At 32.9% G+C, this 71213-nt stretch overlaps 7 protein-coding genes and 1 long non-coding RNA gene across 11 annotated transcripts; 4 read left to right on the top strand and 4 right to left on the bottom strand.

The window, feature by feature from the left end:
• Positions 1–4845: 4845 nt before the first annotated feature.
• On the bottom strand, positions 4846–6235 carry LOC114376559. The gene is made up of 2 exons (XM_028334734.1): positions 5642–6235; positions 4846–5320 (listed from the first exon to the last, which is right to left on the bottom strand). The coding sequence occupies exons 1-2, from the start codon at positions 6057–6059 to the stop codon at positions 5235–5237; spliced, it is 504 nt and encodes a 167-aa protein (XP_028190535.1). The 5' UTR covers positions 6060–6235; the 3' UTR covers positions 4846–5234.
• Positions 6236–13183: 6948 nt separating this feature from the next.
• LOC114376087 (CLK4-associating serine/arginine rich protein-like) lies at positions 13184–18365 on the top strand. Its single transcript, XM_028334005.1, has 13 exons — positions 13184–13523; positions 13659–13697; positions 13806–13948; positions 14158–14233; positions 14723–15020; positions 15128–15237; positions 15361–15408; positions 15529–15741; positions 16015–16116; positions 16412–16539; positions 16678–16822; positions 17652–17774; positions 17867–18365. Exons 1-13 carry the CDS (start codon positions 13327–13329, stop codon positions 17889–17891), a joined length of 1647 nt encoding a protein of 548 aa, XP_028189806.1. The 5' UTR covers positions 13184–13326; the 3' UTR covers positions 17892–18365.
• An 11583-nt stretch (positions 18366–29948) lies between these two features.
• Positions 29949–31861, top strand: LOC114377483. The gene has a single exon (XM_028336011.1). The coding sequence runs from the start codon at positions 30009–30011 to the stop codon at positions 31245–31247; it is 1239 nt and encodes a 412-aa protein (XP_028191812.1). The 5' UTR covers positions 29949–30008; the 3' UTR covers positions 31248–31861.
• A 5007-nt stretch (positions 31862–36868) lies between these two features.
• Positions 36869–45131, bottom strand: LOC114377089 (zeaxanthin epoxidase, chloroplastic-like). Its single transcript, XM_028335481.1, has 16 exons — positions 44330–45131; positions 43401–43563; positions 43164–43238; positions 42750–42850; positions 42519–42634; positions 41810–42021; positions 41253–41344; positions 40829–40943; positions 40637–40740; positions 40424–40469; positions 40234–40298; positions 40046–40132; positions 39069–39123; positions 38894–38982; positions 38721–38805; positions 36869–37314 (listed from the first exon to the last, which is right to left on the bottom strand). The coding sequence occupies exons 1-16, from the start codon at positions 44845–44847 to the stop codon at positions 37234–37236; spliced, it is 2004 nt and encodes a 667-aa protein (XP_028191282.1). The 5' UTR covers positions 44848–45131; the 3' UTR covers positions 36869–37233.
• Positions 45132–49878: 4747 nt separating this feature from the next.
• Positions 49879–52550, top strand: LOC114376700. Its single transcript, XM_028334936.1, has 4 exons — positions 49879–50833; positions 51262–51577; positions 51798–51879; positions 52103–52550. Exons 1-4 carry the CDS (start codon positions 50218–50220, stop codon positions 52313–52315), a joined length of 1227 nt encoding a protein of 408 aa, XP_028190737.1. The 5' UTR covers positions 49879–50217; the 3' UTR covers positions 52316–52550.
• Positions 52551–52982: 432 nt separating this feature from the next.
• LOC114376701 (heterogeneous nuclear ribonucleoprotein 1-like) lies at positions 52983–57591 on the bottom strand. Of its 3 annotated transcripts, none has more exons than XM_028334937.1 (14): positions 57440–57591; positions 57028–57259; positions 56811–56900; positions 56046–56111; positions 55885–55950; positions 55694–55779; positions 55503–55548; positions 55281–55335; positions 54950–55026; positions 54573–54732; positions 54366–54490; positions 54191–54295; positions 53553–53693; positions 52983–53286 (listed from the first exon to the last, which is right to left on the bottom strand). In XM_028334937.1, exons 2-14 carry the CDS (start codon positions 57046–57048, stop codon positions 53227–53229), a joined length of 1098 nt encoding a protein of 365 aa, XP_028190738.1. In that variant the 5' UTR covers positions 57049–57259; positions 57440–57591; the 3' UTR covers positions 52983–53226. The 3 variants fall into 3 exon arrangements, with proteins under 3 accessions (XP_028190738.1, XP_028190739.1, XP_028190740.1); XM_028334938.1 differs by having other exon boundaries at positions 57028–57280; positions 57440–57578; XM_028334939.1 differs by having other exon boundaries at positions 57028–57277; positions 57440–57578.
• Positions 57592–62506: 4915 nt separating this feature from the next.
• LOC114374309 lies at positions 62507–68891 on the bottom strand. Of its 2 annotated transcripts, XM_028331941.1 has the most exons (5): positions 68480–68807; positions 64783–64973; positions 64639–64672; positions 63579–64189; positions 62507–62943 (listed from the first exon to the last, which is right to left on the bottom strand). In XM_028331941.1, exons 1-5 carry the CDS (start codon positions 68805–68807, stop codon positions 62689–62691), a joined length of 1419 nt encoding a protein of 472 aa, XP_028187742.1. In that variant the 3' UTR covers positions 62507–62688. The 2 variants fall into 2 exon arrangements, with proteins under 2 accessions (XP_028187742.1, XP_028187743.1); XM_028331942.1 differs by lacking the exons at positions 64639–64672; positions 64783–64973 and having other exon boundaries at positions 68480–68891.
• Positions 67975–68443, top strand: LOC114374310. Its single transcript, XR_003658539.1, has 2 exons — positions 67975–68184; positions 68287–68443. It is a non-coding gene; the product is annotated as an uncharacterized LOC114374310 (long non-coding RNA).
• Positions 68892–71213: the final 2322 nt, after the last annotated feature.

Here is a 71213-nt window from a genome sequence, read left to right as displayed (position 1 = left end):
AAAAATTATAAAAACTAAAATAATTTAAAATCTCATAAATCACTCTTTTATAGAAAGAATAAACTTTAAACATTTGAGAAGACAAGTAAATATTTAAGGGATAAAGAACAAATTTTAATGTCGAAATTTTGTTAAAGGCAGTTCATTTAAAAGTGTAAGCATTTTAAATTTGAAGAAGAAATCAACATAAAAATGTAAAACATAAGTAATTATTTGAGAGTGCAGCTAGAATCTGAGAAGAGAAAAAAAAATGAAGATGTTTATTTAAAATATATAAAATAGGTGTTAAACGGCAGTTAAATTATTTACTTGCGTTAAAGAATAAAATGATATAATAATTTTTTATCTTATTTCAAAGATTGAGTGAAAATTATTTAAAGAGTTAAAAAAAATAAAATATACAGAATTTCTTAGTTTTCTAAAATAAAAAATTTAAAAAAATTGACAGAAGAAATAAATTTGTAAGCAACAACGGATAATTGAGGGAATACTTTACATACAGCAGGTTTTCATAAAAAAAAAAACTTTACATACAGCAGGTTGTGAGATAATTTATCTTTTATTTAGAATTTATCTTATATATGCAGTCTAAATTAAGGTGACAAATATTTTATGAGATTCTGATATTCAAAGGTTGCAAAGAAATTAATTAAACATCAATGTTTTTTTTGGGGGGTACAAAAGCATCAATATACACAAACTTTTGTAATTAATTTACAAATAACTAAAACAGTAATTCTTTCGGCAGTAATATACAGTTTGTAATGTCATGGTTGGACATAGACATCCAAAGATTTTGCAACGTTCAAATTTCAAAGCATGCATGAATTCCATAGTGTTGACAAATAACTCATCTGCGCAGGTTTCGGGATATTTACAGATACACAAAACAAAAATATCATAATGAGACCGTTAACCCATTTGAAAACAACGCGAAAGACGAACGTATTTGAAACGCAATGAAGAAAAAATCATCCCAGTCTTACGGCTATTGTTTGAATGGAAAACGACATGAAGAAATTCGTTTTATGCATGTTTAATTTATAGCCTTGTAACTGCTGCCCGGCTAATAACTCCAGTCATTCATTCTTTCACCTGTTTTTTTTCTTCTTGTTAATTACTCGTTAGTATTGTTACCAAGTTCTTACTTCACTATGAACAATAATACGGTGCAACTCTTGAGAGTTGCATGCTTTAGTGTTTTATGAAGAATATATATATATATAAGGCGAAAAAAAACTAAACGACAACAATTATTTTTTCCCAATAAAAACCTAAAATCAATATTATTATTTTAGTAACAAAATACACACATATAAAAATAACATAAATTTAATCAATAATTAATCAATATATGTCATTAGTCAATAATGTTCAGAGAAGTCAGAAAAAAATAGGTTGGGATCAATGTCCAATCTATTATCACTTCTTTCAATTGGATGTCCCTAATCATTACCATTTGCTTGTATTGGATGATAAAAAAACATCATGATTTGCCTCAATCATATTTTCTCAATTACTTTACACCCTAACTTCATAAAAAATAAAAGTATTTCAAATTTTATCCATTATATATACTCTATAAACAATCATAAGCAATTTAAACACAAAATAGAAAAAGTTTTATTGGAAAATTATAAAAAATAAAAACATAATTTTATTATATAATTACGTAATAAAAATGTTATGCAATCACCTAACAAAATTATATTTTCTTTATGTTTACATTATTATTTGGGTTTAGTTATCGAATAGAATCATGATTTTAATTTTTAATTTTGTAAATAAGAAATATAATTTTGTTGTGTTGGAGCATTAGAAGTGTTGGGAGTGTCAGACCAAAGTGTCAGGGAGAAAGGGAGAGAGAAAGGAGTAAAAGACAGGGAGGAGGGTATGTACATAATTTCACATTAGGTGGGGGGTGAGAATAACAATTGCCTTCATGGGCATGTTATCCCTCTTGAGATAGGCCATCAATGTATTGAATGCAATGCAATAGGCAAAAATACCAAATGGGGTTTTTTTTACAAATTATTTACCTAAATGGGTCTGTTTTGAAATTATTTACTCCATGGGTCTGTTTTTGTACTACAAAGCGTCTCCCCGAAAGGCGCGTTCGTCGTAAAGGCGACACGTGGCAGCACCTGGGACGCACCCTGCGTACAGGCGCGACGGGTAGCGCTGCTGCAGCAGGCGCGTCGGGTCGTGTTGGGTACCCAGGCGCGACGGGTCGCGCTGGGGACCCAGGCGCGACCCAGTTGGGTCGTACTTTATTTAATATTTTTTATATTTTATATATTGTTTTTATTTAATATATTTTTATATTATTTTATTTTATTTTTTTATATTTTATTTAATAGTTTCTATATTAAATAAATTATTAACATTATATATGATTTTAAAGTCATAAATAATTTTTTATATTGTTTTTATTTATTATATTTTTTATATTTTATTTAATATTTATATATTAAATAAATTCTTAATATTAGAAAAAAAAATTAAAAAAAAATATAAAATATAAAAAAGTAAAAAACATTAAATAAAATAATATTATAAAAACAATATACAAAAATATAAAAATATTTAATAAAATAATAAAAAAATATTATTTTAAATAAAATTATTTATGACTTTAAACTCTAAAGTTGAATTTTAAAATTATATTTAATAGTTTATATTTTAAATAAAATTTGGGTTGGGATTATAGTGGGAGTAGGAACATCTATGTGAGTGGAATTTTTTTATATTTTATTTAATAGTTTTTATTTTAAATAAAATTTGGGTTGGTAAAAAAATTATATTTTTTTAAAATTCAACTTTAGAGTTTAAAGTCATAAATAATTTTATTTAAAATAATATTTTTTTTATTATTTTATTAAATATTTTTATATTTTTGTATATTGTTTTTATAATATTATTTTATTTAATGTTTTTTACTTTTTTATATTTTTTTATATTTTTTTTAATATTTTTTTTATTTTTTTTCTAATATTAAGAATTTATTTAATATATAAATATTAAATAAAATATAATAAATATAATAAATAAAAATAATATAAAAAATTATTTATGATTTTAAAATCATATATAATGTTAATAATTTATTTAATATAGAAACTATTAAATAAAATATAAAAAAATAAAATAAAATAATATAAAAATATATTAAATAAAAAAAATATATAAAATATAAAAAATATTAAATAAAGTACGACCCAACTGGGTCGCGCCTGGGTCCCCAGCACGACCCGTCGCGCCTGGGTACCCAACACGACCCGACGCGCCTGCTGCAGCAGCGCTACGTACGCAGGGCGCGTCCCAAGTGCTGCCACGTGTCGCCTTTACGGCGAACGCGCCTTTCGGAGAGGCGCTTTGTAGTACAAAAACAGACCCATGAAGTAAATAATTTCAAAACAGACCCATTTAGGTAAATAATTTGTAAAAGAAACCCCATTTGGTATTTTTGCCCAATGCAATAACTAAAGTTTTATTTAGTATGTAATAATAATAATAATAATAACAATAATAATAATAATAAAAGGTTTGTTTATAATTATATTTTCGGAAATGTTATTTTCTTTCGGGTAAACTTACAAATGTATTTCGTTAAAAGTCATCTTTAGGATAATATTAAAAAATTGAATGAGAAAGGAAGTTAATAGACATGATCATGGTGCAAGACAACTTACAATATTCTTTTCTTATAAATAAAACAATGTAAATTAATGAGAAATGTCAACAGATAATTCAAGTTTGTCCACATTTTTATATATGTCCAAGTGTTAGCAGTGAAGACATGAAAAGAAAGAGAAAAACGGAAAAACAGAAAAATGTGGTTTTTGGCTATTTTGGACTATTATTATTGTAGATTGTTGTAATCAATTGTTTCAGTGTTTTTTTTTTAATTCCAATTGGACTATTATTATAGGTCATAATCATGGCAATGCTTTAGTTTTATCTTCCTAATTTGCTCTGATAGTACTCGTCCATAAATCCGTGGATTCGTAGTTTCTTTCTCAATTTGTTTTCCCTGCTACAAGTGACTTCATCTAACGTTTTCCAGACACGCTCACTTGTAGCTAATGACGACTGCCTAAGTTATAATCAATGCTATAGTTATATATTTCGTTCATCTCAAGGTTATAAACTTTCACTCGATTTTCCTTTCATCTCATTTTTATTTTACATTACTTTTCTCTTTCTTTTATATCACACCACTTCTGTAATTTATCATTTTTCTCTCTTTATTTTTGATATCTCATGTCTCTATTCTTATCACTCAAATCCACCACAAAGGGTGCACGTTGAGTGTTATGCTTCATTTTAGCCTTCTATTTTGCATCTCACAGTTCCCCCTAACATTGGTGTACAACACTTAACAGCCACTGTCCGTTTAATTTAGTTAGCAGTGGGGTTGACTTGATGCATGCCAGCCTCCGCGTGAAAAGTCAACACTACAGATGTTCCATTCCATTCCCACTCCCTGCCGCCGGAAAATCGGTGCAAAAGGAAAAACAAGTGATGACAGAGTGGCTAGCTAGAAAGTACAATGAGTCAGAAACACAAAGTTAGCATTGCCAACACCGCAATATTCCCAATCGATGATACGAACAGGAGAATGTTGAAACTTGAAGCTTCACTGTCTTGCCTTTCACGAAAGACACAAGTTGAATCGTACTCGTACCCAGCCAGCCAACCCATGTTATTGTCAGAGTTACAAGAATGTTATATTCTTCACTTCACATCCTCTCTCTCTCTCTCCTTCCTTTTCAATAAAGTAGTAGAAACCAAGCAAGGCCAATAGGAAAGAGAAAAGAAAAGCAGCACACACAGACACAGCACTGGATTCAAGTGCAGCAGAACACCTTTTGACTTGTTTTTTTTTCCTTTCACACACCCGGCACACAAATAAAACTAAATTGTACGTAAGTCTAGCATATATCATATATGTGACAGATAATACTATAATAGAACAGATCTACCTTGGCTTAGTCATCACATTGGACAAGTACAGTACAAAACAAGGCGCTGCCGACAGCCCCGCATGTAATGTAATATAGCTAATTAACTAACTAGTTTGGTTCCGTCACAATTGGGTGGTTAACTAGGGTCCGCTCTCGGTTTGGTCCGGTTCGATGGGGAATCGTTGTCATTTATAATAATACCAATCACACATTGCTTCTATTTTATGGTTTACGTTTGACAACCCTGCTTCTTCATTTGCTTCCCAATCACACATCTGAACTTTGACGCACCGCACAAGCAACTACCTGAGCCCACTGCCTCAGCCTCGTCTTCACCGTCTGAGGGTTATCACCTTCATAATGATTCACACCAAACAAATCAATCCAATGAGATCTAAATCCAATTTACTCATAATTAATACAAATTAAACAATTCTGAAATAAATTGAAGAACGAAATTTAAGTGTTATCTCGTTAGAATTTGTGTTTTATCTCGATAATATGTATAATAATTTTACTGCAAACCTGATAAAGGTTATCGAACTCAAACTCTAATTCCGATAACTAACTATTTAGATTGTCGAGGTGAAATTCCAATGATGATTAGATTACTGTTTAAGTTATTGATCTGAAACTCTAATTATGTTAAGAGGTTATCTAAGTAAATATTATACCGGTGGTGAAGATGGCGGAGTGGGGACTGCCGTGGGGGGAAGGACTGCTGTCGCAATCGGAGGCGGCGGAGGAGGAGGACGGCGTGGTTTTGGTGACGAGGGAGTTGTTGTAGCGCTTGTTGACGGCGTAGTAGAGGCCGAGAGCGGGCAAAGTATCGGAGAGGCGTTGATCGAGCTCGTTCTCGGGGGAGGAATCGAATCCGAAGCCCAACTCGATGCAGGCTTTGAGCTCGTCCACGTCCTCATCGGTGACGCTCTTGCTGCGGCGGTTCTTGCAGTTCCCCTTGCGCCGGAGCCACGCCTCATCGCGGAAGGCGTCCGGCGACCACGATCGCTGCTTGAAGAGTGGCGAGGCCGACTGCAGGAGCGGCGGGCGCTGGAGCAGGAACGGCGGCGCGTGGATGTCGGGTTCCGACATGAGCGTGGAAGACGACGGCGACAGGCACAGCCCCTTGGAGTTGGGGTTGTGCGGAGGTCGAGGGACCTCGCACGATGGGTTAGGAAACGCTATGGCGTTGTTAGGTTTCTTTCTTTCGGCGCTTTTGAATGGGAAGGGACACCACTGGCTTTATGGATCAAACCCACACCCAAACCCCTCTCTCATTGGTCCACCTCTTCATTATCACTCCTCATCATTTTCTTAACCTTCCATTTATCAGAAAAATAAACTTTTATTAATTTAATATTCTGTAATTTGGAGTTTCAATAATACCCCCAACAATTCAATCTTAAATTTAATATGTTGACTATTTATGTCTAATCATTTAATTTCCTTTTATTCATCTATTAAATAACAGTTTGTTTTACGAATCTATTTAGTTATTTTTTTAAAATAAAAAAACTATACAAAATAACTCAATCAAACATGTATTTTAATTATTTTTGAAAATATGAAAAATAATTTTAATAATTAACCAAACACATTTTTTAATAACATCTTAAAATAATTATTATATTATGTTTTTAGAAAAAAAATATTCTCAAAATTTAAAAAATTGTCCGTAAAATAAGGGTTTTCGTATTATTTGATATAGTCCACACTCCACATCTTGTTTCGCTGTTTTCTTCGCTTGCTTGGCGTAGAAATATTGCACTCATGCATTTATAATTTATTTGCTTAGCTTAATTGGCCAACTAACCAATCTATCACTGAGTGACAAATAATCAAATATTTTTTGCGTTTAGTCTTATTGCCTTTCCCACGGGGTGTATAATATAATGCCTTGCTGCCGAAGGAAATTATACGCTCCAGATATATCACGATTAATTATACGTTAAGTTAGGTATAATACTTGATCATCTTTTAAAATTACATTTAAATCACTGACCCGAGCTTCAAATTTACGATATATATGTGTCTTGTTATTTGTATCTGTATTATTGACGGTATCCATTTCCTTAAAAGCAATGTCTGGTTATCATGTGTCGGGATTGTATAATTTTTCTAGTTAACCATGCATATTTTAATTATTATAATAACCAACAGAAATTATTATAGTTTATACTTGGTATTTTGTATTTAAGTATTGCTAATTGAATGTGTCGTCCACTAGTAAATTACATTAAACTATATATATAATATGGGTCATTTTACTTTGTCAAATTCAACCATGGCGACAACTTACTGCCGTAAACAATCAATTTGTTTTTTTTATTTATAAATTTTATCTTTCTCCGATACAAGTTTCAGAAGTTTTTCTATACGTGTGTAGTCAGAAATCGAATATTAATCAACATGTAAAAAAATCTAAATGTTTAAGAATTTTAACTATTTACGTTGTATCAAACTTTATTGAGGAATAAAATCATGAAATCTGTCCTAGGATAGTTATTATTCTAGAAGTAGTGATTGGGATGGTTATTAATGGAACTGTAATTATTATAGTGAAATTATGATTATTATACATATTTAATAGTTCTTTAAATATAAAAAACATTAAATAAAATATAAAATATTTATATTTGAGTTTGTTATTTTCTTTCTTTAAACACTATCCTTACTATCCAACTTAAGGAAACACAGATAACAATGATATGGAAATGTCTAAAACCAATTTCACTCCTTTTACGAGCGAATCTGATTTCAGTTAATATATATATACGAATCAAAGTCAGGAACACGTAAACGTCATTTAATTTGTTCGTGCAAAGAAAGTATATACGAAAGATTCCCCAACTTATTGTTATTCAGCAAAAATGACCAAAATATGAAAGATTGAGTGACAATAATTGAATACGATATGATACAAAAACAGAAAAATACTAATGTTAATTAGCAGACTTTAGTTTTGTGGTGCGAACTGCGGTGGTCTAAGAGACACATCACAAAATCATGAAAGCCATTTGAAATATAATATCTATTAGGACCTACGCACGCCATCCTTCATCTCTAGTGCTGATTAATTGAGCATATGCGTACGGATATACCCAATAGCTGCCATATAACAAGAAAAAGATAAAATTTGTGCATAATATTATATGCAGTTTGATATTATTTTAAAAATTAATTTTATTTTGGAAAATTTAACTATATCTAGTTGTAACATTCAATTATTGAGATAAAAATTTAATTATAAATAAAAAACAAAACTAAAAATACTTAATGTATGTATAGTTTAATTTATGTAGAAAAATAATAGCTTCTTATTACCCTGGTGAGAGAAACGTGTATGCATAGTAGCCTAGATTTTGTCTTACTATTTTTTTTTTTATAAAAAAAAGTGTATGTCAAAGATTTAATTACTATTTTTTCTTCTGATTTATTTTTTAATTTAATCTAGTTCTCTTATTATTAAAAACTTAAATTAAGTCTTATAAATTTAAAAATGATTCAATTAGCTTCATTTATTTATAAATTAAAAGTTCAATTAAGTGCTTTATTTTTAAAATTAAATCAATTTAATCCTATTTTTTTCATGTGTTTCATAAATTCTGAAAGAAATATGAGAAAATTTAGTTTTTAAATAGGATCAAAATAAAATTTTATAAAAAAAAATATAATTGAACTATTTTTAAAAATTACCAGACCAATTAAAAAAAATTAATAATAAGAGGATCAAATTAAGTCTAATAGCGTAACCAAAAAAAAATAAATCCAACAAATAAATTAAAAGATGAAAATTGTAATTAAATCAAAATCAAAACTCATTCACTTCGAAAGGAGCGTTTATATGAGTAATCTAAAATTAAACCGTTCATAGCATTACCGCCATTACGCGTGGGTAAACCTTATCTCTTTCCTAACCGGGCGAGATGGTTTTGGTTTAATAAATCAAACAAATAAAATAAACAATGGTATCATCTCTCAATTAATTACTACTACTAGTACTGAGAAATGTGTTTTAGCATATACGGTCTTTTTTCAATCTAATTGAAACTAGATAGTAGAAATATTTAATCATATAAAATTATATGCAATTAATTTATGTAACATTTTAAATATATTTTTAGTTTCTTAAATTTGTAAAAAAAAATCTTTCTTTACTGATTTTTGTGGTTTAAATGAATAATTTGTGGTAATTTTTTTTTACCGTAGAAGGAAAAAAAGTATTTGACAAATTTAAGAAATTAAAATATGATTTTTAATTTAGGAAACTAAAAAAATAAACTCTCTCATTTGAGATATATATGTGTATATATATATATATATATATATATATATATATATATATATATATATATATATATATATATAGTAGATAAAAAAAAATAGTTGTACTATGTACTATCCAGTTTTTTAATTGGAAAATGATGCTTTTCTAATTTAATGTTTTATTTACATTTGGTTCTTTTCTTGGGATCCGTGTCAATCTATTTTTTAATATAAAGAAATGTACAGCGTTCGACAAAAGCAACAAAAAAAAAAAAAATTGCTTCTGTGAGCTAAGCAAATTAAAAAGTGTTATATGTATGGAAGCAAACAACTATCAAGTCGAATAGGTTATAACCAATTCCTTTTCAAAATCAATATTGTTATACCTCTAAAACCATGATGCCTTTTTTTATTCAGCTTTTTGATTAGGGAATAAAGATGCATACCAGAAGGCATCCAAATAAATTTACTCGCATGGTGATTAATTTCCTTATTACTGTTATTATAAAAATAGTTTACCTATAAATATTGTCAATTCGATAAATATGTCATACATTTGGAGTACAGTTTTAGGTCATTTAATTTAAATATTTTGTTCTTTAATTTATATACTGTATTTATGTATTGTTATGCCATATCTAATTATCACGTGAGTTAATTTCATTAGTTATTTGATAAAATTAAAATGTAAATAGAAAAAAGTTTGAGAAATCTAATTAAGGCTATGAAGTTGGGCCAAATGTTTTTAAGAGAGTTCACGAGTTAGTAATTCGCAATTGCTACATTCACTCGCCTTAATTGCTTAGTACACTTCCCTTTTCATATTTTCCCCATAATACCCTTTTCTTGTAAAAAAAAGAAGCTGCTAAATAGGTATTGATGTGCCGGTATATGTTTGCATTTCTATTACGTTAAATTTAATATTATGTGTAATTTTTATTGTGCTAAAATTAATATATCTTATATTCTAATGGATATGAATATTGGTTTGAGGTAAATTTTTTTCTCTAATTTAATACATTTTTATTATGCTATTATATTTTTTGTGTTAAATTTAATATATTGTAACAATTTTTCTTATTATACATTGTAATTACATAATAGTAGAACTACTTAATAAAATTAAATATTAAAAATTAATTATTAAATTGCAATGTGAACTTGGATGACATAAGTAAGAACAAAAAATGTATATTTTTATGCTTCTACTATTTATCACCATTTATAATAAAAATTGTAAATAAATAATATAACTGTATGTATATATTTTTTCTAACTTGATAAATTTTATCATAAATATCCCATATTACTTTCCAAAAATTGTTTTTCTATTGTTAATTTTTTCTTTATTTCATTATTTGATTTTTGGTACTTCTTTTTCCTTTTTATATTTAAAAATCTCATTTTTTTCACATACTTTTAAAAAAATAGAATAAATTACTAAATTAGTTTAAAACACATGAAATCCTTACATGAATTTGAACATGATTAATATTTTAAAAAAAATATTGGATCGTGAGGTGCTTTATAATTCACCATGTTCAATTCACATCTTAATTATCATCTTTTTATAAGTTTGTTGGATATGCCATAAAATATTTATGGACAATCAGTTTGTATTTTTAATTTAGAGACGTGATTATTCTTATATACTTAGATGTATTGTCCCAAACTGACAAAAGACAATATAACAATTCAAATTCAAATGCTACAAGATAACATATATTAACATAACAATTTAAATAAGATAAACAATTCAAATCAATAATCAATTATTTTATCTTATTTATCCTCTATCTTCTTTTTTTTTTCTTTTCCTGGTTGCAAAACTTTTGCATCAAATGTTTTCACATTTATAAGACAATGAGTTTTTATTTTAGTGTTATCATAATCTATATGACATGACATATGATGCATGCATAATCTTTTTCATTTATCTACAAAAGAAAATCAAAGTATTAAAAAAACTAAAAACTACCTTTAAAAATGCTGCAAACTATGTAAACCAATAAAAAAATCAAATTAAAATAATCCCTAATAAATGTTAGTAATCATACAGTAATGTGAGAAATTTTTAGATAGACAAACTTAAAAACAAAACCAGTTTTTAAACTAACAAATATCTAAAATTAAATTAAATTAAACCAATTTTTAGATTGTAAAGTTTAACAAAAAGAATTTCTATAAAAAAATAAAAAAAATAAAAATGGTAGTTTTAAAATTCATAAATATATCTATAAAATGAGTTTTAAACTTAAAAATGACAAGTTTTAAAAATCCCTGTATTATTAGTTGGTAGATTTAAAAAATTAAAATGAAATTAGAGATTAAAAAGAATTAGTTATTTGCAAATTTTATTTAGGAGAAGTTTTAAAATGAACAATTATATTACCATGAATTTGTTCAAAAGATGATTGTGTATATTGAAATTAGAGAAACATGGTTGTACACTGTCAAGAAAAAATAATAAAAATAATGAGAAAAATAATTATATAAAAAGGATATTAACACAAAATAGAGATAATTTACCCTATCATCTAAGCAGAGTGAAAAAAAAAACAAAAAATGAGTAGAATGAGGAAGAAAAGGAGAACTAGTAAATCACCAATTTTCAATCTCTTTTATTTTTTCTTGTTAATTATTTTTGCTTAATAACATTAGCACAAAACCTTTTTATTTGAAAATCACCAAAAATTGTAAACACAATATTTATACACATTTCTTTACAATCCTTTTTAATGATCCTACAATAGGACACTTTGCGTCGTCCATCTTTGCGCCGCTTGAGTCTCCTCTACGGCCGCCATTCAGCCATGCTGTGTCAAAACTTTGTCCAAATTGGTATGTAGAGCATTTGCTATGACTTCCTTCATAAAATAAAAATAAAAATATAAGTAGTGTTTCTCTTGTGAAGAAAGTGAACAGATTACTATTTCTTGAACTATTTATATAATATGAATGATTGCATGGAAAAAAAAATGAATTTTAAAAGATAAGATAGTTGTTATAAAAATGAAGATGAAAAGATAATTATCAAAAGAGATTAGTATAGATTGTCCAAGAACGGTCACCAACCACCACTCCCCAACGATCCTTCGTTTCCTCTGTATTTGTTTTTCTTTTTCAGATCAGACGCACCACCCACCACCACTCCCCGACGTCGTCGACATTGTCGTTGCAGCGAAACCTACCACCACCGTCGACATTGTCTAATATATTTTACAGCACATTTTTCATTTTGAAACGTTGATAATTTTTATTTTAGGACACGTTTTATAACCTTATTTTAATTGACCCACACGTGAATGTGGCATTAGAATGCCTGTAGGAACATTACGGGACTCAACTAATGTAAATATAAATAAGGTAAAATCACATGAAAAAATGACACTCACTATTAATTTTTTTGTTGATATTGAAAGATTTTGCACTCTTTTAGTTACTTTAGGACACATTTTTATTATTCTCTTCATAAGAAATGTTACTAAAATACTATAATACATTGTTTTGAACACATTTTTTATTGTTGATTTTTTTAATTATAATTTTCTGTGAGTCTCATTTCTTATTAATAATTTCCGTGTGTTAAAAATAATGTATTAGAGAAGATAACGTTAGAGAAAATATTATTTTCAAATTTAAATCTATTTTATCTTAAATTTTATTTAATCCTATCATATTCAAGATATAATTGTTTAAATTTTTTTAATCTTTAAATTTAATAAATTAAATTCTATTTTTATATCAATTCAATCCATTAGAAAATGTAATAAAATAATTTTAATTTGTATAATTAAATTATTATAAGTAAAAATTCAACTCACATATTCCATGTAAATGTAACAGGGCACTCATCATCATCATCAATTGCCTTGGTTAATTAGTTAAGGAAAAAATGAGGCAAGAAAGGTAATAGTAATTTCATAGATGGTGGGATTGGGATTTGGGAGGGGCAAATAAGTAACAAGCCGGGTGCAGGAGGAAAAGCACGAGGCAGACAGTGTGGAACAAGAGGTTGGAAGTAGCACTGTGTGGAAAATCGAGGAATCAAAATTAGGGTTCAAAATCTCATTGAGGAGAAAGAAGAAGAAGGATGTGGCACGAGGCGAGAAGGTCGGAGAAGAAGGTCCACGACATGATGGACGCGGCTCGGAAGAGAGCGCAACGACGCGCCGTTTACCTCGCCAAGAGACGCGGCGATCCTCAGCAATCCATTCAGCTCGTCGGCTTTCCTAGCCGAACCTATCGCGACGACGCTCTCTACCAAGCCTCACAGGATCAGCAGGGCCTGTTCGTTTCTCTCACTCTTCTCTCTCAATTCCTTAATTTCCAATTAATCACCTTTTCGAAAGGTTCTAATTAATTCAGTCATATTCTGTGTATTAATTTGCATAAGGTTTACCTGCTGATTTGTTTGTGTCTCAGGATACCTTGGAATGGGAAACAGGATGTATTGATAGACCGGTGCGTGCTTTTTTTACTATCCTTCATTTCTTCTGAGTGCTTTTTTATGTGTATTTGATTTATAACGAACGCTTTATTGACGCTGAATCCTATGCGTTCCGTTTGCAGATTTGATGGGCGTGCTCTCCTTGATTTCGTTCGCGATTCTAGTCACAGGCGCGCTCCGGAGAAGTCTGAAGAAGAAGAAGAGTTAGAAGAGTTTGTTAATTTTGAGCGTTATCGGGATTTAATAAAGCATCGCCGTAGAGGATGTCGGTACTTTTTTGTTTCTCGACAATGTGTTTGATTCTCGTATAATAACCATTAATTGTTGCTTTGTTTATTTTATTTATCTTTTCATTGTTGTTCATCATGTTAAAGGAATAAGACACAGAAGGTTCTATGGTTCCGCGGCCACTCTGATTTCTTTGTTTTGGTTTTAAAGTTGAATTTACAAACTAGGTTTTTATAATCTTAACAGTCACTGATGAGGAGGCTTTGGAGCATGTAAATCAAGAGATGGAGGCCAAGGCTGCTGCTCCATTTACATCAGACAGGTTCAGTGACATTTTTCTTTCATTCCTCTTTAACTAATTGATTAATAATTTGATTGGATGTCATCATATCTGAGAGTAGCATTAATGTATTGGTATAAATTTCATATACATGGTTTACAAAACAAACAAAATTTGGGTTTGAATTCATTTTTAGGTTTGCAATCCTTAGAATCAGATGGGTTAGTAACTTTTGCTAACAATAATTTGATTCCTTAGAAATGCTGAATATATTAGGATGCATGTTTCCTGAGCATTGTTTGTAGTTGTTTTTTTTTTTTTACCAGGGATCTGCTGTTTTTTTTGTCTTTCTCCTTGTAATTGGTGTTTGGAAGTTTTTTTTTTAATTGTTTATGACATAATTTTTGTTCCACTTTTTGAAACTGAATGTTGCAATTGACAACAATTGTTTCTTGCAACTTCATATGATATGTAGTTGATATACTTCATAATAGATTATCTTATTTTGTTTATTTTATTGTCCATTTGTAGATCTAATTTGTTGCAGCCTGCTGCAAGCAAAGGATCTTACTCGCAGGTCAGGTTTTCTTATGATGGGAATGGAAAAGAAGAAACTCATATTTCAGATGATGAAGATAATGATAATGAGGAAGATGAAGATGATGAGGATGATGAGGATTTTAATAGTGATGATAGCAATGATGAAGGAATGGAAATAATTGCAAAAGAATATGGGGTTAAAAGGTATGGTTGGCTTGTTTACATGGATAAGAAGGCTAAGGAGGAAGAAAAAAGGCAAAAAGAGTTGATCAAAGGTGATCCTGCAATTGTAAGTGAAAAAGTTCATAGTAAGAATTGAATATGTTTTTAGTTTTTCATATTTCAAGATGGCCGTACTGATACTTACAATGATATATTATAATTATAAATTTGTAGAGGAAGCTGAGTCGTAAGGAAAGAAGGAAGGCTTCTCAGATTGAAAGGGAGAGAGAGAGAGAAGCCACACGGATATCTGGAACTCGTGTGCTGCATCATGACCCCTACCGGTAGAAAATATTGATATATGAAATTGAGCGAAAGAATATATGAAATTGTGCTCCTACTAACAAATGGGATTGCTGATTATTCTTCTTTGCTCTCATAATATTGCACTCAATATATACATGCAGGGAAACAAGGCAAAGTCCTACATATGAAGCCTATTCTCGATCTAGAAGGTATATTCAGCTTTTTCATTTTCCCTCTGGATGATGCTTTACATCTATCCATTTTCCATATTACTCATACTTCTCGTGAAGGAAAATTTATTAAGTGTTTTTGTCATTTTCTGTATCCAGGTCAAGGTCTAGATCGCGGTCATACTCTCCGTCGCACTCAAGGCGTTATTCATGCAGTGGTCATTCTGATGATATTCACCGAAGCAAACCAAGGACTCCTAAAATAGAGTACATTACTGAATTTGGGGGCTCTGGAGCAGCAGCAGATGAACCCAGGCCTGAAGGATTTTCTCCATCACGATCTCCTACATCTCAAGTTGATTTGTTAAACCGGTCGGAGCACTGGACCTTTAATTCTTGCCAAGATAGATTGGACGGTCATTTCTCTGGGCAGCATATCTCCCATATTGTTGCCTGAGGCAATTTTTTGTGCTTTAGAATAGATCAGGACTAGGTTTGTCGGGGTAACTGCCAAGAAAGGAGGGAGAAGGCTTCCTTTTTGAAGCTCATTGTTCCCTGAAAAGAATTTTGCATGACTAACTAACTACCTGCGAGTTGCATGGAAATTTTACAATTATTTTATCTGATGCCTCTACTGTTTTGCAGGCCAACATCTAGTTGCATACTTGAGGCATTGCATGTTGATCCTGCTTCTGGTGTGTCAATTGATAAGGATAAGGGCACTAAAGTCTTGAAACCATCAGTAAGGTATGACATCATCCAACAGTGTATATGTGAATGGACATTTTTGTAATTATATGTGGTTTTTGTAGTACCATCTGCTTTATTAAGCATCAAATTTGTATCAAGGTTTGTTTCATCTTTGTCTAACAGTTAGAAATACTGTCCGCTGGTCATGGACACCATAAAAACATTCCTTTATATTCTTAATTTCATTCAGCTTTTTTTTTTGTTTTTTAGAATATTTCACTTTTTTTTAAAAAAATAATCTGAATTATCTAATATTTATTTGTTTTTTAATCTTTGTTGCTCTTTTTTCCAGTGGTTCTTCAGCATTAGCAAAATTAAAGACTGGTGGTTCTGGAGGGCCCTTAAAACAACAAGGGGAGAAGAAAGAAACTCCTCAAGAAAGACTTAAAAGAATCATGAACAAGCAACTAAACAAACAAAGTATGGCTGTTTGAGTAATTTATTTTAATAACAGATCAACGAAATCTTCTATCTGCATTCTACTAATTCTTTTCAGGAGTGAGTCTAGCAGTACTTCTGAATTTTGTATTTCTGATGTGTAACTGTTTGCTTGTGCAGTTAAGAAAGATACTGCTGCTGAACTTGCCAAGAAAAGGGAACAGGAGCGGCAGAGGCAGGAAAAGCTTGCGGAAACTAGTAGATTGAGTCGGTATAGACACCACAGCCGCAGCCGCAGCAGGAGTTTCAGCCGTTCCCCTCCAAGGTATATTAGCACATTTGCATGTCAAATGCTTTTGTGCTGTTAATGGATTCACAAGATAAAAAAGTGTAACATTCAATTTAATGGAATGATTCAGCATACAAGAATTCTGTCATATAACCAAAGTTGCCCCAAGTTGGGTCATATTGGATTTGTCAAAATTCCTTGAGGAACATCAATTTTCACCTATTTTAATTTATATTATAAAGTTCGGATATCTCTCTTATTTGAAGTGTTGCCGTGTTGGACACGTTTTTGACACTGACACTTGTCTAACACTTCTTATTAGTTGTCTAGTTTAAAAATTAATTTTTGTTGGCTTGAACCTTAAGCTGTCACCTTTACACAACTCATACACATGAAAAAACATAGAAGGTTGGTTTAAAAAGATGAATATACCATCAATTTTGATATTTTGTTATGTTGCTCATATTTCATTTCATTAAAGTCTCTGTTTGTGTGTATGCTATTTTGCTGCATGTTGACATTTAAGAGCAATTTTACATGACCAATAATACTGCTGTAACTTCTCATCAGAAAGACTTTTTTATTTTTTATTTTATTTAATCAGTTCTGCCTTTTTTGCTTTACTCGTGCATGATGGAGGGTAATTGCATCTACTGTTCTATTATTCATCTCCAGACCTTGTGTGCTCGAGGGATTTGTAATTTGTGTAGTTTACATAATATGCAAAGGTGTTGAGATGGACTTTTGAGATTGGTGATTAGTGGAATGAGTACCGATCAGTAAAATTACTGTTATATCAGCAAATGGAGTCGTGCTGACTTTTTCCATTGGCTAACTAATATTGCGATTATATGAATAATTGCAGAAGATACAGACGCAGTAGAAGTCCAAGTAGTAGAGGTTCCAGAAGATATTATTCTAGTTCTCGTTCCCCTTCTCGCCCCCGTTCCCGCTCACGTTCTCGGTCTCCTTATTCTCGATCTCCCAGGTAATTTGTTTTGGTTTTCATTTGCCTGTTCCTTGAAATTTTCGCCAGATCTTCTTAATCAATGAAGCCTGATTCAGAAGATGACATTTCAGGATAAGAAATCGATCAAGGCACTGATGGAATGCTGTATACGTGTAGAAAGGCTGACGAAGTTTTGTGCCATTTGTTTATAATATGGAATGGATATTAACATCTGGCTTTCATTTCTACCAAATGTTTCGAGGGAAACCGGTCTTGGTTGAGTTGTGTTGAAGTTGCGCTATGCAATCTTTCTGAAACCAAGGTAGGTTCATTGAAGCCAGATTTATTGAATTCAAATCAATAACGTAAAGAATATGATTATTGAACTATAATATAATATAGCATGTAAGTTTGATAAACCCTTTTTAACCTAGAATAGATATTTTCTTACCTACTGTTGTAAATGTGGCGTTTATCATTGAACTTTAGCGGTTTACCTGACACTGGAGAAAGCTTAAGGGTATGCTTATGAAATTTAAAGCTGTTGAGTTCGGGTACGTCGAAGCATGGGCCTAGAGGATTTTACATGATCTATACTAAAATTAAGAGATTCCTGTTATTTTCAATAAATATTGTGTATTATCAAACTAATATCACATTATCAGCTTAATAATTTTTTTATTAACAAAAGGCTTAAATAAACAGACGAACAGTTTCACTCATAAGATATCAATCTACAGGATGATGCTATTCTGGATTAGTTATTTTGTTCTTTAAAACAAGGTTTAACTCTAAATACTTCATTGCACTTGAATACTTATTCATTATTCATTGAAAAAGCACTTGGATGACACATAAAAAAGTAAACGTAAAGAAATTATATATAATGAAAGACAATTTTACCCTTTAGTTGAAAAGAATGAAGAGCGATCATGTACACTATGGTCATTGGTCTCTTTTATATATATATATATATATATTAGGGACTATGGCGATTGGTCTGTACTCTCCAGTCTCTACCCCTTAAAAGTTAAAATGAGAGAAATAGAAAAATAAATAATGTAATTTTGCTTCTCTCTTCCTTTGCTTCTTCTTCTTTTGGTCTACCTGTCTTCCAGTACTTGAATCGTGACAAATGGGAAAGAGAAATTTCTACCATGGACCCCATCCCTTAAAGTCTCTTTTCCTCATATATTTGCTTGCTATTAAAATGAGTGTGGAATTCCCAACTTCTTTCCTGTTTCATTTCTCCACATTTCTCGCGTTCGTTATTCATCCTAATCATACAAACTGTAGAGGACTATTTTGGTGATAATTTTTTTTTCAAAAAATAAATTCATTGAATATTTAAATTCTCGAGAAAATTATTTTGTGATTAATTTTTTTGATGAGCTAAAATAATAATACATTTAACAAAGACGAAATTGAATGATATGAAGCCAACATAAAACATTGCAGCCTTTGGATTTGAACCGGACGTCGCGTAATTGTGAGCTGTAGACATCTTTCTGCTACGGAATAGATAATTTTATATGAATTTTGTACATGACATCTACTTTTTTTTATCATAAAAAGTTTAGATAATCTTCATCAGGAAATAACAGACCTCAAAATTTAAAAAGTGCTTATAGAGATATTACAATTAAACTCAGGATTTTATAGAATATAAATATATATTACTTATCAACTGAACTTTGTTGGTGACATTTTTTTACTTAGTAAAATGAAATTTCACATGAAAATATCATGTGAATATTAGGCATTAATTTGTTTCTTCATGGACTTTAAATTATTAGTAGGTCTAATCAAACGTTTTTAATAGTTGTGGAGGGAGAAATGCATATAAAGTTTTCAATGAACCAGGGCATGTTGAAAAATTTACCTAACAATTCATTCCCGATTGTGTAATTGTGGTCACTCCTCAAAAGGAAAACACAGGAACCACCGAATCGAAGTCATTAGGTTTCCATGACTTATCTTTTTCGGTGCCACTGCCATCAAACCAAGGGAAAGGGGAGGGGGGTCAGTATTTTCAATAGTTATCCGTTACTATTAGAAATGCTTCCATCTAACATATTGTGAGTTTTTACTTGAAAAATAACTAACTATTTTTATTAGTTTAATAGATGGTTTTTCTTTAAGTATTTTGTTTTTTTCAATCATTATTCAGTTTTTCGAATGTTTTAGTTTATACTATCTAGCTGTCTTGAACAGAATAATGATTGAAATCATTAATTATTTAGTAGCCCTTTGGTTAGATTAAGAAATGTTCTTCACAAAATAAAAAGGAAATTGCTTTTGTTTTTCCCACCTCGTTTTGGATCATATAGTAAGTTGATGGTTTGATATTGATGATGGCAGTTAATAGTATCTGATGAAAACCAATTGCACATTAAATAAGTGGCTACTTTATGTCAGTGTCCACTGTCCAAGATAAGCCGAGAGTTCGTATTTCTCAATTTCTCTGTTGAATTGTGGATGCTCATCACTTCATTGTGCTATCCAAAGACAAGGTCATGTAATTTGGTTTTGACCAAATAACCTTCGATAAGGATTGGAATTGACCGCGGGTGAAAGAAAAGAAAACAAAAGAAAACTGTACAAGAAATTGAAGTAGACCAAAGAGAATGTACCTAGGATAGGGATGTATATCAAAGTCACAAAACCAAAAGTAGTGCAGTTGCAATCGTTTGAAATTGGCAATATCATAATCATTACTTGAGTTTAAATAGGTACCAGTAGTACCACGACTAATTAGAAATAATTTTTGAAACTCCATAAACTTAATTATAATACATGACAATGTAAAATGTATATATAATTATTTATTCTAAAAATTTGAGGCAACCTTTTTATTTTTCCAACCCGTCCCCCCCTATGTTGTGTGTGTGGACCAGTGGCCTCCATTTTTGAAGTTATCACATTTGTTGGCATAAAAAAGGCAAGTGGACATGCCATTGAGTAAATTGATTCTATTCTACCTCTACCGTGAATAGTTGTAGGCCAAGGAAAAGGAACTCTAAGATATTTCTTTATATATGGAAATACTAATGAGTTACCGAAAGCTATTGCTATGTATAATTATATTAGATAGCAATTTGCAATTGCTATGGCTACAATTGTTTCTTTTCGTGACACTCTTTTCTTTTCCTTGTCCTTCGCATCTCTTTAGCATTTCTTGAACCACACGGGATTTTCCTAGTATCTGATCTTAAAGCTATGCCATCAAGCTCACGTCTAAAACTTCACTTTATTCCGTCCTTTTCACACCCCACGCGTCTTCCTTTCTGAAAGTGATCGATGCTCATTGATCTCTCCGTATAGCCTTTAACCTTCTATTCCCACCTTTACTTGATACCCTTCCTTCCTTACTTTATTTTCACAAACAACACTTTGGAATATCTAACAATATCTTTACTCTCACACGAGGGGTCACTAATCTTAGCCTTATTTAAAACTCCAAAATCTAATCTACTCTAGCAACTATGGTTATAGACATGACGTAGCTGCTATCTGGGGTACCATCAATATATGTCCAAGGCAACATCTAATTCCCTATTCTCCCCTATCTCCAACTAGCTAGCTAACATTTCTCTTGGACAAGGAGAAAGTCTTAACTAAAAAAACAACCTATATATATTAGAGGGATTGCATCTTTAGGCACTTTTATTTATTTATTTTACTTTCCCCCACTATAACCCACTATAAATGATTAAGCCTTTTTGTGGGTTGCATTTAATATATATATATATACACTTGAAGCAACTAATCACAATCCACTAATTATATGTTTGAAAGACTTTTAAACTTGTATTTATATTCTTGCAGACCCTTTAACTAGCTTTACCCACTTAATTAAAATAAAATAGGTTCAGATTTATATAAGTGAAGCACATGGCGTGACGTATCTTTTCTTGGACAGCTTAATTAATGTATTTTTCATGTCCCAATTAATATATGTATAATCAGATATACTGTTCAATAATACTAAAAAGTAGGTAAAGGTTCTTACCCTACACATTATATTCTCTTTTAGGCATGCATTCACATCTGATGAATCTCCTATCATCACATGCTTGTACTCTAAAACTAATAAATATATTACATTGTATAAGTATATAACCATTACAAACTACATTTTCCATTCTCTATCTGTTTTTAGAAAGAGAGAGTACTTTTGATCGAGGCATATCTAAATTATTTGGTCTATTTATATTTTTACCCTTGTTTCAAATTACCTCCCCCTTACTTCTATTACATCATCCTGGCGTCACATTTGTTTTGATTGTGGCATGGGTATGATTCAAGAGGTGAGATTAGAAGCCTATAATGAGATTCCTGCTTGATTAAATAATTGCTGTAAGCAAAACCTAGTTCATCTTCATCATTTTTCCATTTCAATATGCACGCACCTGCTAGTCTTGACTTTAGGTATAATTTTCAGAGAAAAGTCAACGAGCAAAACCGTCCATGGAATGGAACTCATATAACTTCTACCTTGACTGCCGGCTTCTCTTCTCTACAGTCTACACTTTTAAACAGCATCAGATTAGGGTCTTTCTTCTTTTTTTAATTTTAAACTGCTCTTTTGACTATCCTAATTAGACAAGCCGCAGGCCCATCCTTTTCTAGGAAGAAATTGGCAGAATTACAAATAAATATTTTGGAAATGGTTGTCTTTGACTTACTCTTCATCATACATTAAATATTCACTTTAACCACCGAAATAGTTTCTTTAAGATGCCTTTGGTAGGAAGAAAAAGAATAACTAAGGTGAATGAAAATAGGAAAGATAAATAGAAATAAAGTAAAAATAAAAAATTAATAGGTGAATAAACATAAGTGAGAAATAGTGTAAAAAATATGAAAAGAAAGAATGACAAGCACGAAAAAAAGGAGATCGAAATTGAATGTAAACAATTAGTGAGTCTCACGTCTTTAAATTTTGTTCATCTCTTATTTTCCCTCTATGAAATACAATCACCTTTCTTTTTTCCACCATTTTTTTCTTGTTCTTCACCCTATTTAAATAAATATATTTAATATATAAATCATATTATAGTTAAAATCTATAAGAATAAATGACTTTAAATATATAAATTATATTTTAGATTTTTCAACAAATAATTTAAATTGTGACATCAACTATATAAATATCTTATTTTAGTAAATAGAAATTGAGAAATTTTGCAAATATACCAAATTCTGCCACAGAAAGTAGAACCCCTTTGCTCAGGAGTACTACTAGCTTTGTGCCTTTGTTGGTAAGCTTTGTGATTGTGACGTACGTACTTGTGCATTGCATTACCATGAAGACCTCCTCATCAGATCATTTCTCAATACACGTCCAAAGTGTAGATCCACCGTTCGGATCACAACCCGACAAGCGTCTATGTCCCACTTTATTGTCTCCATATTATTACCACTTTTTTTTTTTTCTTTTTGATAATACAATACCACTTTGTTTTTTCTTTCTTTTTTTGTTGATAATACAATATCACCTGTTTAATGCTAAACAAAAATGCATGCACATAGAAAGAAAGATTAGTGGTATATATCAAAACCCTTAATGATTGTCACGGTAGTTAATGGTTCTAAATTCTCCCGACCTAGGATCGTGGTTAGACTTAGATGTCACGGTTCTGTTCATTAGACGTGACCAAATCTGGGGTGAACACTATGTACCCCATACTATACTAGGTAGAAAACGAGAGCGGAACACACATTTTGGAATTTTATTGACAAATTCGTTTTCGTTTGTTGAGAAAATCATTGATTAAGAAGAAAAATGGTTGCAAGTTGTAGGTTAATTTGAGAAAGACAAAGAAGCAATGTAGCCCACAACCCCCACCCTCCATTTGGTAGATGGACCCCTACAATACATTGTCTGCTAAATCCACGTACATGAGAAGATTTCATCTATCTCACGACAAGTGTGGAGAATCTCCAAATGGTTCCTCACTCACTCAACCACAAATTGTTGCTGACCTTTCCTTCTACATTTTCTTCTTTTGTAGCTTACGATAAGGTCAGTGACCATGCTAATTGGTCCATGCCTTCCTCAAAAGTCTTCCCGAACCGATCTAATCCTAACCTTTGTGCCTACGGCACAATATGTTCAAATTAAAGGACCATGCAACGTTGTTGGCCAAGAACAAAAATATCACCCTCTCTCATTTAAAGAACCTTGCTGATTTAATATTATTATTTGAAAGTTGCACATGGATTCTCATCCACAAATTAAGATTATTTATGCATAATTTTTATGCTAAAGCCTAAGAAAGTCTCCCTCTCAAGAAAAGTACAATTGAGAAAACAAAAACAGAACGGTGGTTCCCAAAGGAGGGGGCTTTTCTTTTGAAAGCAAGTGTGAAAAATGGGCCATGTAAACACCCCAAAAGGCCAACAAAGTTAGATTCTTCGCATAGGATATGAGGGGAATGAGTGGCGTTGAAGTTGCTTCCAAACTAAGACGGTTTCAAGTGGATCGTTTTCTTAATCAAGTAAATGAGTTGTGTGGTGGGGATTCGGGTTTTGCTTATTACTGTGGGCATTATTTTATGTATGATTGTAAATCTAAATGATATGGAGATCCCATTTTTATACATAAACACCTTTGGCTGTACAAAAAGAAAATCCATAAACACCTTTCACATTCTATTTTCTTATTTTTTTTTTATCTTGTTATATCACATTATTTATTGTATTTACACTTTTTTTTTATCTATTTTTCCCATTGTCAAATACATGAGTTATACAAGAAGCCTGTATCAAAGTGAAAATAATTTTACTTTTAAGAATGTAAGAATTTTAAATCTCGACTCTTCAGATTAAAAATTATTTAGTGTTTACATGATTATTTTAAAACATCATGTGTATTATTTTAATCTTGACTATTTACCTAAGATCTAATGATCCACGTTTATAGTTTTAACTGTTTTCAAAGATACATTTCTTATTTATAATTAATTTTTTTAATTATCATAATTAGGACATTTAACTCTCGAATCAATCAATTCTCAATAATTTTTTACCGGTCAGCATAAATATATTAATTAGGTACAAAGTGTACCTTAAGCTTGTACTACATAGTTATATTTGCATGGTTATGATCTCACCATAACCGAACCAGTCCCAAAACCAGACTTCAATATCTCTACAAATTAAAATTATCTTTGAATCAGTTATAATATTTATCCTCCGTCCAAACAGGTAAAAAACGGTTTCACACAGTAATCTGCTTGTTATCAATATTTAATATTAACACAAAGTCGTTGACCCTATTTTATCTTTACCAACCAATGATCATGTCAGATATTAAACCCAGTTTAATTTCTTTCATGGAAATGGTCCAAGTTCTATAGGCCAACTCCACATGACAGTTGTTTTGTATCACCCTACTTAATTTCCTCTCTTTGCGCCAATATCTTTGGTGGTTTATAGCTATAGTATTAGTATATTGCACTTTGGGGGAATATCAGTGTGTGGGTCACGTGCTCAGGGTCAGAAAGTGACCGTTAATATGCAATTTGACACCTTATTTTAATCACAATAACTATGAATATAATTCTCTATATAAAATTTAATTATTTAACTCACTGCACGCACATAATAAGAAATAAGAAAGGGATAACTTTATCCGAATTATACTCACCAATCAAGGGCTTTCGTAGTTGAGGTTTTGAGGCCAAAATAAAACCAAAGGAAAAATAACAGGATGCATGTGCAAAGGATTTATTAAGCTCCATTTCGGTTCTTCTCTCTTTCTTAGCTCAAAAAATTTGCAATATGCCTTAATCAATGCATCTTTCTTCATTTCTTGACACGTAGCTATGTTTGACCAAAGGGTCTCTCTCGTTGTTGATTATCACTTTTTATGTCGAATCAACGGTTGATGCTGCTCCCTTAAATAGAACAATTAAGTACAAGCATTCTTTTATATTTGATTTAGTATAAACTCAACAGTGGTGGGCAAAAAACATTTGGGACGGTCATCATCAAAATTTTCACAAGTGCTTGTAAGATGCTATCATGTGCATGCATCCAATGCTACAAACAGATGTTAAGAAAAATAACAAAAGGAAAATATCAAGTGCCGGCTTTTTCTTAGCATTGGCGGTGGCTAAATAAATAATAACAATCTCATTTCTATTTTTAAAGCAATTTCTAGGATTCTCCTAACTTTTTGGGTACTACTTCGACAAACCTACCAGTTACGCGGTCAATTCTTTGTATGCTTGATAGTGTAGTACTGCTAAAGTCCACAGATTAAGAATTGGTTTGTTAGAGAGAAAAGAAATAAATAAAAAAGTGAATTGAGATAATTTTTTTAAATTAAAGGAAAATGTAAAATTGTGAGTTCTATATTTTTTTTATCATTTTTCTCTTCAAACAAACGTACCCTAAGCCTCAATAATAGTTTAAGCATTTTTATATTGTTCCTTAATTAAAATTAAAATTTTACTTTTGTTTTGATTTATTGTGAAGATAATTGAAACAAAACTATATTTTTAATTAAAAATAATTCAAAAAATGCTTAAAGTAGTTAATGTAAGTTTTATTTTTCGTAAGGGGGATCATTTATTAGCTTGTGGAAACTTTGGAGATAAAAAAAAGTTGGTCCACGTGACTGCACCAACCCCATCCTCTAGAGTGTGTGACTCTGTGATAGTTATTTTATGGTTGAGGTTACTATACTCCCTAACCTCCAAATCCAAATACATTGTCACCTTTTAGGGTGAACCATCACATTAATAACGAGGGGTGCGTGATGGTAACTTCTCACCGATGCTTTTAAATCGGTGAAGTTCTGGGAAACAGTACCAGAGGCAGCTAGCTTGTGAACTTAACTAACCCTTTATTTCTTTTGTGGTAGATTATATTGAGGAAATTGCATTTTTTCTATCTTAAAATACGTGTAAATTATATTTTTTTCTTTTTTCTCTTAAATATATACTTTCCTTTCTTAAAACATCAATGTCATCAATATATGTTATATTTAAATCTATTTTAATGTTCTGAAAGACAAACTATTTTAATGTGTTTTTAGTACGCTGTGAAAAGTAAGGCAAAAACAAAAATTAAGGAACATAGTGTGTCACACAGTAAGATTTCCAAACAGTACTATTCGAGTGATTGATATAATCCAACCTTGTGATATCAAATGGTTACGAGAGCTCTACACTGCGAAGATACCAACAACACTATCAGTTTCGTGTGCAATATGAAACTTACCTGTGTTTGGTACAACAGAGAAATAAAAGGAGGAGATAAAAAAAAAAAATCAATTGTTTGGACTTTTGAACCACGAAAAATGAACAGATGAAAAAAAAATGAGTTTCACCTTATTTTAATTTCTCTCTCATGAGATATTTTCAACATTTAACACATTTCTCGTTTGTGATACTCTAGGTAGTTTTCATGTAATCCTGTTTGGTTTCAGCTCGTTCACTTTGGGAGCTTCTATGTTGTTCTCGATACCTCTCGTACCTTATCTTTTCTGGTAATATATTTTCTTTGGCTGTTAATTTTTTTTTATCAAGTTTGGAAATCAACTGTTTTAACAAAAAAACCGATTTGAGTGAAGACAATCAATTATTGACATGGTAAATCGATAATTTTTTTATTCTTTTATCTTGATAAAAAAATATAAATTTTGAGGATACAAAGATGGAAGTATAATTTGAAAAACTCTCTCAAAGAAAAAAGTGTAATTTCTTCAATTATATTGTAACCTCATGTGATTTGATTAAAAAAATGCTTTATTTTCTTGTGGTATTTTACTATTTTATACTTTCTTTTACTATCACATTATCACCTTAATTCATTTTTCATTCATTTTTAAAGATAAATATACTTTATAGACAGATAATAAAGTTACTATTTGTTGTGTTATTGTTTACTTCAAAATTACTATTTTATATATTAATTTTAAACATGAGTTGTTTTCTTAACAAAATTATGCATAATTAAAAATATATCATATATTGCAAACAATTAACAAAATTAAATTTTTCATATATTTTTAGGTTAATGTTTATTCAAATTTATATATTAAATTATTTTGAAAAAAAATTAATTTTTCATTTATTTTTTTTAAAAAATTTATAATTAAAATATACAAATTCATTAAAAAAATTAAAATTATATTAACTCTTCAAACACACTTTTATAATTTGACAAACTGGTTTATCTTTTATATTATTAAATTAGTATTTTTAAAATGTATACTCATCCTAATTTCGGGTATAATTTTTTTTCATTACTTGATTGCAATTTTGTTAAATACAATGTTATGATTTATATTTAGTAAAAGTAAGCAATATAAAAATATTTCTAAGCATTCTTGATATGTATAAAAATTTATATTATTTATAAGTGTATGAAGTATTTTTGTGAATAACTCATTAGATAATTTTTTAAAATGTTATTAAAAATAGTTTTAAACTAAATAATGAAGAGATGGATGATAGTTTTACTATTTTAAATGTATTTGACTATTAAAAAATAGAATGAAAAAATATTCTAAAGGGACAATTATATTTTAAACTTTCTATATAAGAGTACATTTGATTCGTTAAAGTCATGGTACTAAATAGGACAAGAAGAATATTATTAGACAAAGACACAGGTTATATAATATTTGTTTTTATCTTGTATATTGTCTGATGAATAATGAATAATACGAATAAAATAATATAAAATTTATTAAAATAATCTTTTTAATATTTTATCTTAATATAATTTATATTAAATTTAATGTGTTTACTAAAATAAAAGTAAGAAAGAGTTTTGAATAAAAAAATCTAGTATTTTATTTTTAAAATGATAATGTAAGTTAATTACTATTTTTTTATTATTAAATAGATAAAAGTGAAGATAAATATGTCTTTTTAATACTTTGTATCCGAGAAAAAAAATTGTCCCATTGTGTTTTTAATAACAAAAATTAGATATTTTATTATGTTATTATCAGCTTAATTTGTATTGTTTTCTAATCATTTTTCAAATGAAAAGTGAAACAAAAAAATTTATCCAATCCAATATCATAATTTTTAAATGAATCACTAAGGATTTAAATTTTCAAACTCTGTTGCATAACTAAAGTATTTTTAAGTTAAAAGACAAGAAATTAAGTATAATTTATCTTTCTCTTAAGGAATGCTTTATTTTAATTTGGGATATCTTTCGGTTGGTAATCAAGGATTAATTATTTGAGACACTAAAATATATTTAAGGGATTGATGTTTCGATTCTTAATAGTTGTTCTTGTTTAAAGGGTAAAAATATCCATGTAATACTGTGTTGATTAAGAATGCAAATCATGAAATTGGCGCCAGGCAAAAACATGACAATATTCGAACAGAAAAATAACAGTACCAGTACTATATGGGAGTTAACAACGCCAAACTTGTTAGTAGTTTCATCATGTGTAAAGATAGATAATGGTACTTGGGATGGGAGGCCAATTAATTGCAGAATTAATCATGCCCTCTGTTGGAGGAACACATCCTCGTTAAGCTAATTGTTAATCACTAATGATTAGTTGGATATAACTTTTTTCTTCATGTTTCTTGAAACAATGGCGGAAAGAAATAAAGATTGCAACAAAGAAATGAAAGTGAAAAATAAAGAAAGAGAAGAAGAGATTAACGTTAGAGTACAACACACCAATGTGACATGATGATTGTGTGCTTTGCTTTTAGATCCCCCGCCAATACCCATGATAGCTCGTGGGCCAAAGATTAGTCATGCATACTTACTAACAATAATAATAATCTAAAAGGACAAGTTAACCAAGCCAATAGTAAAAACAATAATACCAAATCTCTTTATGCTCACTCGAAAAGCAAAGCACAACTTCTTAACTCACCATCACTAGAACAAATAAATCAATAAAATACTAATACTATAAAAAGATTAGTGGCCAAAAAATCGCATTCCCGTTGATAAAGGAACACAATGTCATAATCCTCATAACCAACCATTAATAAAGATAAAAATAAAAATAATTTACACTCACAGGTGTTTCCTGAAAGAACCGTTGCTCAACAGCTATTATATTATCATTGTCACGTCTTGTAATTTGGAATTTCCTATTTACCATTTACGACAAAACATGAAGGAAAAAAAAAAAAGAAATCCAAGTGGGGTCCACCGTTTTGGTGCTATAAATTAAAGAGGCTTCTGCGGAAGTTGAAGTCTTCTGTGAGAGAAAGAGAAAAAAACAAAGACACTATCAGTTATCACTACTCTTCTATCAATAAAACCGCAATGGTAGACGTGGACCGGAGGATGACCGGTCTAAACCCGGCCCACATAGCCGGTTTACGCCGTTTATCGGCCCGAGCAGCAGCAGCTCCGTCCGTCCCGGTCCGTAACGGCGTCGTCTCATTCGCTTCCTTAGCAGACAAGGTCATAAACCACCTTCGCGACTCAGGCATACACGTGCAGCATGGTCTCTCCGACGCGGAGTTCGCACGTGCCGAGGCTGAGTTCGGGTTCGTGTTCCCGCCGGACCTCCGCGCCGTCCTCGCCGCCGGTCTTCCCGTCGGTCCGGGATTCCCTGACTGGCGCTCCGGCGGCGCGCGGCTGCACCTGCGCGCGTCGCTGGACCTTCCGATCGCGGCGATTTCGTTCCAGATCGCGCGGAACGCGGTGTGGTCGAAGTCGTGGGGTCCGCGACCGTGCGAGCCGGAGAAGGCGCTGCGAGTGGCGCGGAACGCGCTGAAGAGAGCGCCGCTGCTGATTCCAATCTTCAACCATTGCTACATTCCTTCCAATCCCTCACTCGCTGGAAACCCTATCTTCTTCGTCGACGAGAGCAGAATCTTCTGCTGCGGCTTAGATCTCTCCGATTTCTTCGACCGCGAGTCGCTCTTCCGTAGTTCCGAAGCCGATCCTATACTTCTCAAGAAGCAGCGATCCGTCAGCGAGAAAACCGCCGGCGTTTCCGTCTCCGCCGCGTTCTCGCGGCGGAGCCTCGACTCCGGCGAGAGGACGCCGCGGTGGGTGGAGTTCTGGTCCGACGCCGCCACGGATAAGCGGAGGAGGAACTCCTCATCGTCGTCGTCGTCGTCGTTGTCGGCGTCGTCGTCGCCGGAGAGGTTTTTCGAGATGCCGCGGAGTAAGGTCCCTGGCTGGGTGGAAGAATACATAGGGAAAATAGGGTCGGTTTTGAAAGCGGGTGGGTGGGGCGAATCGGATATAAACGAAATGGTTGAGGTTTCAGCTTCTGGATTCTTCGAGGGAGAGATGGTGGTGTTGGATAATCAAGCGCTGTTGGATGCTCTGCTTTTGAAAGCGGATAAGTTTTCAGATTCGCTCAGAAAAGCTGGGTGGAGCTCCGAAGAGGTATCCGAAGCTTTGGGGTTTGATTTTCGACCCGAGAAGGAACGGAAACCGGCTAAGAAGCTGTCACCTCAACTCGCCGAGAGAATCGAGAAACTGGCTCAGTCGGTTTCCCGGTCAAGACATGATAACTTGGGAAAAGGAAACTGGATGAATGAATGAAAGAATTTACCTACACTTAATTTATTTTGAAGGTCTTGCTTTTCCCTCTTTTGGGTTTTAAACGATGAGGAATTGGGGAAACAAAGTGCACAAAATAGATCAAAGAGGTTTAAAATTACTTCATGTTGATGATAATAAAATGATGAACCGTTAAGAAGTCGTGTACAGTAAAATGAATAATATCCCAGCCAGCCAAAGGTTGCATTTATGATTTTCTTTTCTTTACTAAGCTAGCTGGTTATGTTATGTTATGGCTCATGGTTCTAAATGGCCACCACGGGTGCACGTGTGACCTCACTCACTTGTACGTGTTTTGAATAGTTTTAATTGAGAGGTGTGAGACAGTGCAGCATGGCATCGTAGCCATCCAATGCCAGGAAAGCAAAGGCTGGTGGCGTCGTTTTACTCTCATTGCTTGAGGCGGTGTCGTTTTATTTAGCACAGCGTGCGTAACTAGGGTAGGAAAGGAATGAAAATGAAAGTCTCACGTATGTATGTATGTATGATAGGATTACTACTATTTAGGAGCACTGAGTGTGTGTGTGTGCGAGAAAGCCCAAAGGTCTCATCTTTTCAGTATAATTTGAATTTCAGTGTCGTTTGGCTTCTTTTTACTGAAGCTCAATTTCCTTGGAATTTGGAAAAGGATATGCATGCAATGTATGTATGGGCTTGCAGGCAGAAAAAAACTGACATATAAACAACAATAATTAAAAACACAAGAACGAGGTACACTGTTTTGTTCGGGCGAGAAAGAGAGAAAATTATGGGTTATATACACCGTCATTTAGATTTGGGATGAATGGGAAAAGAGTTGGCAATAAGCTGAGGCACGACAAAATGTTATTTAGTGGAGAAGGAAATTTACTATTCAATCATTTTAAACCCCAGGTTTTATGGCAAAGTGTCACTGTAAAATTTAAAATTGTCTCCGTACATTTCAACTAATATTTTAATAAACCCTTTCATCTTACTTCCATTGAGTAACCAACCGTAAATTTATTTGTGATAAATATTCGGTCTAGCACTGCAAATTGAACCTGAGACATGAATTTGTTTATGCGGTGCTCTGACTATTTTCAATTAAAAATGAGATTAAATAATTATTTTTTAAAACTGAATGATTAAATCTCTCGATTAAAAACTGGATGATTAACATCATAGATTTGAGAGAAAATAGGAGGATAAAAAATGTATTTTAACATATATATGTATAATCATCCGGTTTCCTCTTCAATCGACGTGGCCTAACATTGGATTCAGATTCTCTAATGTTAATGAAATGTTATATTATGAAAAGAATAGGAAAGTAATTTTCATAAATTTATTATTTTTGTGTCTTTCTTTCCCGTCCTAATGTTTGAGAATCATGATTCATGACCGATCCCCCTAAATTATCGACACTTGGGCACCAACTCAATGTCTCAATCTCCCCCGGCCCAAAATGATTTTCTCTGCATTTTTTCAACCTTGATTGCCCTTCACACTCCCTCCTTCAATGCTCTAGAATCACCAACTCAACATTATTGTCATCAACTCCAACTTATCCAAAATAGTTTTCGTCTCTGCATTTTCTTCTAGCTAGCACACCCTAACGTTAATTGCTATGATTCGTTCTCCCTCAACATCTTTGATTTAGGCATGGAGGAATGGTACTCAAGATGGTGGTTGCGGTTTTTCGCTTTGGAGTTTCAGAGTTTAATGCAAGGATGACAGAGTGAGGACAAAGTATGCCCATTATCCAGTGTAAGTTGGGGAACAAAACAAGAAACACAATGACATTTGACTCAATTTGAAATGTTATTCAATCACACAATTAAAATCAGCGAGTACGTGAATCAATCAATTAATACAAGGTTATCGTAGTTGTAAAGTTTATGGTGTTAGTTTACAGATGATATAATGTTTTTGGAGTACATTTTGTCTTGAAAAAAGGGGGGGAAATTTGGGATAAAAATGAGAGATTAGGGATGAAAGAGGGGCCACGTGATTGGGGCCTCTCATGTCCCAACCCAAAAGGGTGTCCGTACGACACAGGACTAGAATGAAGGTGCATGAAAGAAGAGAGGGTTCCGCGTTAACTCACTTCACTGTTGTTTACTTGTAAGCTTCGCACCAGCTTCCGTTCAACATTCAAACACTGAAACACGTTAGTCTACTTTGTTGGGTGATGAGAAATGAAGCGGATATTTTGTATTTTTTTGTTTAGGAGTTTGTCTTAATTTGCTTGTTTTGTAAACATTTCGGGGAGCATCTCATCTATACTAGACACAAGAGCAGGTCCTCATGTGGAGAGGTACGGGAAAACACAAGGATGCATTTCTATTTGATTGCCATTTTCTACTTTTCAATTCAAATTGTTTTTGGACTTTACTATATTATTCAAACGTTTATATATCGACAAATTATTTGTAATATCTGTCATGAAATTTGAATTAATCCAAAACATGATGAACTACGCTTTGTCTCTCTCATCCTCATAAATTAATAATAGAACCTACAACTGGTCCCTTCACAAAATATTTGATTTTGAAAGTGAGATACAGGAACCACAACTCCCTGTTACAAGGGTAGAGGTGAAGATAAGTTCCGGAGGATCAACCCAGACGTCTTTTTACTTATTTCTTTAATTGAATAAAGCAATTTAATTAGCAAAAATATGATAATTAAAGAGAACAATGTTATCATTTAGAAGAGTTTATTATTTAATTAAATAAATAAGAAACGAGAGAAAACAATAAGAGCATTTCTAATGATTTACATTAAATTTAGTTTGACAATCTTTATATTTCAAAAAAGAAGTTAGCTTCCGACTGTTCTTTTGAAGTGTAAAGATTATTAAACTTAATTTCATTTCTTTTAACTAACTCTTACTCTTATACATGATTATATCCTTTGAAGTGAAAACAATACGTGGTTTTTGTATTTTATAAAAAAACATGTGTAAAAATTAAGTTAGTCTTGGGTTCATACATACATATATATATATATATATATATATATATATATATATATATATATATATATATATATATATATTTTTTTTTTTTTTTTATATGACTAACTTAAAATGAAAAATTGCCGGTTCCTGCCCAAAAATTGCTGATATGTCATATGAAATGCACTCATGGAAATTAGAGGAAAAAATGATTGAAAAGCAACAATAATTAAGCGCTGACAAAGCATAATTATGGGAAAGGAATCAAAGCGAGTCCAACATTCGAAACAATAACGAAAAATAGTACTGGTAGCAATGAAAGATCATGACTGAGTCGAGTGTTTTCTGCCTGATAGTCAAAGACTGATACATACATACATAGTAACAAATGAGAAATAGAAAAGACAAAAATGCAACTACAGTGCCATAACGCTCACACTCCAATTTTTAGATAACATGAATGAATGAAAACATTTATAATAGTAATAATACAGTGCTGCAGCAGCACAAATATTTGTCGATATGGAAAATAATGCAATGAAGCAATAAATGCATCCACCAACGGTTACTGCAGTCAGCGCAAATTGGACCTTCTTTGCCTGTACGCACTGTGATTTCTGAACCCGACCGTTGATCACTTGTCACTTGTCTTTCTCTCTCCCATCATTCATGTGACGTGCCAAGACACTTACTTGATCATTTCTTCCATCCACGTACCTCCCTCGTGACAATGCTAAATATTCGGAACTAAAATTGCTATGTACTAGTAGTATCTTCTTATACACTCCTGTCTCTTATTTTTTATACTTCAAAGTTATGAAATTAATTTAATACGTAAAGATTTTTTAAGTAGATTCTGTTTCTCAACCAAAGTTTTTTTTTTATATATATATACATACGATTGAAAATCGAACTCCTATTAACATGACAGAACTTTGTTGGTATATACTCTTCTCTTTCAATTAATCAATGAACATATAAAAAATAGTTTATCTTATTAATCTTATTGAGGTGGCCCCATGTCCCTTCGATTCTCATAAATGTGTATGGTCATAGCCCTTCCGTCGTTTTTGTGTCTGAGGCACTTTGAACAAACCCCACACATGCGATCCTATGTAGGCTCCACGTACCTTCTTCTCATTTAATCCTAGCCATGCTTATGAATACTTATTTGAAATTGAAGACTAAAAAAGAAAAGGAGTGATGTGATGGAGAGGTGACCGTGGACGGTGGTGGTGGTGAAGTTATATTGTCTGGCAGAGAGAGAGAGAGAGAGAGGGTGATGGTAGTGGCCACCACTTCACCCCCTCTCATATTCCTAAGTTTGAACTTTGATCTTTCACTTCGATTTTGTTCATGCAAAGGGAGACAACGTGGAGAATTGAGGGATGGTGACTATAGTTGACATTAAGGCAACCTTGTCTAATCGTCTAACATTGTCCTTTGGTATATGGTTCGTGTTTTTACCATGCCATGCCATGTCTAATTTCTTAGACCTGTGTTTGTGTAGTGTGCATTGCATTATTAATTGTAGGACCAGGCCAGGCCCATGCACCAATCGTCCTCCCAGCTCTTACTTCGCGTTTGGGTTTGTGCTTTGTCAATGTCATCATGCTCTGAAAACACACAAAACCAATCTCAGACCATTATTAAATCATCAACACATAAATGTGTACTTTTGATGTGTAACCATCGAGGGGCCTATTCAATTCATTACTTTTTCTGCATTACAATAATTATTATTTCAAAAAAATTAATTTATTTATCATTCTAAAAACGTTAAACAGAAGGCCTCCTTTCCGCCAATTTCACATGCTACAAATTATACAGGTCTTAGGTTTACAAACATAGGTGATGTTTGATTTGCTTCTTTTTTTTCCTAGACCTACACCGCATCTTTACCTAAAAAAAATTGATCGCCGCTAATTATTTCCAATCTAATTTATATGTTCCTATTCCTCTTGGGAGAAATTCAAAACTAATGACACAAAATTTGGATAATTTGCATAAAGTCTTAAATTTAAAACTCGATGTGTCATTGTAAAAAATAATTGTCTAAGGAGAATTGTGAAATAACACATACGAAGATGAGGACAAATGTTTCTAGCTTCAGTCTATCCCATGGATTAGGAAGGCCTAAAGAGGTGAGTACGGATCGCAGGCTCAACACCTGACATACCCAAATTTTGTTTGGTTACAAAGCCGAAACCAGCTGAGAATGTCTATTACAGAGCCGAAAGCATCATGATTCATGGAAAATACAAAAAACCTTTGACCATTATTAGAATTCAAGCGCAATAAAAAACGTTATTTGTTCACATTATGTCCCAAATATGTGAATGTGAATCTGCGAAAGGAATATCGTTACTTGATACGGCCACACGCTGCAGAGACAAAACTTGGACCTTGTTTGCTGAATAATTTCCCTCAACAGCCTCTTCGAAATAATATAGACCTACCAGTTGATTCAAATTTTGCAGTATGATCCTATTCTGGCACAGGAAATATAGTGCATACGTGTGACAATGAAATGAAAGCATTATACAATGAAATTCCTTATCCAATAAAGTATCCTAGAAACAATGACATCTCATTCATGATAAAATGCTAGTGTCTGCCTTTTGTCTGTCAAGTATAGATGTAGGAAATGGGAATCATATACAACGCTTGCTCATGTCAACTCTTGATAAAAAAGAGAACATTGCCAACAGAATTAGATTGCAACATAAGAGCACCATCCATGCTATAAACATCTGTCATGAACTTGGCTAAGCCATTCAAGTAAAAAGACTTGGATTCAAATCAAGGAAAGATACAAAGAGATTGGAGACATGAAATCAATTTTCTTTTATTGAACCAGCAGTAGGTGTAATTCCATTCTCTTAATCACAATCAAAAGTTTGTATAAAATGTTCAGATCCTAAATGATTGGCAGTGTATTATACCCTGCACTAAAGGAATGGAGGTGTTGGCTCTACGGCTCCGACTTTTATGCTGTACAACTTTTCTGTAACTTATAAGACAAATTGTGACTGAACAGAATCGTAATCATACTTTCTGATAAAGTTTTGTTCCTTCCTTTTCAGACTCACTTGAAGCAGATCTTGTCACCTTAACACGGTATGAAGCCTGCAAAGTGAAAATAACTTGGATACTTAGACACCGTAAAAATACACCATTTGAAGCAAACTCGCATATTTACAAGCAAGAACATGAAAGTAGTACTTTTTATATGTTGGATAAAGAGAAGGAAAATGTTACTTTACACACTTTTTTTATACTCGCCTCATAAAATTATTTTAGTTAAAGTATTTAACTACTGAAATTTGTGCACTGATTAAAGAATTCAATTTACTTTTATTATAAATAATCGTGAGTGATAAAAGGTGTGTATGCGTAACACTTATCAAATGATAATGAAACTTGGTGATAGGAAAACAAACAAATTACAAATGGAAGTAAAACATTTCTGCACAAGCTAAGAATGCATCAGTAACACTGTTTTTGCAGGTACCGACTGATTCTTTTAGTATATATTTTGATTAAAGTATGCTTTTGCAGTCACATAAACTGACTCTCCAACCCACTCAGATTATTAATATATAAACTTAAGATCAAAAAAGAAAAATTAATGTTCTGGATCTGGACCCAGAATATGAATCCAGGCCCAATAGGCCACCTCAGAATCTCCCTCCAGACTTGGGCAAGTCCAGGCCCCAAAAGTCCAAAACCATGGGCCTGACCATCACGGAACCTGACCCAAGACATAGTTCCCCAGATTGTTTCAAGGTCTTGTGATCCTTTGACCCTTAGTTAGGCATGTCAGAATGTGAGTAGCCCATTGTTCAACTCTATACAAGGACAATGACCCTCCAATTACTCGGTACTCTTACTAACAAACAGGATCCCAGCGAAGTAGAATTTTTTATTTTTTATTTTTAAATCATCCTGGTAAGTACCCAAGTGTACCTAACGTGTACCAGTACTTAATATGTAGTGGCCTAACCTAAATGTTTGTAGGTTACAAGAATGTTCAATTATTTACATGTCATGCTGTTTCCAGTACTATTACATCTGAATTTACCATCATTAACACTGTGTTTGATTATGAGGAAAGAAAGGGGAGAATAAGGAAATACTAGCTATACCCCAAGGCATACGTAACTGTCAAGCCACCCTAAGGCATATACTAGGTATAGCCCAAGTCACACGTAGTCTTACTTGAGTCGTATTCAAGCCACATACAATTTTTTTTTTCCAACCAAGTGTACCTAACCTGTACCAGTAATCGATTTGTAGAGGCCTAAGAACGTTCAATTATTTACATGTTATGCTGTTTTCAGGACTACGGCACCTGAATTAACCATGATTAAGCTTTCGCTAAGTATAAAACTTTGTTGTATTTAGTGCAGTCAAAGGTTTCGTTACCCTTTCCTCTTATAAGCAGGCACCTATTATAATTTATAAGCTTTAATACTCAAAATGTCCTATATGTGTATATTGAAAGTATTTTTTCTATAGGGATAGTCTATTACCTTATCAGAACCAAACTCAACCACATCAGATGGACGGACGCGAGCAGGATAATTTGGAGGCACCCTGTACCGTCTTCCTTCATTGCTGAAAATATGATGAAAGAGAAATTAAATATACATTTTCAAGAATTTAAACTTAGAATAAATATTAGCCTGACATTTCTTTTACTTACTCTGTGATCCAGGTGCCATGTAGACTCCTCAAATCAGTCAAGAAGAAGGCGCCATCCTTATAGTTAATTCTTGCATGCATTTGAGAAACCTTTAAAATAGAAACTTTGTTGCATGATGTTGAAGACCATTATGTGTTAAACCAAGTAAAGTTCAGCTCATGATAAATTTCGTTACCTGGGGTAAAGGTATTATAATTGAACTGCCTGGATGATCTTTTTGCTGCATGCTCCTGCAATCACGATAATGTGTCAAAAGCATGGATTGAGAGCGAAAGAAGAAGGATAACACACTAAATTAGTCCCTACAATTATGAGCACTGGTTAATTTAATCTCTGAAATTACAAACATTTTGTTCTACTCCCCTAAAATTAACAAACATTAATCATTATTCCTTATATTTACGATTTTAGGAACTCAAATGACCGTCTTTGTAATGTTGGGAACCAAAATGACCGTCATGTAGTAATTTCAGGCACTAAAATGACAATTTTGTAATTTCAAGGACTTATTTATGTATTATTCCAAAAAAAAAAGATTTTGTGATAATTGAGAATGAACACAGTGAACAATAACTGGTGAGCGAGAAGAACTCTGTTGTCTTTTAAAGATACATCCAAAATCTGACAGGTGCTTAAGATTTTCATTAAATTGAATATAAAAAAAATTCAAATGATTTCTCAACACTTTCTCTTTAAGTTAAAATTCATTTCATAGAACGAATCCTCAATTTAATCCTTCAACATCACATGTGTTGCCACATGAGTACTTCAAAAAATTTAGTCAGCATATTAGTTTTTCGAAGATTTAAAGTGTTGCCATATAAGTTTCTTAAAGATTTAATTTGTGACAAATTAATCCCTCAATGATAAAAAAAAATACAGAACTAAAGTGGTGGGGGAAAAAAACCGAGAGACTAATGTGATGAAAAATTAAATTAAATAATTCATAGACTAATTTGATAACATAAATTTTAAGAACTAAGATGGTTACAAAAAGGATTTTCGAAAGACGAAGTTGGTGACCAAAGTTTTTGAAGAACTTGTGTGGTGATACATATAACTTTTGAGAATTTACTGTGTTGCATAATAGATACAATATCAGAATATGTGATTATGTAACTACATTGTAAGTGGGAGCAACTGAAGGCGTACCCGATTATGCAGGGTTTCATCTCATCTTGAGTTAGACATATAGGTTTTGTAGGACCTGCTTCATCTCCACATGGTAATAAAATCCACCTATAAATTACAGATGGATGGACACAACAGTTATGTGATTCATAGATACGGATTGCAACATCCTAAGGATGATATTCATTCATATTGGGCCATAGACATACTCTCCATTAATGGCACGCTCAAGTGCATCATTGTCTTCAAACCATCTGTGTAACTGGTCGTTTGCCTTCATAAAAAATCAAACCAAATATATCTAGATCACAACAAAATCTAACAGACATGACCAATAAAAGACCAGTTACCATTTCTTAGTAACAAAGTGCAAAAGTAACTGTATTTTGAGCAACATACTTTGTCTGAGAGCCTGCAACATACTGGTCTGCCTTCAAGTTTGGAGCTGCAAAGTAGCACCGATTTTCATGTAAATGATGGAAGTAAAATTGCACAAATTTCTAACATGCATCTTAAATGAGTGGAGTAAGAATACTGCCAGGTATAACAACTTCAGTAATTCATAATGAAAGTTATAAAGCATGCATCTTAAATGTGGGTTTTCATCATTACCTATTGCCACCTAATACCCAGTTCAACATCAAAGGCATCATCTTGTCAATAAAAAACCTTCCTCCAACTCTTCCAGGATGTGGTATCCGAAACTTGGTCAAAAACTGCAAATGAAAGCAACCATGAATTTGTGGACAGGTGTCACCTTCACTATATTCTTCAGTATCTCATTTTTAAAACTAAAGTCCCTACCTCTAATGGCCCAAGACCAACACCAAGATATGCCTTGTAGGTGGAAGCCATCATAGCTGCCATTCTAGCCATTCCATGAACAATGGCAACTCTTAATCTTCTTTCTCTCTCATAGCTTAAAGCAACAATGGAAAGGGAGCAAGATACAGGTAATATGAGTCATCAAAAAAGATTTATAATCAAATAACCAATTTGCTAATGATGTCAGATTTACTACTGTACTATTGGCTGAGATATGCAAGCATCTCTCTGTTCATATCAAGTCCCCAACTTCATTAATTTTTATATTATTTGATATGAACATTTCTTAGTGTTTTGCCTACCTCTCATGAGTTCCAAAATTTTGGTACTTGTTATAAAGTAGGTAGCTTTAGATTCGAATTCAGCATTCATTAGCATGTTTGAGAGCTGAATGTTTGGTTACCTCTTTAAGGAAGAATCAATGTCAATTGGAGAGCCTGATTTGATACTTTGTTGCCATGCATTGTCCAACTCTAATGCAAGTTGATAACTGTCCTGTAATGAAAAAAGAAGTTAGTTAGAAAGGCTCTTCACCACATCATTTGAGAGTCTCATAGATAGTTTAACTTTGTTGACGTCCATTTCATCCACAAGTAAGGAATATTTTCATTTTTATGCATTTTTTTGGGTTAGTTCTGCATATGTCTTTCAGTGGTAAAAAAAAAGTTGTTTAAACAATTATAAAGAAAAAGAAAAAGTCTGAATTCTAAAATACCTAAGCCCAGAAAACTTGGACAACTTTATTAGGTTTGGATATGTATGAAACTGCTGAAGTTAGAACAAAAATAAATTCATATTTCACTGAGTAGGGGAAGAATAGACAGGAAAAAAATGATGAAAAGGAATATATAGACCTCATGAAGTTTTAGGGTAAGTTGTTGGGTATGGTACAAGGTAAGTTGTCAAGAATTTATGAAATGCTAATTTTACAACAAATATGTAAGAACATATCAATTATACCTCAATAGCCATGCATCCTCCTTGGCCCATATTTGGCTGCATGGCATGGATAGAATCACCAAGCAAGGTGACATGGCCCTTTCCCCATGTAAATGTTGGCGTCCTGTCATATATGTCTCGTCGAAGAATTGCCTCTTCTTCTGTGGCATGTATCAAATCAATTACGTTATCACACCAACCCTTGAATATCTTAAGCAATCTTTCCTTTTTTCCTGCCATGTAGAAAGAATTCAAGAGTTAGATATGATAAAGATAGGCAATCATGAAAAAAATAAAGATATATTTCTTCTTTTTTTCTCATCAAATTTCTATATGTCCAGTGCCACAATTACTGTATTCAACCAAAGTTGGACCATCAAACTTTTATCAGTACCTTTATTAGTTCAATTACGAGTGTGGAGTCCTAAGAACTTACAATACCTTAAAATTATTCCTAATAATTTTAGATATTTTAGAGAGTATTCTTTATTGTATGTTCCTAAGAATACCTTACAGTTATTCTTAATAATACTCTTTATTGTAAGTTCAATTACCAGTGTGAACTTACAATAATACTCTCTAGTCTCAAGAATATTTTAAAGAGTATGTTGTTAGCCTTTTTCATTCAAATATTATGCCTTGTTTATAAGAGGAGCACCAAGAATACTTAACATCCGTAGAGGCTGTGCTCTGACAGATATCAAATCTCAAACACAATAAGATCACTTACCATTGGGGATATCAGCACCACCAGCAGGTTCTTGGTGAAATCCATACCATTGCATCTTTCCAGCACCAACATCCGAAGATACAAAGTATTGTTTATGTCCTAAGAATACTCGGTACCTTCCAGTAGGGAAATTTAAGTAAGCTTCTCAACATGATAAAGGTAGTAGTAACAAAAAAAAGGCCAGTAAATATGGATAAATAGGCATACAAGACATGAACACAGCCAACTTACCCAACAGATTCAATGTCCGCAGGCACAAAATCTGCAATACCAGTGTAACAAGTATAGCCAGAGTAAGTAGCTTCTGTTTGGCCAAATAACTTTTTCCTCACCTATTCACAGAATGATACCATTTAAGATTATGTTAACAAACAGTACTTATGACTTGTGACCATAAAGGCTCTCAACAAACCAAATGACAAAGAGTTCAGCATTTGAAGAACAAAGCTGAAAAACAAATTCACATCATCACATGCACACACACACATCAAATGTAATATGGCCAACTTTTTTTAGAAGGATAATTCTACCATAAGAAACTTTATAAATTACACGGATGCACTCCGTTAAGTAAATATTCATTTCTTCAAGGGAAAGATAATTTGCTAAACAAAAAGCTTGGAATCCAAGAGAATTTAAAATGACCTTGGACCATATCCCATCTGCTCCAACCAATAGATCTCCATCATATTTCTGACCATTCTCCAGCTCCACTGTTACCTGCAATTGAGAAATGCAGGATGACACAAGTGATAAACCAAACAATGTTTAGTCACGTTAGTCTGCCATTGCAGGTTCTTGAAGAAAGAAAGTCTTCAAAAAATACATATGATAGCAATACAGGGAGAATCTTCAACTTAAAAGCTTTCTTTAATTAATTACCTTGTCTCCATGATCAACAAAATCAACAACATTACTGTCATTCATAATGACATCTTCCCCAACTGCATGAGCAAGAATTTCTTGTAAAGCCATTCGACTAATAACTCTAGTGACTGGAAGCCCACGCTCTGCTGCAGGAGTGAATGTATCAAACTTGATGTACCTAATACCAAACTATGTATCAATTCATGGTAGGCATAGTACATGCTAAAAATTTCATAAAGTAAACCTTAAAAAATGTCTTCAACTATATAAAATATTTAGGAAGCAAGATTCCTATTTGAGAAAGAAATAGTACTGCTTTACACTAAAAGAACAACCCTGTGCATATATATTGTGCAACCTGCTTTATCCTATTTTTAAGACGCTAAATGAATATACTCATCGGGTGAGGTTTCTTTATCATTCTGCCTGCAATTACTTCAGTTCTTGCGTGGAACTTACTATCTAGCACTTCTAATAGGTTGTCACAACTACACCAAACCCCTGAATTATCTCAAAGAGTATTGAACAAATTTTTCAAGTGTAGTTTGTGGCAAATGAAACAGAAAATACATGTTAACCAGACTCATGCAATGTATAAAGACTAAATATTTTAATCAATCCCACTGGAAAACATGTTAGTATTAGTTTTTTACTAGAAACAATAGCATAATTATCCCAATTTGTGCTGCAGTGGCACCTCTGAATAAGCCAACCATTCATTTGATGCAGTCAAATTTTAAAGTTTCTGTTTTACCACAACATTGTCACCAAACAAGACGCTTGGATGAACACACAACACAGTAGTAAGTTGAAGCTAAATAATTTGGTTTTTTATGGTCTATTAGTACCCAAATCTATAAATCATAAACTAAAACCAGTCAGGTATCCCATGCCAAAACATTAACAATTAGAAGAAACCGTACAAGTTTCAAATTAAAACTTACCAAGAACCAGAAATCCCATCCACAAGCCCATTGATCCTATCACCCGTGATACAACCAACTCTCAAAACTTCTTCAGCAACCTCCAAATCTATAGCTTCCAAAGCAGCCAAAGCATTGCTTTGTATCTGAATTGGACCCCTATACTGCCCCTCCCCTCTTATAGCACTCATATCCTTCTCAAACACCACCACTTCAAACCCTTTCCTCTTTGCAGCCAAAGCAAACACCAAGCCACCAATCCCTCCACCAGCCACAAGTACCCTGAGCTTCTTCTTCTGAGAGGCACCATCCCCTCCTCCTTCATTTTCATCCACAGTTTTCCTAACAGCAGGGGGAACCTCTGCCACTGATGCTTTGATTGGCATCAGTGTGTTCCTTTGCTTTGTTGTTCTGCTTCCATGACTGACACAAGGTGAAGTATCCAGTGAAAGCTCTTTCAACATGGGAATTGAGAAATGGGTTTTTGAGAAAACTGCCATTGAGTGATTGAAAGAGTTGCATGTCAAGGTAGGAGCCATTGAGTGATGAAAAGCTAACAACAGAAAGTCAACAAGAGAAGGGAAGGAATGCAAAAAGTGAAAGATTAGATCATTGCTTGAAGTTGAGGAAGTGAAGGCGTATGATATGCATGAATATAAAAAAGAAGAGAAGCAGGCACTAATAAGGGGGGGAAAAAGGAAGGGAAAGGTGGTGATTTGTTGCAGCGTTTTTGGGGTTAGAGACAGAACAGAAAATGTTTGGCATTCACCAAAGATGGAAAACGCAAAGCCATGTGGCACTTTGTGGGATAACTCAGTGGCAATTTGGTATTGGCTGGGTTCAAATGACTTGACAGAGATTTTGGATTTTGGAACCAGAATTGTGGTACAGGTGGCTCTATCCTATAAGCTCACCCACATAACAATCATCTGATAGATCGATACCCACCGCCAGATTAAAATAATTCAAGTTATTTGTCAATTGTCACATAACATTTTGATTAATAACAACTACTCCCGTCGCAAAAGAAGTGGTATATGTTGTTTTACACGTATTAATAAGAATTAATGAATAGACATAAGACAATAATAATTTTATAAAATAGATAAAAAAGAATTGTATTAAGATTAAATTCAAAAACTAAAATGATATTTATTATAAATATTACTGAAAAATAATAATTAATGTTATATTAAAAATTTAAATATAACACTTAGAAATAATTTGTTGGGATAACACTTATTATAAAAAGAAAGGAGTATAGTTTATAGTGAAATTAATAATGATTCAAGGATTTAATTTGATCTGCGGTAATTTAATAATATGTACATTGAGGAAACTGTTGAGAAATAATTAATATTTTGTCGCCATAATAAATGTATTTGATTTTGCATTAACTTTATCAATTAAAAAAGGTACAAAATTCATTTAACATATTTAAATATTTTCCTTCTTATTTTTTTTTTTTGGATTTTCCTTATAATCAAATGTTTCAATGTTGTCTATTTAGCAAAAAAAGTTTTATGAACAAAAAAAAAAGTGTAAATATTGTCTCTCTAGTTTTAACTTTTTTAAGTACAGGATTTTTTTTTATAAAAATGCATGATTATATTAGATATGGTAATTAAGATTGATATATATATATATATATATATATATAGTGCGATTTGAGTAATTTAAAATAATTATAACCAATATATATTTTAATTATGTTAACAATAAATATTTTAAACAGAAATAATTAGATTTTTTGAAATTGTATAATTGAACTAATTAATTTAATGATCAATTATATACCATAAAAGATAATTAAAAATAAATAGATTGTATAATTGAATATACGATTATATTTGAATTTAAAGCATTTGAATATTAATTAATACAATTTATAAATAAAATAATAAATTTATTACATGTAATTAATGTATACAATTAATTTTTTTATTAAATGTTGCTAAAAATTATTATTTTTAGATTTAAATATATGTTTCATGCAATTTAGCGTTTTATTCATTTTTGTTCTTATAATTCTTTTCTTCATTCTAGTCATTACAAAATATTTTTGTTTTATTTTTTATCCTTAAAAAGCTTTAGATATCACTTTGAATTGTAAAAAAGTAATCTAAATAATAAAAAAATGTTATCTAAAACACTTTAAGGATGAAAAATAAAACAAATACATTTTACAATATCTAAAATAACAAATTTATAGAAACCAAAAAGATATTTAAGCCTTTTTTAAGGCTTAAATACTTTGCTAGTCCTTGTAATTTAACATTTTGTCTTTGCAAAAATATTTTTTGTGTTTAGTCCTTTCAAAATTATGTTTATTTTATTTTTTGTTATATAGCACTTTAGATAGCGTTTTATTCACTGTTGAAAACGTTATTTAAAGCACTTTAAGAAAAAAAATCAAAACAAACATAATTAACAATGACTAAAAACAAAAATAAAATAATTTTGTAAGGACAAAAAACAAAAAAAAAATACTAAATTGCAATGACTGAAAATTGTATTTAAACCTTTTTTTAAATTTGTTGCCAAAAATTTATACATTTATTTATAAAATTATATAATTATATTAATTATGCTAAATATTTTAAAAGTAGCGTTTTCTTTAAAAGAAAAAATAAATAAATCAGGGAGTGCAAACAGCAGTAACTGCCCAAATAACACTGGCCTTTTCATTATGGAAATATGTCCCGTGAAGCATGAAGTTCTTGAAAATGTGGGTCTGGGTTCCTTGACTCCTCGCATATTAACAAACAGAAGGTGGGCCTGATCCCTGAAGTGGTTGGAGTCACCATTATGAAAGGGACATGCTAGGTGCACCCAGCAACATTGTTGGTGCACCCAGCAATTAAGTGAATGGGCAAAATTGTCCTTATGTTAAAAAATAATTTCTTATTCCAGAAGAAGGTTCTTTCAGTAGAACAATTTATTCTATCAAAAGAACCTTCTTTTGGAGAAGCTACCGGAAAAACTTCTTCCGATAACTTCTCTGGAAGAAGATTCTTCCGGATGAACAATTTATTATACCGGAAGAACCTTCTTCCCGGAAGAAGATTCTTCCGTTAGAACACAAATTGTTTTTCTGGAAGAAGATTCTTCCGGAAAGCTTCCAGAAGAAGGTTCCTCCGGTAGAACACAAATTGTTCTTCCGAAAGAAGAAATTATTTTTTTTTAATGCAAGGACAATTTTGCCCATTCACCTAATTGCTGCGTGCACCAGCAATGTTACTTAGTGCACCTAGCATGTCTCATTATGAAATTGTTAATACAATTACCATGTGATGCAATTAATAAACAACAACAAGGACTTTGTATTTATTTGTTAATTGAGCCTAACAATTATTACCAAAAATAACTACTGAGTGTGCATTATGATAGATGTTAACAAAATTGATTTTGAAGTTTGTGTTTGGATATTTTATTATAAAATCAAGTGAAAAATAAAATTTATTATAAATTTTGGATTCAACGCAAATAATTTTTAATTTTTCTACAATGTGAAATCAAATATATAAAAATATATCTAAAATCAATTTCAGATCCCGAATTAATTTTTCAAAGTCAAACCAAACAGGGATCAAATAAGTTGTGTGAGTTTAGCATAAAATAATTATATTGAATAGATCTACAGTCTCTCTTTACCTTATGGAGACCATGCTATCATATTTGCCAAGGTTACCCACGAAGAGCTGCACAACCATGTCAAAAGTACTATATGTTGTTTCGCTCATTTCACTTTAGAGGAGTGCAATTACATTTTTTTCCCCTCTTATTACAGGACAGATAATGTTTGACTTGATGTGCAGCAGGTCTGGTGATATTTTCATTCACTGGATCCGGCACAGAGGGTTAACCTTCTGTAGCAATAGGGTCAATTGCACAGTGGGAACCAACTACAAGACAAGTTTCATTCAAGATCTGTCACAACTCCACAAACTGCAACACTGTTGAACTGTTGGTCCTGTTTCTTATAGCCAGAATTAGTAATTACTATCATATTCCTTACAAAGCGCAATCAAGGAATGAAGGGGTTGCTTGCAGCCTCAAAATTCGTGTTTTGCTTAGTTACATGTTCTTTTTGAAGTGTTTGCGGATCACTGTCTTTGCTCTGGATAACAAGTTAACAACCAAAGTCTATAATCTCGCACAATCTAGGAATGGTTCTCTTCATATTAATTTTTGCACGTGTTGCTATGCTACCTCACTCCTCACCATAATTTATAAGGCTTTTAATTTGCAGTGACAAAGTCAAAAAGAAAAACTGATTCTAATGCTTTGGATTTATAATATCTATAGAAAGGAAGATATTTCTGATAACTACAAGATTTGATGAATGAACAACAGACAGTGATATACATGGTAGTTATTTTGGCTTCTTTTTTGTTTCAACTTGAATAGTGTCTTGTGTTTTTCCTGTAATAACACACATAGCATAGAAATATTTTTATCATGTTAACAGTTAAGTAGCTAACAAATAATTCTCTTTATTGAAAATCATACTGAAAATGTATTAAAAATCATGAGAACACATTAATAATATCTTTTAGTACCTTTAATAAAAAGCATTAATGTCTTGTGTTCTTAAGACATTCTTTGACATTTGTAATTATCATTTATCACTTTATATTGTCTTGGCTTCTGCGGCCCACAACATGTGTCTTGATTGTTGATGATTAAACAATTAAGTAATAATACTCTTGCATCTTATTTTTGAATGTATGAATGGAAGAGAGATAAAGAAAAATAAAAAAATAGAAAGAAATTGATAGATGTAATGTAACAAGAAATGAAGTGTACTAAACAGGACCCACAGGTAGTTGGTTTTAGCCAACCCACTACCATTACACACTCGTTCTCGTAGTAGAGTACGTGGAGACAATTACCAACTCGGTAACCTTCACCGCTATAAGTAGACGTTGGTAGAAGAAGAAGGTAAGTTACATTCATCTCACAATAGATATGTCTAAGACAAGCATTGACTTTACCATTGAAATTCCCTTTTAGGTACTCTATCTCACATCGGAGACGAAGCTCAGACTAAAGAGAAGGTAACCGTTGACAGATCGAACGGGTAGAGAACTCGGTAATAACATAAAAGAGATTAAAAAAAAAAATAGAGTAGAAGTGAAATGAAAATAAAAGTGTATGATTAGTTTTTTTTTTTTAGAACATGTTTACGGAAACCACATGACAAATGCTAGGATATGTTTTATGCAACACTGCACAATGTCTCACAGCTCATGTCCTCGTCCTATTCTCCTTCGCAAGACCACACCCATCCTACTCACTTTTCCACCGCTTCTTATCTCAAGGGAATGAATGGCTTGATTCATTGGTATTGGACTTACTCGTTAAGTCTCAACCTATAATTGTCCACACATATGTGTTGTACATATCCTTCCAATATCGATAGAAGCAGAAAATGTTACTTAAACCAGTCCATCATTGCCACTCGACAAAGATTGATGACAGCATGTCACGCTTAACTAATAAGTCAGTAATAATAGCCTAACAACACTCAAGTGTCTAATTTCAACATTTGCTGTCATAGTTTCACATACAACATCATAACTCGTCCCCTTCAAAGCCCTTATTGCTGCTTTGGTGTGACATGGATTGAACCATACCTAGTGATTGAGTAATGAGTGGTCAAAATCTACTTTAAGTTCTTTTTAGGATACTATATCAACCTAAAGCATATTTACCCTTCTGAAGACTTGCGCTTTTTCTTTGCTATTTCTTCTTTTTTTGGGAATCATCACCTCCAATAATTTCCAACAACACATTTACCAAGCTACACAAGTAGAAACAGGATATTTCCATATTTGAAGTGCCACGGTGCTACCCCAAGAGGCTTGTGGCAACTTAAAGTAGATCAAAAAGTGATAAAGTGTGTGATGAAGAAAAGTTCTGGTACCTCCCAGAAACTTGGTTCATTTCTAAGTCCAGGGGCACCAAACTATAGAGAGAAAAGCATTGGGAGCCAAAAGGGGTGGAGCTCAGAGAGGGTGTTGCTGCAGCCATCATCAAACAGCATAAGGAATGCTAGTGTGGCTAACTTGACACCCTTCAACAGTGGAAGAACAATACCTTCAAAATGGGATGATGCTGAGAGGTGGATTTGTAGCCCCGTTTCAGGCTATGCCAACAACAAAACCAATTCCTATACACAACTTCAGCAGCGGCGACCAAAATCGAAAAGTGGTCCAATTATGCCTCCAGGAACAGGCTACTACTCCAATTACTCACCCACAATTCCACTGAGCCAAGGTTTGGTAGTGAAGAACTTCATGATGGGTGGTTCTCCCTTTTCAACTGGGGTGTTGGCACCGGATGCTATCTCTCTTCACCATTATTATGCACATGAGGCTGTTTTTGGTACCCGTTATGACTTTGACAATAGTATGCAATGCTTCAGTCCATTCCTCAATGAAAATAGTGTAGCTCTCCCATCAGTGTCTAGTGCACCCATGTGGTCAGAACTGCTATGTGACCCTTCGCCTAATTCTCAAGGTACGCATAATGGAATTCTTCTTCAGAGGTAGCCTTTCTAAGTTTTTACATTGCATATTCCACTTAAGATGATCTCATGTGTATCAAATGGCTGGACCAAACTTACAGTACTGTTGGTACTATTATCTAATCAGAATTGGAGTTTTACTTCCATAATTTGTGTAATCCTTTAATTATACGAATTAACAAAATAAAATTTCAATTCTAATTGAAAAAAACACCACCAGAAGCTAAGGAACTGTATCTAAGTTTTGTTAAGGCTAGTTTATAGCCCAATGTATGTTTCAGGGAATATTAAACTCTAAATGTATGTATTCATAACACCAATATTCAAAGCCCAACAAGATAAGAAGTCATTCAAATTGGCAGTATGATCATACAACTATGTATTGATATGTGAGCATTTACGCATTTAAAATGCTTTACAGACGAGAAACGAAACGAAATTAAGAATGAGGACACCGTGACATCTCCTCTCTCAAAATGTGACAAAGGCACTCAAATGAGCCCTCCTGAGCCTGAGAATGATGCACCCACTTCGACAATGGATCAACAAAATAACCTTTCTGCAAAGTTAGAGGTCAGAGATGTAGAGATAGACAGCGAGGCTAGTATTATTAGGTGGTCTAAGAGCCATGTACCCAAGCTGAGCTTGCTACCTGGTAAACACTCAAGAAAAATTAGTAGAACGGAAACCAAAGCTTCAGGTTTGGATAATGCAGAGTCGACGTTGGACTCATCCAAGTATGTCCTTTAGATACTCAAAGCTGATTTTAGTTAGTATTCCCCTATTTGAGTTCTAAAATTAATTTGGAAGATGCAACTAAGTTAAAGAATTCTAAATTCTACTGCCATGCATGCCTCTCACTGCCCAAGATCATAGTTATCAAGATATTTGAATCTCTCCAACATTCATTCCGTGAGCAAAAGAGATATAATGTCATTTTGTTTTATTTTGGTGCAGGATTCAGAGGGAGGAAGCCAAAATCGTTGCATGGGAGAGTTTGCAGAAAGCCAAGGCTGAAGCTGAAATACGAAAACTAGAGGTTTTCTTAACTCATGTTAACTTATATATTGAACTTTCTCATATGATGTGTGTCCCAATTCCAACTTAAATTCGTAGGCAAGATATTATATTAAGCAAGGGAGGTTCCATTCCTAATCAGTAAAATTGGTGTCATGTCATGCTGCATAATGAAACTCATTATACACAGTGTATAAAATAGCCTTTCTACTTGTATTTTCTGATCATGGAAGTGTTTGACACAGATGAAATTAGAAAAGAAGAAATCGTCATCAATGGATAAGATTCAAAGCAAACTGAGAAGGGCGCAGATGGAGGCTGAAAAGATGAGAAACCAAATAACTGTAGAAGAGGAGGGTCAGCAGGTTTCCAAGACTCGAAAAGTATTTTCATTCCACAAATATGCCCAGATATGGTTTCCAAGGAGCTGCTTCGGCACTCATGCTCTCCATGATTAATTCATTATTTAATATTTAATCCCATATCTGAAATCACTAAGGTTTAGTCCCGATAAACGCATCGATAATCATATTTCAAGTCATAGGTCATTTTTATTTTTTATTTTTGCCTTTTGTACTTCCCAACAATGTTAATAGTGAATTACTACTACAGTGTCTTAGAGCCATTTGATATGTTTGGCATTATGTACGAGACCTAATCGGGATTATTTCTGGATGCTTGCCTTTCTTTTTACCGTTTATTTTCTTCTCCCCTCTTTATTACTAAGAGCATCGTTGGAGGAGCACAAGTAGTTCAAGAATTGGAGCGTTTTCCATGACCACCATCAGCAAATTTGCATTGTAAATAATATTCAAAATATTTCACTTCTTTCAAAAGGAAACGCATGCCTCTTTAATTTTCAATTTATATCACATGGGCAAACTCGACAACGAGTATTCATCTCAGTGGCCAAGATCATTTAAAATTGGTGCGGATACATCAGTTAGACACGAGTTTTCGACGAGTAATAAAATAGAATCAGTTGGAACATACGTATATATTTAGAAACATCTTTTCAACGTCCGTCCTTTTATATTTTCACATTTTCCCCTACGTACTTATAGTGTGACTAATACAGACTTTGACCACAAAAAGATGACTGAAAAGTGTAACCAGGTTCGTTCGTTCGAAAATATAAAAGGGCATAAATGACTAATTTATTCTGGAAATGTAACATCGTCATTCTAGAATATATCATATTTCCATCATCTGCACTATTACAAACGGATACAAGATAACAATATGTTAAAAGAAAAAAGTATTTCTTGTTTACGATGGATAAAATAAAATCCATAGTTCTTACACAGCTTTAAAAATCATAGTTAAATAACAACACCACAGTTCGCTGGCACCGATAAGTTGTGTCCTACTAGTATGGTCTATACCTCCAATCTGCTGCTCTTGATGGTCTCCCAATTCCATAACCCCACTGCAAAAGAAAATAATAAATACTCAAAAGGTGAAAACATGAAACTAGATTCAATACTTCAATGTTTCAGTGCATGTGATTACATGCTAGGAACATCAATACAACCACTGATTAACGTTGTTTTTACACTGAGAAAACTAAAATATTTCATATTAAGATAATGTACTTGCTAAGCAGGTCAAATTCTAGACAAATTGTCCAAAACTCCAAATTCCATTTCCCTTATATATTATTGGCCATAAAATCACCAGTATGTATAAACTCACATCATCAAAGTCCAAGCTACCATACATCCTCCCATAAGATCGCACAGGACCACCATATCCCCCAAAAGATTCCATACTATTCATCATAAAATTCCCACTGGGCCCTGCATCATCAACAGGAGTAGCCGAATCTATTGCCACCTGCAGGTGCAAGCTGTTAATTAATCAAATCATATTTAAACCAAAACAGAAATAAACCAAAAAGTCTAATCAAATCATCTTGACATTCCAGCATGATGACATGTCATAAGAAATTCACCCTTCACATGAACTATATAGGTCTACTGTACAGGTATGTAATTACTGTAGACGGTGATGTAATGTCATAGATCTCTGTAAGTAACAACAGAATTACAAATCCACACTTCTAAAGACTCGTTCTCTCATGATTTGAAGGAACCAACTAGTTAAGCTTCTAAAAATCTAGTGAGGCTATTTGAATAATAACAATGCTCTAAACAGGAATGGGCATTTTAAAGAAGGGGGAGTTAATAATCTCCACCTCATACCCACAAAGATCCCCTTCCACCACATCTATACATTTAAATTTCAATTACAGAAAAATGGACAAACAGAAACTTATAATAGATGAAAGTAGGGTAGTAAAAACAGTTGGCAGCAAATTTAAATCAAAGTACCGGATGTCCACAAATCTCATGAGACCTTCGAGAGACGCGATCTGCTGCACCATCTTCAGCAAAAGTAACAAATCCAAAACCTCTATGACCTGCTCTCTTAGGATCCTACCCAAAAAACAAAATCAAGTTATTCAGCTTTCCCAACACTCATATATGCATTTTTTGTATATCTTACCCTTGGAACATAAACATCTAATATACGACCAAATCTTCCAAAATATTGGCGAAGATCATCAGAAGTTGCTTCTGGGGGAAGACGGCCGACAAAAATTTTTTTACTAGTTCTCCGAGCATCTCCCCCTAATTCACAAAATAGGGTAGTCACTAGTCAGTATGAAGCAACATGAGTCATTTTAATTGAACACTGGTGCTTGATGCTTACTTCCATAAATTGGGCCAGGATGGTCATACAAAGTAGGAGCACCAAGTGCTGCATATCTAGTGGCTGCTGAGATATAAGCATTGTATGCACCATATCCTCCTCCTTGTGGCGGTGGCGGTGGCGGCGGCGGCATTCTGCCCATTGGCTTAAAGTCATCATCCTGAAAAAAGGAACATACGATAACTAAAAGGATAAGGACAAATATAAATATTAAGATATTCTTTAATCATTAAACAATGCACGTGTTTAGGGAAATGAAATCCACTAGTAAGATTTAATTAATTTGATTAAAACAAGTCTTGGTTACACATGACACATTACTCTGCAATATCCAGAAAATATTCTACAGTAAAATGACAAGCTAAAGAAACTCTTGCCTTAGGAGTAGCTCGATCAACCACCACAGCAGAACCTCCCAGTTCATGGGTTTCTGACATCAAATTCTCCACAGAATCTGCAAGACAAAACATCTTCTTTATAGTGATTGAGACATCCTCTCCACAATATTTCAGTAGTCCGAGAACCAAAAAAGTAAATCAAAATAATGCAAGTAGCAGGTACAGTCAAAATTTCACTTTTCCAATTGATAACCAAGATCCCACATGACTACATAGATAAATTAAAGGGAAATTAAAATATAACTTCCATACACTTTAAAACACACGGAAACTTAAGATTAGAACACACAGGCTACATTAGATGGCCAACCTGCACTTGCAAAAGTGATGAAACCAATTCCACGATGCATTTTGGAGCCTTGATCCTGTTGGGAAAAATGGTAAATTATCGATAATTAAGAAAAGTTTATAGTTTGCAATTTATTTGTACAGCTAAATGTGAATTCAACAGCTTGCATACATACAAAAAAAAAAATTACATGCAAACTGCATTTGAATTCTGCATCAATAACAATCACAGGAAGGAAAGTACCTTTGGCATGTACAAATCTGTTATTTCACCATATTTCTCAAAATGACTGCAAGAAAAAGAAAAGAAATATAAGAAAGGTTGTGAGACTATCATACAAACTTCATCGTATACATTCAACATAAGAAAATATTACTAAAGGAAAAAAACACTAGTGTGGATTATTGTAATGAAGATACTACATACTCGTATACCTTCGGAAAGTAGCTTCTGTTACTGATTGTGGAATCCTGGCAACAAATATTCTAGTAACTTTTTTGACTGGTGCCCTCATTTCCTCCTTTAATATGAAAGCATTGCAGAATAAGCAGTACAGTTATATAAAAAGTCAACCAGCCACGAAGCAGACCAGATTTAGAGTTTCAAACAAAAATTTGGTTATAACCTTTGGTGTTGCCACTTTGACTTCCAGCGTCCTATTACCAATAATATGTTCACTTGATAGTACTTCCTGCAGAAAGAAAGTCATCAAAATCATGATATATCATGTAGACATGATATAGGGTGTATCAAATGAGCACTTGAAAGATGAGAGGAACTAATTACCTTAGCATCATCCACTGAAGCAAATGTAACATATCCAAAACCACGAGACCGTCCAGTTGACCGCTCCTAAAATAAATAAAGCGGATTAAAATGTGCCTCCAGAAAACTTAATAGTGTAGGGGCAATCTAGCATGATCCTGTACAAGACAATTATATTTCACATTCAACAGAAGTAATAAAGCATAACCAGCTTGATATTTCTTCTCTTGATTTCTCTGTGCGCTTGTAGCACCCAAACTTGTGATAAATAAGCCATGAATAATGAACTATAAAGATTGTACAAGGCATTTCCTTCATAATCAGTAATAAGCAGAAGGAGAAGAAAAAAGTGACCACAACCCTTTGACATCAAATTTTGACAATGAGGAACCATTTTGATGTATTTAATATTTAGTATTATTAGAAAACTAAACTAATTGTATCTTTAAATACCAAAATGGATGTTTACTTTAAATGGATTCATATTAATGAAACTTTGAGGTACATGTCAGCTGGATGAACATAAACATCTTCAAGGGCATCAAAAGAAACTCACCCACTTGGCCTTTTCTCTTCTTGAAAAGTTGCAAGCAGCAAGTAGTTTTTATTAAATTCAATACAAATAGGAGTATAGATGGGATTGAGTTATATTACAAACAAACGGATAATTGAAATATACAGAATAGATATAAATAATAAATAATTTATTATCGACATGGTAGACAAGCATAAATAGCACATGAAAAATAACGACACTTAACAGATAAATGGAAAGCAACGGCTAACCTTCATGACAATGCAATCTTCCAGCTCACCAAACTTGCTCATATATTCCCTTAATCCCTCAGTATCGACATCCCACGGAATCCCCAAAACCTAATGCGCAATTATACGAACACGAATTGCAAAAAAAAAAAAAAAACGATGTCGAAATTTCGATTAATGCAATCGACAAGTATATATATATATATATATATTAACAAATTGGACGTGCAGGACTGACCACAAGCTTTCGCTGCTCCATCAGAAACGTCAACAAATCACAGTGGAAAGGAACGGAACGCTGCAGAGGGAAAAATCCCTATCCACCACTCTGAGGATAAATAAACAGAAAGAAATATATATATATATATATCCACCTTCTCCTCCTCTTCCTTCTCTTGGGGCAATGGAATCTCTCAGCAGAGCACTCAGCGTTCTCACCTCTCTCTCTCTAAAAATCTCACACTCGCCGCCTGCACACAACAAGCACACTTCTTTCTCACACACAAAAATCGTCATTGTCATCATCATCATCATATACTACTACCAGATGAAAATCAGCTTTTGGGGGTTGGAGTTCTACGGTAACAGAAAACAAAAAAAAAAAATTGTTAGGAATTGAAAGAAATTCGGTGAATTAGGCGCTCACTGACCTTGCTGAATACGAAATTGAAAACCCTAAATCGAAGATCTTCCTCTCACGCTCGCTCTCCCTATCTCTCTTCTCTTCCTTCCTCTCTCGCTCGTGACGCTTTTTCGCTCCTTGTTTTCTCTTTCTCATTTATTGGGCCATCTATAACATGCCCACTTCGCAAAATTGCATATTCGCATCTAGCAGTTGGGCTGGGCCGGACCAGACCCGTTACCGGGTTTCGCCTTGAACCGACTAATTAACCAAATAGGATGAGCAAGTTACAGCAACTCCTCCTTAGGTTTACACTAATTGCAGATGCATTCCCTCTTTATTTTAACACTAAAAAAACCTTCTAACTTCTTCAGTTTCCATTACAGTTGCATCCCCTCCTCCCTTAACGGCGTTAACTCCGTCTACATTTGTGATCACATGATAGGCACATGCGTTTTAATAATTTTTTTAACCCAAAAACAACCCCATCCCAAAACTTGTTAGCAATATTACAAGCGTCAAACAAGTATATGAGGAACAAATCTACACAAAATACTCAAAAACAATAAAGAACACACGAATTTCCAATAGAAAAAAAAACCAACCTAGTACATGACAACAAGTAATATACAAAATCTAAACATGTGCCCAGATTTCAACTAGGATTGCCACGTTGCAACAGATAAGGAGCCAAAGAAACAAGTGTGTAAAACTGCTAAACAAGAACCTTCTTAGCTTTTCCACCTCCGGTGGCCACTGCGGCGTCGTTCCAAGTCCAAGCTACAGATCGACAAACCCACTCCCAAACCTCAAACTAAAATAAGCAGCACAAACATGGAAGCAAACAAAACTACCACTTTAAATCACGACAACATGTATACCAGATGATTTCTTCATCCCCTCCGACACCACCACCGCATCATCTTCCCCTCCATCCCACACCATTGTTGCTATCGCAAGATCGTCGCCGCAAGACCCCATCAACAATGTCGTCTCCACCAACGTCGTCAATGCCAACGGAAGCGAGGCTCCTGCGATGACCCTCGAGGATTTCCTCACCAAGGCCGGTGCTGTCAAAGAGGAGGATATCAGGGGGGTAAAAGAACAGGATATAAATGTTGTCACGAGTAAAAGAAGAAGGATAATTTTGGGTTTCCATAAAAAAGAACAGGATATAAATGTAAGTTTCTTTAAAAACTTAACAAACGGTAACACTGTTAAAAGGAGGGGTGTCAGAGTAATGGTCTCAATTGGACGAGGTGCATGTATAATTAGAGCAAACTCACTCGGGGTGTTGCTATAATTTTGCTCTAAATATTTCCTTTTAGAGCAAACTCACTCGAGGTGTTGCTATAATTTTGCTCTAAATATTTCCTTTCCCTTTAAAATAATATTAAAAAATAACTCTTATTTTAAAAAATAAAATATTAATAAATAAGAGTATTATTGAAAAACATAATTTATATTTTTTTAAGGTAATTAAATATTTTAAATAACGTATAATATAATATGTAACAAAAAGAATATTAAAAACGGTTTTGTAGACCGGTCATAATCTCAAGGACTATAATATAAAAAAATTGCCTTTATTAGGTCTTTGTGTGTGTGTGTCTGTTATGCATAGTTTAGTAATCTATTAAAAATTACATATACAGGTGGTTTAATATCTAAGTTTTATCCATCTAACCATTAAATTAAAAATTCTTATTTAGTATATCAAGTCTACAAATTTTAGAAAATTTTAAATTGATTTAATATGTTATTAATTCATTTTGACATATAATAAACTTTTTTAAAAATATAAATAAATGTTTTATTATAAGATTACCAAACTATAAAGGTCTTATTTGTCTGGTGTAATAGTTTTCTGTCTCACCATTGAAAATGACTACAAATCTTGTGACGTTTCTATTTGGACGTACGTGTCCAATTCAATTGCTCAATGTTGTTTCATGCACGTTCTATACTTGCAAGTATAAAAAGTCACTGTCACACAAGAACGAAATTTGCAGGTCGCAAACACAAGTGTCCGTTGGACCATTAACACAATGTTGTTATATTTGACGCGCGTTTTATACTTTCAAGTATAATTCGGGTAATCACACGTTCATTTCAAACGACCTTCAAAACAAAATATTGTGCTACTATATTTCTATTTCTCATACTTTTCTTTCTGCACATTCTTATTATTTGTTTTTTCTATTTAACAGATAAAGTGGACCCCAGTATGGCACCTTAATTTTTTTTATGCAGCAGATAGCGAAAAGGACAAAAAGCAGAAAAAGAGCTAAAAAAAAAAACTAGCTGTGTCTAACTAACAAAGTAAGTGCCTAAAGCATCTGCTAATAACTTAGGCTTAAGAACAGCAGGACAGGATTCCAAGATTACAAGCTGCGAGACTTGACCAGCTCCTGTCTTTGCAAGATAGTCTGCAATGTTATTCCCCTCCCTGTATGTATGCTAGAAGTGGATGCGCCAATCAAGATCCAGGAAACTCCTAATCTTATTCACCAAAGGATAATGCACATGAGAACTAATTGTGCCAGTTTTTATAAGTGTCAAATCACAAGTTGAATCAGATTCACAAATAAGGTGTCTGATGTTGGATTATAAGTATGAATTGAAGTCCTACATCAGACAAAAATAAAAAAATTGAGCATCATATAAGTTAGGATAAAACTCAAATAAATAAGCATGTGGGCTCCAATGACTATAGTTGTGGAACTCCAAGATATACCACAAATAAATCTGCGAGTCATCGACAAAAATAAATGCAATATGCTAGGGCCATTCTTTGTAAGAAGGGTCATTCTCACTGGACTCCAAGAGTTATTCTCAACTTCCTGTTGGATAAGAAGGGCCAACTTCTCCATGCATAGAACAAAAAGATAAGGAGATAAGGGATCTCTGTGACAAAGCCCACTGCTTAGATTGAAACCTTCTATAATCTCATTATTCCACCTCAAAGCCAGCAATGTAGACGTAATACAATTCAGGACCAAGGCAATAATAGTATAAGGGAAGCCAAATTCACATAAAGTTACCCGAAGAAATTCCCAATCCACTTTATCATATGTTTTCTCGAAGTCAATTTTAAGCATAAGATAGCCGAACTTACCTTTTTTCTTATGCATATTGTGAACAATCTCCTGTGCTATCAAAGCATTATCACCAGTGCCTCTGTCGGGAATAAAACTGCTCTGGAAAGGTCGGATTCTCGACACAATAATTTTGGAGATGACTTTGAGAAGTATGTTGCACAAGCGGATGGGACGGAAATCATTGAGACTAGTAGGGTTGTCAACCTTCGGGATAGGAACAATGAGTTTTTGCTAAAGCTGGATTAATCATCCATTGGAAAAGGAGTGAGTCACTATATCCCACACATCCCTACCAATATGATCTCAGTATGTTTGAAAAAATATTGGTCGGACTTTGTAATGACTCAGAGAAAATTACATCTTTGACCTCTTTTATAGTTACAGATATGATAAGAGATTCAAAGAGAGATCGACCTGATCTTGAAATTATCAAACTCAATTCCATTGGGATTACAGTGACTCTGATCTTGAAAAAGTTTCCTGAAAAAATTAATGGCCTCCCTTTTTAGAACATCCTCATCAGTACACCAAACATCATCAATTTTCAGACTATTGATCTCTCCAGATAACGGTTTGAGGGTGGAAAAACTTGGCATTTTTGTTACCAAATGGCATCTTAATTAAATACGTACTATACGTTTAGTACGTTCCCTTAATGGTGCAGTAGCTGAAGATTTTGCATGCTATTTCAAACTTTTTAAGAGCTTCTCTTTGACTCTGTTTCATAAATTATATTCTTATATAAATATTAATATCAACACTTCCTCGTATCAAAGTAAACAAATTAAAGCATAAGAAAATCCCCGTTATCACAATACACCTACCATTCTCCCAAGTATAAATATAATCTCCTCGCTCTGTGCAACTGCAATCCAGCTCTTTCACATTTTCTTCTTTAGAGGAGTAGAGAAAGGATGTCACAAACGAATGCTATGAATTATAGTCCCAGAAATTCAATTCCGACGAGGTAATTAGTTATTAATCACTATTTCAAATTCCTGTGTTCTATTCTAACATGCATTTTGCTTTGATGCTTTAGGGATAAAGAGGTGAATTGGTTCAGGGAGTCACCAGATATATTTGACAAACTCTTCCAGTGGTTGTTTGGTGTCATTGCCTTCAAGACCACACCAATGAGAGAAGCTTTATACATAGCACACCCCAATGTCATGATGGCTATGGTTTTGATGATTTTCTTGTACTTCTCACTGTGGCTGCTGGGAACAATGCTTCCTCAGCGTAGTGGGACCTTCCTCATAATAATCTTAGTCTGCATCATGATGGTGATTGCAAGTGTTTCTTCAGTTTTGGTTATGACCATTATATCTCCACTCCTTGCTTGGCTTAGGGTCATGTCATGGGGTTGGCATTTTTGCTTTGTCTGCTTACTACTGTTATCAAGTGCTCTATGCATTGGTTGTGCGTGCAATTTCAGATACAATCAAGCAATTGATTGATGGTAACAGGACACAGAGTACAAGGTTGCCGGTCTAGGCCAACCATTATCATCTTCTTCACATTTTGTAGGTTACCTTCATAATACTTAGTTTTGGAAGTTGCTCAAAGAAGAAGTGATTTTTGTTGATGTTGTGATTTAAGGGGTGTACCAAATTTTACGTAACTTGTTCTTGTGTAAAAAAATATGGTCAATAAGAGTGTTTGTGTTAGAAATATGTTTGCATTAAAATGACGTGATTTTGAAATTACTGTATCAAATTTTCCATAAATGGGTTTAGCAGCTAAAGAGAAAGGAGTTCAGATTACATCTTTTTTCTTCTTTTTTTTTTCATTTATTTACTTTCCGGAGAACCCTACTCTTGCTTTAAAGTGGTGGCTCCATTGCCTCGATAGCATAGAATCAACCAATGACTGTTATTGACAGGTAAAAGATCTTTAATTCAGGTAGGGTGAAAATATATAAAGGAAATTGACAATAATAAACTGAATGTCACAAGCAAATGCTGGTTAGCAATTTTTTGGTCAACCATTTCCTGTAGTGAAATAAACAAACTGCACATTGATCTCATTAATGATATTAACTATTCTTCACATACATAATCAAGTGTTATTATTATTATTTAAATTGAAAAACTTGATTATATATCACGTAAATTTTAGTTTGCATGACCATACACATGGAGTGGTACGGAATGATCATGTACAGTACACGGACACATCAATCTGCTTTAAAATGTTTTTCAATTGATCCCAGAAGAGTGGAATTAATATAATCTTGTGGACCATGAGCAGGTAAGCCAGGAATCAGCAAACCAAACAACCTGAAGCCAAAAAGAAACCATCCTTCTCTATAGTGAGGTCCATTCTTGAACGCAATGGTAAAGCTCCTTATTAGTTCCAAAACAGCATTGAACATCATGGGTATCACACACCATGGCGAGAAATAATTCTTATTAGGCTCTTCTTCGAGAATCTGCAATAAAATTAAACAATGAATTGTTCACTTCATATATAGGGCCAACTTGCTATATGAAATACATGTTTAATAAAAATATCTATTCTTGTGTGTAGAAAAAAGGATTTAATTCATTATTTAAGAAAAAGATAGAGAATACTGAAGTTAGCAAAATATAGAAAAAATCAAGGAGTTTAACTTAGTTGATTTAAGAAGATGTATGAATTGTTATAATTTTTTTTAATTATTTTAATTTCTACGAATAAAAAAAAGTAAAATATAGAGAAATAACAACCAAGACATTAGAGTTTATTATGTTATCAGAGTCAGACTGCATCATGATTGTGAGAAAAAAGCACATGCCACTTCCATTGATAAACCGGCAACCAACCTAATTTAAGCCTTGAATTTTTTTAAACAAGTTCCGACTAAGTCTTGTTTGTCCTGACCTATATTTCCACTCTTATACACAATGTACATGTGACAAATACTGCATGTGTTATATTTTCATTGATCAACTTGTAAATATTTGTTCTGTTTTATTGAAAAATACTTATAAAGCAACATCTTGTCCACTAGTACTTAAAATATTCAAATGCAGATCAACACTTAAATCAAATAAAGATTAATTCAAAATGGAAAAACATACGTACCCTGAGTTCATAGCGCCTGTTAAAGAAAAGGCAGATCCCAAAGTGCTTGAAGAGCAAGTCGTTATCATAGGGCAACCTCGGAACTATATCATTGCAATAAACAAATCTGCAATACCTGATAGAATTTTCCCTTAATTTTTGTCTCATGTACTGTGCATATGCTTCATCTCCAACTCTTGGTTGCCCAAAAGTGTAGATCCCTTCCAACCTCTCCATCAGCAACTTCTCATCATGCAAGAACACGATCGTAGGGTAGAGAATTGCGAGTGCCCCACCCAAACTATGACCCGTAATAATCAACTTTGCATTAGGATTTTCACTTAAACCTTTTCTTAGAATGTCCCTAATAACATAGTAGGCAAAGGGGGGAAGATTTTCATCCCTTTGAATCTCCTTAGGCCACCCCACATTTTTCTGTAGCCCTAAGGCTTTCATGAAGCCACCATGCATTTTTCCAATGCCGGGAATCCCGTACCATGAGATGTCAAGGTCAGTGCACCATGCATCTGCATCAAAGGGTTCCGTTCCTCGGAAAGCCACCACGTAAGTATCGCGGTCCTCATGCTTGTCCAAAACAACCAAGACTTGGGTTGTGGGCTTTTCTTGAAAATCTGGCATGTGCAAGGAAAGGTTGAAAACGAAAATTAATCATCATTCAGGTAAGGGTAAAATGTGTTTTAGATTTCTAGATTTTCATCCAAATTTGATCTTAGTTTCTATAATTTTAAAACAACAATTTTTACTCTCTTATTTTTTACAACTATAATGGTAATTCTGTCTCTAGCTCTTCCTCATATATCCGGAATTTCTTAGACACGAATTTTACTAATTACAAAAATAAAAAATAAAAATATAGAAACTAAAATTAATTTTGACCGAAAATTGAGAGGCTTAAAGCACATTTTTCCTTCATGATTATTCTTCCACAGAAGCTTTTTAAAGACTGCTAAGAACATCTTCTAGCATTTTTAACACTCAACTATTCACTGAAACTAACTATAAGTTACATGTACACATGCATGCAGATGAGATTTGCTTATTTTTAGTTCTTAGTTCTTACCGTTCCAGCAGTCAAAAAATCCCACGAATTCCATCTGTAAGGACACAGAGCTCAAAACAAAATTAATTAGGGATGTATTTTAAGAAATTGATTAAACTGAGGAGAAGATAGAAAATGTCAAAACAAAATAAGTTAATTAATTACCTTCCAGTGATATTTTATTAGAGATTTAAGGTAAGCTGCATTCTCATAGGATGCCTTTGAAGCCATCATAGCTAATGCAACATAGTACCTGCAGTCATCCCGCGTGATGGCATCCAACTTTACTCGCGTGTCCAAATTTCCGATGCAAGACACATAATTTGGTGCATTACGATCGGGGATGACCAGGTGACCTGTTTTGTTTACAATAATTAATTAATTAGATTAGATTAGATGTGAAAGGAATTCTCTTTAAATAGATTATTCATACTTATGTTTGATTGGAATGTTTCGCGCAGCTATGATTTTGAATGAACATTTTGATTGAACCGCGTAAAAATGCAAAGTTAAAACAGTTCATCATCATTTGTTTTATTAATAATTTAATCTAATTAATTTAATATGAAAACTTAAAAAAGAATGATTATTGTAGTGGGTAATTTAAAAATCAATAAATAATAAAACAATTTAATAAAAATAAAAACTAAAAAGAATTATTTTCTTTATTTTACTTATAATTTTTACTTTTTTTAATTACGTCATAGCATATCAATAATTAGCTTTTAGGAGTGTATTATTTATTATTTATGAGTCTATCGAGTATGAATTTATAATGTCAAACTGGCCCTAAACAAGCAAGCAGGGCAAGCCAATCTATTCTAAAAATAAAAAGGAAAAAAAAAATGAAATTTAATGCCGGAGATCGACTCTCCCGGGTCTGTGTTATGCTCCATGCTCCACATGCAATGAGTCATCGTGGTCTACGTGGGTAACAGATCAATTTTTTTAGACGGTCCATGATTATGTTATTTTTGGATATGTCCCGTTTAATCGGCAAACTATACGAGTTTGGCCTCTGGGATCCGTGAGTTGCTCGCATTAGAATTTTATTGTTTCAAATATGAAATCATTTGTTGTTGGAGATGTTTAAGTTTTATATCTTAGATTTATTGCTTGAATTTTTTTTTTGTTAAGATATTATTTATTTTATTGATATAATTGACTAATTGTTAAAATTTTATTTACATTTATATTGAACTTAATTTGATTGTGTTGTATTTTTATTGAAATTGAAATTCTTTTAAAATTAGGTCCACTGACCGGCCCATTTGATCCAAGGGTCCACGGGACAGGGACGAACCAATTTATTTGATCCGTGTAAAAATGCGAGACGATCCATTGTCAATACAAACTTATGCGAATAAACCTTATACAAGACGAACCGGCTCACTTACCCACCCCTAATAAATGATACTGATTAGTGAGACACAATTGGTGGATTTGGTGATGTGAATAATAATAATAATAATAATAATATATTTTCAATTTACTTAATACATAGTTACTACCTTTCCGTCCAAAAAACACATAGTTACTACCTTTCAAAAAAAAAATACATAGTTACTAAGAAAGTTAATTTTGTTGTTAAAATTTTACTAAGCGTTATTAAATTTGATTCACTGGAATCCTCGATCATTGGTTCAATCTATGAATGGATAGAAGTAGGAGATTCAAATTTTAATGAATATTACAATTTTTAAGTTATTTGATATGTAGACTGGATACTTACACATGAATATTAACTATACTTTCTTTATGATTAATTAAAATTTATTGAAAATTATTAATTTTAATAAATTTTTTTTTATTTATTTAGCTAATGAATAGGTTACGCCTTGCATGAAGTTACATTAATAAATAATAATCAATCATTATCCAAGACCTTCCATGTATAACCCTATCCCCGCCCACAACGGCCATCATAAATATAATCAAGAGAGATAAATATTAATTGAGAAATAAATTCTATCAAAATTAGTAATTTTTAATCCATTTTAACTAATAATAAAAAGAATATTCAAAAAAGAGAGTATAAAAAAATATATTATTAATCTTTATTTTTATACATTCCGTTCAACCAACTAATTAAATTCCTGTATTATAATTTTTAAGTTATATGCTAACTTAAAATCATTTCACGCAACAAACTATTTCAGAAACATTATACTTCACTTTAAAAAAAATTCACTTCTTCAAAATCAAAACTCACTTCCAACTATACTTTTCAAAAAAATTTAAAAAAATACCACCGATAACTTTTCAAGTAAATCACTTCATTTTCTCGATTTATACTGTAAAGTATAAAAGAAAATATATTTCAACTCTCCAAATGTTATTTACCATTTAATGAGAGGAAAAAAATAAGCATGATAGATAATATAATATAATGTGATAAAAAAAAAAGAGTTAAATGACGAAAAAAGTTAGAGAAAAATAAATTATGTTGATGAAATGTTTAAAATAAAATAAAAAGTGTCTAAATATCATTTCAAAGTATAAAGCATTAGCTATAAATCCTCAATATTTCAGTCAAAAATTTTAAAAAAAAAATTAAGGATACAAAATAAGAACTTTATTTTAATTATTAGATTTGAATAAAGCGATAAAAAAAATCGTACATTAAATGAACTAAAAAAAAGAAATTATGCTTCATATCACTAAAAAATAAAACTCATGGACCTGCGTCATACTCGTGCGCGTGAACTCGACGGAGGTTGGAGGTTGGAGGTTGGGGGTTGGAGGTTGGAGGTTGGAGGTTGGAGGTTGGAGTTGAACAATTGGGTTCGAAAGAGATATGTGGCCATTATGAAATCCAAAGGTCGGGGAATTTGAATTCCAATTGGGATTTAACCTTATCAAGATCTAAAACATACGGGATAGGATTAAATCACCTTAGTTTATAGCATAGTATATCAACTTTAATATTATACACAATTAAATTATAGAATTAGAAATAACATAAGATTACAATTAAGGATTATATTCCAATAAATACTATCAAATAAAAAAATATATAAATATAATATGAGTTTAATGATCACATTAATCATATAAAATAATTTTATATTATCAATTATTAAAAAAAATCATTGTTTTATATAACTTTTAAAATAATGATCCTAAAAATTAAGAAACTTAATTATGCATTTTGAGTTATGATTGATTGTACATGGTCAATGGATGACTTATTTTTTTTATATAATATCATTTTATATTGTTATATACAACATTATTTATTAAGTAACAAAAATATGTCGTTAATATATAATTCTTTAAAAGAGTTATATTTTTAAAAATAATATTGGATATTAAATTAGGTTAAAACGTCTAATGATCTATGATATGACTCAAACTTAAAAATACATTAAGTTTAATTTCGAAACTCCAACACATCGAAATGTTCTCTTAAGAAACAGATCAAAATTAATTTAAGACCAAGACAAATCAATGCGATATAACGAGTATTTACCCAAAAATATGGGATAAAATGAGTCATGAACATCACTAAGAAAAGGACCATGGATGAGATTTGAACTTGGTGTATGGAGAATCTGAATAATTGAGGTACGACTCTTGTAAAAAACACTAGGGTTTATTTACTTTCCTTTTTCTTCTTTTGAAATTTTTTGGCATAAAGAAAAATGATATATAGAAGGGTGCACGCAGATTTCCACAAACTTTTCACCCACAAAGAAAGGAAGAGCAAGATTAGTAAGTTTTGCTTTGCATAAAACAGTTGATGAGCATGAAGCAGATGGACTAACTTCAAGCAATTGTAAAATTAATTATAAAAAAAAAAAAAAAAAAAAAAAAAAAAAAAAAACTTCAGATCTATGCAATTGGAAGTCGAGCTAAAAACCTGAGAGGAAGTTAATGACGATCATGATGAAGCCACCGTTGAGGACAAGGAGGTTGATGAAGAACTCAACGCAAGAGCCGAAGAACGAAAGTGGCTTAGCGATGAACAACAGAAGCTTCTGGAGCACCAAAGAAACGAAGATAAGCCATCTGTTGCGGAAGCTTCCCTCATAAGAACCCTCAGCATTGCTGTCCACGAATTTTCGGTGTCCCAAGTTACGGGAATACAGCACACGAAGAAGATCGAAGAAATGAGCGTCTTCAGGGCTCAACAGCATATAGCTGTCAGCGAACCCTTTGTTGCATTTGTCATTCGGCTTCGACGCCATTCCCAACAAGCTCCAATAAATTGGCTTCTGGCTCGGCCAATTAGAGAACAAGAGCAAGGGACAAAAATGATAAGGCTTCCTGCACCTTTAGTGATTATATATATATATAGTTGCGATGCAATTCTTTTTCCCATGGTTATTGGTTAGTTATGCATTAATTATAAAATATTAATATTTTTTCTTGTGTATAGTTTTTTCTTTGTGTAGTCAAATTTCATAGTACAGATACTCTCAATCTTACTCGAAAGTATACGCTTCAAGATTTGTTGACCGCAAACTCAATTTTTTATATCAATAAAATTAATTTAAAATAATTTTATATTTATTTAATAGTATAGATTATCAATTATATCATTCATATATCATACGTAAATTCATAATATTTATGTTAATGGATTAATATTTTTATTGGGTAGAAATTATATTACACGTTTAAGTGTTTAACTCTCAATGTATTTTTAACATGTGATTCTTAAGTGTTAATTGATATATTTTTATTGCAGATGGTGTAATGTTGTGGTTTAACTATTACTGCAATGTCTTAAAATTGGACGGCCCAATGGCGTGATGGAAGGACAAAAATAAAAAAACAGTGAAACAGATCATTTATTCCGATCCCGGCCAGAACCACGTGATTTATTCTCATTTTTTATGACTAAAAACACAAAAAAGAATTACATATTGTTTGTTTTTAAGTTTAACATTGTTTTGTTGTGAAAAATGATTTTTTGAATAATTACTTTTTAAATATTTTTAAGATGTTTAAATAAGTTTTTAAAAGAGAAGAATTTGAAAGTATTTTCTTAAAAAAAATTGATAGAAACAAAATGGTTTGATTGGAGTATTCATTATTGCATAAATATCTTGGTGGATTGGCACCTCAACCCGTCACACCCTTGGAAAGGAAAATTATTAGGACACTAATATGTTAAAAGGAACTAAAAATCATCTGATAAATTTCTTTCTTTGTTTTATTCATTCTTGTGGTATTTATAGTGAGTTACAAAGGATAATTTATTGCACGAGAGTTGTATTAACAAATTTTGTAATATGCTTCTAGGTGGTTATAACACAAGTGTGGTCAAGGTAGTGGGGAATCTTCTTCAACGTAATTAGTAATTTTATAATCACCCGTTTTACACATAATCATTGAAGTGAGTTGTTGGTGGTTTTCTGGGCCTGTTAGCTCGAGTGGTGTTGTTGCTATCAACACCCCCAGCTGGAAGAATAACCTTGTCCTCAAGGTTATAGGCTTGTTGCATATCATCCCAATTTTCGTAAGTAGAGTCCTCAGGGCCAAGCCTAGCCACTAAACAAGCACCAATTTGGAGGGAGGTGATGTAGTGGAGTCTCATTTCCAATCCAGGATAGTAATGGGTTCGACCATTAGATTATTGTTTGACGAAAGGGAGGGCAGGGGTTCAAGAGAATCCGACGGTGTTCCCTGGTGCAATTTCAATAAAGAAACATGAAAAACAATGAATTTTGGAAAGGATCCAAAATAGCGTTTGGACAATTTGGCATATGTTGGAGAAAGAGACGTTTGGTGGTAAAGGCGGAGATGAACATACACCCAGTCACCAGCATTATAAGAATCGCCATTGCAATGAGCATCAGCGGAATGCTTCATAGTAGTTTAAGCCTTAAGGAGACAATGGTGTAGAGTGGAGCGAATAGCAGTGTGAGTCATCATTAATGAATTAACAACTTCTATCGAGGAAGAGCCCTACAAGTAATTAGAAATTGACGGAGGAGGTTTGCCATAAGTCACTACAAAATAGTGATAGACCGGTGTCGGAATGGACTGAAGTATTATACGACCATTTTGCCAAAGCCAGGAACTTGAACCAGAGGGTTGGCCTGTCATGGACAAAGGAACAAATATATTTTTCCAAGGTTCAATTGAGAACCTCAGTCTGCCCGTTGGTTCCTAGGTGATAAGAGGTACTCATCCATAACTTGGTGTGACTCAAGCGAAATAATTTACATCAGAAATTGGTAATGAACAGCAGGTCCCTATCTGACACCAAGCTCTATGGAAAGTCGCAAAGCTTGCAAACCAAATCCAGAAAAAGTAAAGCGTCTGTATGGGCAGTATATCTTGAAGGAAGGGCTCCCAAGTGAATGCCCTTGGAAAACGATCAGCAATCACCAAAATAATTATGTGCCCGTGTGATTGCAGTAACCCAATAATAAAATCTAAAGAAAGGTCCTCCCATGAAGAAGCTGGAATAGGTAGGGGCTGAAGCAACCTTGCTGGTTTCCTAGTCTCGTACTTTGTCTGTTGATAGATGAGACATTCAGACACATAGTGACGAACATCACAATGCATATGCGGTCAGAAGAAGTTGTCTTGAAGGTTATGGAGGGTTTTGGCAACCCCTATGTGATCGCCCATAGGGGTGG

This window comes from Glycine soja, chromosome 11, assembly GCF_004193775.1.
Source record: "Glycine soja cultivar W05 chromosome 11, ASM419377v2, whole genome shotgun sequence".
Taxonomy (NCBI): Eukaryota; Viridiplantae; Streptophyta; class Magnoliopsida; order Fabales; family Fabaceae; genus Glycine; species Glycine soja.
Note: the sequence above shows the minus strand (reverse complement) of the source record. Positions and strands in the feature narration are given on the sequence as shown.

Coding starts and splice junctions, on each gene's coding strand:
- LOC114376701 (XM_028334937.1), bottom strand. CDS start 57,048: ATGGAGCAGCGAAAGCTTGTG. Junction 55,336..55,502: donor CAGATTTGTACATGCCAAAG/GTACTTTCCTTC, acceptor TTTTCCCAACAG/GATCAAGGCTCCAAAATGCA. Junction 54,733..54,949: donor TTGATCGAGCTACTCCTAAG/GCAAGAGTTTCT, acceptor TCCTTTTTTCAG/GATGATGACTTTAAGCCAAT.
- LOC114377089 (XM_028335481.1), bottom strand. CDS start 44,847: ATGGCTCCTACCTTGACATGCAACTCTTTCAATCACTCAATGGCAGTT. Junction 42,851..43,163: donor CAGATGGGATATGGTCCAAG/GTCATTTTAAAT, acceptor TTCTGTGAATAG/GTGAGGAAAAAGTTATTTGG. Junction 38,983..39,068: donor TTATAATACCTTTACCCCAG/GTAACGAAATTT, acceptor TCTATTTTAAAG/GTTTCTCAAATGCATGCAAG.
- LOC114376087 (XM_028334005.1), top strand. CDS start 13,327: ATGTGGCACGAGGCGAGAAGGTCGGAGAAGAAGGTCCACGACATGATG. Junction 13,698..13,805: donor CAGGATGTATTGATAGACCG/GTGCGTGCTTTT, acceptor TTCCGTTTGCAG/ATTTGATGGGCGTGCTCTCC. Junction 15,409..15,528: donor GCCTATTCTCGATCTAGAAG/GTATATTCAGCT, acceptor TTCTGTATCCAG/GTCAAGGTCTAGATCGCGGT.
- LOC114374309 (XM_028331941.1), bottom strand. CDS start 68,807: ATGGCGTCGAAGCCGAATGACAAATGCAACAAAGGGTTCGCTGACAGC. Junction 64,190..64,638: donor ATTTTTTGACTGCTGGAACG/GTAAGAACTAAG, acceptor TGCACATGCCAG/ATTTTCAAGAAAAGCCCACA. Junction 62,944..63,578: donor ACAGGCGCTATGAACTCAGG/GTACGTATGTTT, acceptor ATTTTATTGCAG/ATTCTCGAAGAAGAGCCTAA.
- LOC114377483 (XM_028336011.1), top strand. CDS start 30,009: ATGGTAGACGTGGACCGGAGGATGACCGGTCTAAACCCGGCCCACATA.
- LOC114376700 (XM_028334936.1), top strand. CDS start 50,218: ATGAAGAAAAGTTCTGGTACCTCCCAGAAACTTGGTTCATTTCTAAGT. Junction 50,834..51,261: donor CCCTTCGCCTAATTCTCAAG/GTACGCATAATG, acceptor AATGCTTTACAG/ACGAGAAACGAAACGAAATT. Junction 51,578..51,797: donor TCGACGTTGGACTCATCCAA/GTATGTCCTTTA, acceptor ATTTTGGTGCAG/GATTCAGAGGGAGGAAGCCA.
- LOC114376559 (XM_028334734.1), bottom strand. CDS start 6,059: ATGTCGGAACCCGACATCCACGCGCCGCCGTTCCTGCTCCAGCGCCCG. Junction 5,321..5,641: donor CTCCGCCATCTTCACCACCG/GTATAATATTTA, acceptor ATCATTATGAAG/GTGATAACCCTCAGACGGTG.